At 42.4% G+C, this 72,089-nt stretch overlaps 1 protein-coding gene across 3 annotated transcripts; it reads left to right on the top strand.

Moving 5' to 3' along the window:
• The first annotated feature begins 23,942 nt into the window (after positions 1-23,942).
• SESN3 (sestrin 3) lies at positions 23,943-69,208 on the top strand. Of its 3 annotated transcripts, none has more exons than XM_021544965.3 (10): positions 23,943-24,131; positions 47,139-47,204; positions 49,534-49,731; positions 50,394-50,576; positions 50,959-51,195; positions 52,679-52,826; positions 55,079-55,194; positions 58,264-58,454; positions 59,702-59,846; positions 60,685-69,208. In XM_021544965.3, exons 1-10 carry the CDS (start codon positions 24,039-24,041, stop codon positions 60,769-60,771), a joined length of 1,464 nt encoding a protein of 487 aa, XP_021400640.1. In that variant the 5' UTR covers positions 23,943-24,038; the 3' UTR covers positions 60,772-69,208. The 3 variants fall into 3 exon arrangements, with proteins under 3 accessions (XP_021400640.1, XP_085431394.1, XP_085431405.1); XM_085575268.1 differs by having other exon boundaries at positions 23,952-24,176; XM_085575279.1 differs by lacking the exon at positions 23,943-24,131 and adding an exon at positions 24,248-37,101.
• Positions 69,209-72,089: the final 2,881 nt, after the last annotated feature.

Here is a 72,089-nt window from a genome sequence, read left to right as displayed (position 1 = left end):
GATGTGTGCTGAACCAAGAGAGAAACTCTCCTACTTTCTGGAGGAAAAGATTATCCATTTCTCCTTTGCTCTCTCTGGAAAGGCGTCTACTCCAGACAGCCCTCTCCAGTACACACAGCAGGTTGTGGGGTAAAAAAACGGCTCATTTTGTCAGTGATGTGATCTCCTCTCACTGCTCTTCATGCAATCTTCTGATCTTATTAAGTATTTTGCAACATCTGTCTTTTAAAATAATGTTTTGTTTTCACCTCATGAGCAGACCACCTTTGTGCTCCCAATTGCCTTGACACATGTTTCACAATTCCTACTTTTGCCAATGTGGCAGGGCAAATCACGGCAGGGGAAGTTTTTTAGCAAGGGACTGAGCCCGACCACCCACAAGAGCTGGCCTGAAGCAGGAAAGTGGCCCCTGAACAGCTGGAAGTCTCTTCAGGCAGCAGCTCAGATGCTGGGGCAGGAGCTGTGCTGGAGGATGATCCACATCTTTCCCAAACATTTGTGCTAGCCACCTCAAGGCCTCGTTTCATCTCAGCATCAGAGTACGCCCAATGGAGCCTCTCTGGAGCAGAGCAGAGCAAAGATGTCAGATTTGTTTTGTTTGCTACAGGTGATTTAAAGCCAGAGGGTTTTTTTACTTCCCTATGTGTAAACAAAGTGCACCAAAGCCCTTGTCTCGCTGGCCTCACTTCTGCCTAGCAAAGCATTAGCAGAGCCATGTGAAGATATTTCCTTTACTGGAGGTACAGTCATACCTGTGTTTGTTTGTACTGCTTTCCAGAGGCTTACCCACACAGTGTTGCAAACACTGCCTTTCATCACAAAAACGTCCTTTCAATGAGAAAGGAGCCCTGGACTGGCTGGGATTATCCTAGACTGGAGGCAGGAGGTTTTTGGCTGATGTTTCTGGTGGCGGCATTTTGTGATCCAGCGGTCTGGTCCCGTGTCTGTCATGGAACTGAGTCGATGCACATCATAACTCACTTGGTTCCTTTGTCTCAGCTTCCCTTTGGCAAAAAAACAGCACTCATATATCCCAGCATAATTGCACTGTTTAACAAGACTTGGCCTTTGTCTTGCTCCTCTTTTTTAATTGCTCCTACTGAGGACAGACTCGCCTTAGAGTAGGATGAGCTGGGTTTAATGCAGTATTTGCACAGACCTGTGGTATGAAGTGCTGATAACAAAGTGTTTGGGTGGGAAAGTAAAGATGACCTACTTTGAAAAAGGCTCAATTTGGAGGGATTGCTAATTTAAATTTAGATACCGATTCAACATATAGCTGAACTAAATACCACTCTTTTGTGTGCAATTTCACTCTCACCATTCATGTGCTTAAAATTAAGCATATGCTTAAATGCTTTGCCAGAGGAGGTCTTCAGAGCTCCATTAGCACTGTATGTTTTTGCTCTAAATTCACTGTAATTGTTTCTCATTGAATAGATGCTCACTGAGTAAGATATAAAAAGAGCATGGGAACAAAGGGGCCCTCAATCTGAGACTTTGATCCACATATTATACAAATACATAATGACTGCTTTGATTTATGGATTTATAATTCTATTGAGGCATTCCAGAGATTACCCAAAACATTCCAGCTCCAGTGTATGCTGGAGGGTGATACCAGAGCCCCTGCATGGAATTAGATGGATAAAATTTAGTTGCTTATTTGCTGCTGAGATTATATCACAGATTGCAGGATAAGAGCAAGCTGCATGGCCATGCACTAACTTATATTTGGTGCTAATTCCAAAGGTTTTTTTCCCCTGTCACCTAAGAAAAGCATCTGAAAGAAGAGACTATTCTACCCACAGTATATAGAGTTTTGGCAGTATAACAAGACAGCAGACTACATAGTGGGTGTTTTGAAAGAAGGAGCAGATGGTGGATTGCTAGCACAAGGGTTTAGCAGTGCATTTAGAAAACAGATTATTTTGGAAGATGAGAAATTATGAGTATGATTAGCCCCCTCCCTCCCCTTTACTCCCACTCCCCTCCCCAAACATATCCCCACAAGATGTTCATTTGGCCATGCACTGCAGGAGTGACTCAGCTCCGACACTGAGTAAGACTTTTGCAAGAATTCAAATAGGTGACAGCTGTTAAGAAAAATTTCCCTGCTTTTCATTTACATCAATACCAGTTTGGATTTTAAAATTCATTTCCCCTTACACAGCAGACCTACGTTGCTGGTAACAGAGAGGACTGCTAGTAAAGGGACTTGGCCTGCAAGAGGGGCTCTTCCCAGGCAGTGGGGAAGTACCACAAGATCAGAACCTTGTCTTGCTGTTTGCTCCTTGTCTACCACCACTCTAGTGGGTAGGGAGTTCCTCAGTCAGTGGGAACTCAGATCTAGGATGAGGACTTATCTTCTTACCTCCCTGGCTATAAAGTTTCCTTTCTTCCAGTCATTACATATTGGTAATATTGAGAGACTCAGTGGGAGAGAGTGTGATGGTTCTGCTGTGTGAGCAAGAGGAAAGAATAAGACTTCATTAAGTGCTGAATCCCTAATGCAATCCATATAGTTTGGCTTCTGTGAGAGAAAGAACAGCTAGAAGTGGGGGCAACTGGTACTGATAGGCTCTAGGGAGCCTTCTAGTTACATAAGGAGTTCTCTCTTTCTTTAAAGATAGTCTTACCATAGGGAGAGGAGAGATGAAGGGCATGTACTGCAAATGGGTGAAACCCCTGGTGGTGTGAGACAAACCAGTTTTGACTTCCCCCCCACTTCTGGGACTCTGGCAGCAGGACTTAGGGGTTAGCCAGAGACCAGCCTAAGGAGTGACTGCATTCACATTTGCTTCTGTTTGGCCACAGTGACAAAAGGGAATTTAAGAAGGGCATAAGAGGGGCAGAAGTATAATGCCTAGAAAGCCCTTCAGTGTGAGACAAGGAGCAGGAGCTGGGCACAAAATATGAGTTCTTTCCTGGAATGGTGATAAAAGGCTACTGCTGTTATCAACTTCTTTGCTTGTCGGCTGCCTTCCATCAGAGGCTGCTGTCACTGGTGCAATAATAGGGACCCAAGATGAACATCAGCAGCAGAGTCTTGTGTCCTCAGTCTCACTGGCACCTTGAAACAAGGTAGGGGAAACCACAGAGACATTACATCCTGCACAAAGGGTTTAATTTTGGTTCTTTACAGTTCATCCCATCAGGATCTTAAATCCTTGCAATACAAGGGTAGAATTCACCTAGAGACTTAGAGATCACTTTGGACTGTTTCAAAATTAAATAAGAATTTTAAAGTAAAACAGGTACATTGCATTGCCTGTTTCATCCAACAACCATCAAAAGATTCCCAAAGAAATCAGCTCAGATATAGACTATTACTGTAGACTTTTAAATAGGGTGAGGTAACACAGTACTCATCTTCTGTAAAGTGGGGACAACAGGCACTCCTTAGGTAGTGTAGATGTTGGGAGAAAAAGAAAATATCTTGCATCTGTATCATCTGTGGTAGATGAAACCTGGTGGAGAACATCAGGTCTTTGACTTAGATATGGTCAGCATTGCTTTTGATCAAGACAGACTGGTTTTGTTTTGAAGGAGTCAATAAGTGGTTTTTGCTCAAGAAGTCATTGCTGAGTATTTGTAATCCTGGTCACACTCAGCTACAGCATTTTCTTTTTGGGATCAGATTGTGGAGAAGCAGGTCGCAGAGGAGCCAAGTCCCTTTGCTCTCCTTCACCCTCCTCACTCTCTCTGAGTAAAATGCAGAGTTGGCTTAGAAACCTCTATTGGAGACTTGTGGACACCAACAACATACAGCCATTGGGCTGATTGTTGATTGCTGGCTGAAATCTTTCCAACTTTTTTTTGTTTTCTTCCTCAGGGTTTTTTTTCCTTTGGGTTTTTTTACCCTGAAAATGCTGACCTGACACAAAGAAAACATACTTTGAGAATGGGATGATTTTGACAACACTGTGACAGAAACTGGGCAATTTTCCAGTACAGTCTCACTTGCCAGGTGGGTTTCAAAACCCTTCCTGTTTCTTGTCAGCTCACACACAGAACCCCTGGCAGGCTGCCCTGCTGAATCCCAGGCACAAGAATCATGGGTACATCAAGTTCCTGGAGCTTCCTTTTGCTGCATAGAAAGATCCTGGCAAATCAGGGCTGCCATGCTAAGAAAGCCATCCTCCTCGAGCCTTCTCTCTGAGAGTCTTGGGAATACTTGTAAATGCTTGACATACAAAATACTGTCTAATTTTTTTCTCAATTTGGAATTTCACCATTGAAAATGTTTATTTATTTTGGAGTAAACGGTTTTTTTTTGGTGTTATCTGTGGAGCTGAACATGGAATAAAATGTAGATCCATCTGTTCAAATTACTGGTCACCTCTGACTCTATCAACAGCAAGGTTTTGCTGTGCTGCCTGCAAATGCTGCTGGGAGTAGACACAACCTCTTCCCAGCAGCTTAATTCTTTCTGCCTGGGAGATCTCCATAAATGGTCCCACTCCCCACACATCCTCCCAAAGGGCTCTTGACTATGGGGCATCACAAGATGTTAATCCTGACAATTTCCCTTGTTCTCTGTGACCAAAAGGAAAGGCTGTTCATCAAGATGCAGCATTCCTTTCATCAGGTCTACAGTGGCCAAAGTCAAGGTGCTGTATCCTCTTGCCTGGAGAACACAGCTTCTACATGGGAACCACTGGTGCACTGTCAAGGACAACCCAAAGAGAACCCAGTGGAGGCAAGGTGAGGGTGATTATGGCAACATGGAGACTTGGTGAAAGCCATGCCAGCTCTTTTGACTGCTCTATTACACATTGTCATAATTCAGAGAAAGCATGCAGTTCAGAATTTATTTTAGACTCCCTGATTTCCCTTGGTGGTTTGAATTCAGCAGAGACACAGCCAGATTTGCAGTCAGGGTCTGCCCAGCAGGCTGTGAAAAGGGGCAGTCCATCTTTTCCATTCTTTTCTCTCCTGTGATCAGGTGACTGCAATGCCCTACATTGTTTGATGTATGCTACACTCAGAGCTCTGCAAGAGCTTGACTCTGCTGCACAGAAGCAAGTGTGTGAAATGCACTGATTCCCAAGAGGAATTTGAGGGTGAAAAAAAGAAAAAAAAGAAAAAAAAAAAAAGAAAAACAAAGGGAAAAAAAAGAAAACCAAACAAAAATCACCTCAGAAACAAACAAACAAACAAAAAACCCCATACATTATAAAGTCTTAAACCAGTCTGACATTTTTGTATTGAGGGAACAGGATCTTGGGGATTTCATATGCTGCAATGGCAAGCCAGGGAGCAGCCAGGAGCCCCTCACTGGTACAGGGCTGGGCTGGCAGCTGGTTGAAATCACTTGGTCCATTCTTTAAAGAAAAACTTGGAAGGCTCCACCACGGAGGAAGAAAAACACAAAAGCACTGGTATGAAGAGCTGGCTGAAGAGGCAGAGACAGGCTGTAAGCTGGGGTTTTGCAGGTGAAGCCTATTAAATGGGCAGATCAATCAATACCCCTTTTAATGGGAGAGAAAGATCAATCTTTTTCCCTGCAAGAGCAATGAAGCTGTTGAAGTTTATGGAGCACAGCTCTGATGAAGAGTGGCTGAGGGAACTGGGATTATTTAACCTGGAGAAACATGGCTGAGGAGAGACACTATTGATCTACGAAAGGTTGTAGTGAGGTAGGGGTCAGTCTCTTTTCTCGAGCAGCAAGCAATAGGACAAGGGGAAATAACCTCAAGATGCACAGGGGAGGTTTAGTTTGGGTATCAGGAAAAATTTCTTGACCAAAAAGAAAGCACCAGATCAGGCTGCTCAGGGAAGTGGTGGAGCCACCACCCCTGGAGGTATTTAAATGTTGTGTAGATGTGGCACTGGGGACATGTGCAGTAGGGGACTTGGCAGTGCAAAGAATTCTGTTTCTGTGATTCTGTGGCTTACTCCTACCCCAGCTCCCTTCTATTCACTTCCTATAACCAGGTAAGTCCAGAAAAGCTGGACTGTGGGAGGCTGGATTTGGCCCAGAAAGCTTTCCCTGGAGAAGTATCCTGCAGGGCTGTGCTGGCTGTGGCAGGGGTCCCCACTCCATCCCAATCCAGCCAGCTGGTACCAACCAGCCCCATCCCAGAGCTGGAGCTGTGCAACATCCACATTACTTAGGGCAGTGAGGAGGAAACAGTTAGCCATGCTGGTTTAACTTGCTAAAAAGCTGTGCTGTTAGACAACAGGTTGAGGTACAATATCTGGTTTTCATCAAAATCAAGTGAAAGTGAGACATCCTTGTGATTTATACCTGAATTTGAGGAGACCATTCTCCTGTTTCCCACAAGAGTCAAGAACTTCTTTCAGTAAGCAGATTGGTCTCTCCTAATTGGAGATTAGCTCCAGCCCTGCCATGTTGCTTCAGAAATGTTCTTAATGGTGTTTTGTAATGATCCTCGTCCATGGGCAAGCAAAAAGCCCATAAGCCTTGAGAGACTGGCTTTCAACAGTGGCTCATTCTCTACCTACTTAACTTGGAAAGCTCCTGGGCACAGGCCAGTGTGCCCGCCTGCTTGCACAGCCCCCACAGAAACGTGCAGTGCTCTAGACATGATTTTTATTCAGAGTCATGAAAATAGCCCATCCAGTCAAACAGGCACAGCTTTGTATTGTTAGGAGCTGGTTCCACTGAGAAATTTTTGAATTCAGATTGCCCAACTCTAGCTCGGCAGGGCTGGGTGCCAAGGTATTTGGGCACAAAACGGTCAAGTGAGGTTTCATTCTTTTTTTGTAGACAGACAATATTTTTATGCCCCGTCATGGCTGGGCAATCAAAACAGCAATTAGGTTGCATCAGCAGATGTGCTTGCTTTTAGTGACTGTCGGTCTCAGCAGTGCGCAAGCTATATTCTGCTTGGTACAAAGATCTTTTCATTTCCAAATAAAACTTGGACCTTTACAGTGCTTTGTCAACCATCTGAAAAGCTGAGCAGGGGTGGCATTTGCTTTTAGCACTCTCAGCCTAGAAAAGCGCAGATGTTTATCTATAGAACTCCTGTAAGGTGAGCAGGAAATGGAGACCTTGAATCTGCTCGGCAAAGGCAGAGCACAGCGTGTGCCCCTGCTCCCAGCCATGGATAGGAACAACAGAGCAAATTCTGTTTTCACATTGGCAGAAAACCAGCCCAGATTCCTAGGTCTGGCCAGCATGGCTCTGTTTCCTTACTCTCTTTGGTGTGGTCTGGCACAGATTTAAGCAGCTGTTCTGAGAGTCACCTAATGTCCCTCTGTGCCTGGGGGCAGAGATGGTGCTGCAGGACGAGTAACCTGCCATGAGCCCTCCAAATGCACAGAGAGAAACAGTGATTCACATGGTCCTGAGCAGCTGAAACAGAAAGGATAAATCATCTGCTGAGGACTTCTGCTTCTGCAGGTGACCAGAGGAGATGGGCCACCAAAATGCATCACTTGTCTTACAGATTACCAAAACTAGATGCCATGAATCCTATCTTCTACTTATACAGAGCATCTGCATCCATAATTTCCCAATCATCTTGCATTCCCAAATCCACCAAGCAGCAATGAAACTCGCTGGTACCTGCCACTTTGGAAAGCTAACTCTGAGCCATGCTTCAAGTTTCACAGGAATTTCTACAGGTTGGAGCAGCCAGGGGATTAAGTACAATAATACACAATAATTTCACTCAAATTAACTGAGATGTAGCAATAAAGAAGTCTAGGAGACAGATTTGTCTCCTGCTGGCTCAGGTCACCATGGGTGCAGCCACTGCCCATCCTGGCACGAAGAGAGTGCAGGAACATCCACCAAGCAACACAAGTACCTTGTTTTATAGCTCACCACCTGGGAAACATGGGGCAAGGAGGCAGTGCAGGAAAAACCTTGGCTTTGGAAAGCACATAGGAAAATGGGGCTCCATTTCCATTTCAGCTTCTTTGACTTTATTAGAACATGAACAGATTTAACAGCATGGTCATCTCGGGGTTGTCTGTAGGCTGGCAACCTGAGGAAAACAGCTTCACCCTTCATGTTATGTAATTTCTAATAATGCTTGAAATTAAGATGGAACCCTTTTATTTTATTTTATTTTATTCATATTGCTTTAATTCTATTATATTCACTTTATTATTTTTTCTACCTCTCTCTCTCCTCCCAGGTCTGTGTATGTATTTGATGTAGGATGATCAGCTCACACAAAGTACATCCTTCATTGAATAATACTGGGACTGGCTGAAAAATTAATTTCAAACCTGAGGTCTGAATCAAGGCAAGGGGAGGTCATCTGAAAATTTCTTACTGACTTTATAAGAATGCTGGATACTTCTTACATGTAAGAAACAAAATTCTGAGCACTCCAGCTTTGGCCTTGGCCCATGAGTTAGTCATTGTCCCTTGCAGTGGCCAAATCACCGGCTCTGTGGTGAACATGGGACAAACTGGAGAAAGGGTTCATGAATGCAGAGAGGGCAGGGACTTCTCCACTTGAAGATGAGGGCCCGAAGCTAGGGATAATGGAGTGTCTATGAGCCCAGCACTGAGAGCCAAAAGGCTCCAAGGAAGCCAAGGGGACTTTCTCACCCATGTGGCCATTGAAGGCAGATTTCATCAGATGCACTTTAAAAGATATCAAGATCCTTCCTAATATAATTTGTCTTTATCAATAACTACTGCACTTCACAAAGGGCTGTTCTGGAATCTCGAAAAGGATAGGAACTAGAACTCAGAGCTGGAAATGGGAGGACAGACTTGACAGAGCAGTCAGGCTGGCTGTCTGGGGTCCCCCGTTAAGCTCCTGCAGTACCCTGAATCCTCACCACCTCCTGCAAGGCTGGGGCAGTCTGGCCAGGTGCAGGGGGTTGGCTGAAGATCTTCCATGGAGGAGTTCAGCTGTTCAATCCCCTTTGGGCAGAGCAGTGTTTGGGACTCACTGCTGTTCATCCCATGTTAGTGTGCTGTATATCTATTCAAACCCATAACACTCACCTCCCCTTCACCAGCCTGTGGGACCTCCTGCTGAAGTAAGGCCACCAAGGTTCAGGCCAGTAAATGACAACCAATAAATACAGTCTGCACTGCACTGTGGCTCCTGATTTTTCCTGCCTATGCAAAGACAAGACTCACCACAGCAAGACCTGGGTTGCCTTCCTGGCCCAGACCCATGGCTGGAGCATGACTACCAGTGGTGACATCAAGTGTCTACTGAGCTTGGGTGAGCTGAATAATGCCCAAGAGTTGTCTATGACCCTGTGCAAACACACACTGAACTCCTGAGAGGAAAATGTTTGTTCATTCCTTGAACCCTTATCTGGGGCACTGTATATGTTAAAACAGGCCAAGGAATTTGGCTCAAGAACAGTGATGGACAAGAGAAGGAGATCAGCTTTGTGTGCCAAACAGGGGATCTTGATGCAGTATCATTTTGCAGTATCATATCAGGTGGCAAAAGGAGGGTATGAACTAAAAAGGAAGATGCAGTTTTGTTTGAAAGAAAGCCTGAAGCATTATTTTTTAATATAAATTCAGTCTTGAAGTTGCCTAAGCATCTTTTTTTTTTTTTTTATCCTACCTCTTGTGTGGTGGACAAATGTAGAGAGTAAGCAGGGGAACTGCAGCAACCTCTAAGAACTTTGTGAGTCATTTGTGTCTCTTATCACCATCTGTGTATCAACAGCTACAGCAGAAGTGACCAGACACCAACCAGAGTAGCTGGTGGCAAAGTGCTACTGTTGCATGCATTCAATAAAAGCAGACATTTGAACACCTTATTCCATTTTGAATTTTCCAAATAAGTTTTACATCCAAGAACCTACTTTATTTGCAATAACTAAGCAGAAACATGAACAAGAAGGGCTTCTCATAGCACTGGCTGTTATAAAAGTACTGTTGTTCAAAATCTCCATCTCACTTGTTGGACATCATCCCTTTAGATGATGATTTTGCAGTATCACTGGTATTTCCTGTTTGATACCCCTAACTAAAAAAGCATTTCTACTGGCAATTGATTTTTCTGCTGGTGGGAGAGAGCTCACAGTACAACCTAAGTAAGAGTACAGTCAAATCAAGTTGTTTCTAGAGTGTACCACTTTAGAAGGACAGATTCAAAAGTTCAGTTCTCAGCTGTGCCCATGTCCTGTGCTGTGTTCTGTGCCAGTCACTTAATCTTCTCATGCTTCCTTTTCCATTCCAACCATTTCACATTTATCTCTACAGCTTGTGAGCTGGGCAGATGAGTTTCATTGTGTTTGTACAATGCATACTAAACCAGAGCTGTCAGCCTGATTTGTGCCTCTTGGCACTGCCAATGTTACTAGTTCTTGGGGATTTACTGAAGGCCTGCATGTTTGGACGCTGTCATGAAATATACTTTCTTGGGATGTTGCACTAAATTAGTTTTTCATTTAAAAGAAAAGTAGATTTTCAGGCAAGCCTGAAAATGCACACACTAGCAATTCATAGTTGAGAATATATGTAGAGGTGAGGTGGTGTTATTTTTAACATTCGGTGTTAGCAGAATGGCAGTAACACAGAAAGGGTACAAATGACATAGCCACAACAGTAAAAGCCATAGAGAGTAAGAATGTTGCTGTTGCAAAGGCACTAGCCAAGCAAACATTTAATCACCATGTTTTAACAATATGGAAAAACAGTTAATTTACCAGGAGTTACATCATGTATCTCCATATTCTGTTTACAAAGGAGGGTGCTGCCATTCAAAGGCTGTGGGGTTGTCAGTGGGTTTTTTTACCCTCTTTATCAGGCCAGCCCCACACTTCCCTGCACTCTGCCCCACACGATGCTGGCGGCCCAGCACTCCTCCCCTCCTCCAAACTGCACTGCTGAGCCAAAATCTGTTTGCTCCCTATGTGCTGCTCAGGGCAGCCCTCCAGTGAGTAAGAAAAGGGGCTGGCAAGGAGAAAAACATAGACTTTCTATTTTATTGTTGTTGATTCCATGGCTAGCTTCTTACAGAGTGTGGTGGCCTGCTAGCCTGCCACTAAAATGGGAATAATGAGTCATTATTCTGCCTATAACAATGTGCATCTTTATTTAATTTTCTTCCTAGAACCCTGGTTACCAGCAGGTGATGCAGATTGCCCAGGGTGGGTGACAAGGAGCGACTGCCAAGCAGCTGGGGTCAGTGCTGGGGCCCTTGGAGGGTGTACGTACACCATGCCAGCAAGGTGACAGCACCCAAAAGCCACCTCACACACAGACCTTTGGAGAAGTTCTGGGGAGGGAAATCACCACCCCACCAAGGGCTGAGCACAGTGCAATGCACTGGGGAGAGGTGGGAAGCCCAGGGGCAGAGTTCCATTCCACAGCCAGATGCCTCCCATTTGTTCATTTGAATGAATAAAATACAAAGGTGGGTTTCTGGAATCACCCCTCCCAAGGTGAGAGGTGAAATTACTTGCCGTAGGGTCCTGGAACCTGTGGCAAAGTCCAGCCAACAGGCAGATTTGTGAAGGAAGAGAGGAGATGAGACCTTCCTCAGACTTTATCCACTTATATATTACACCTTGAGACTGCAGAGGGGAAAAAAAATAACTTACAAATAATTTTATAAACTTAATCTTGAGGTAAACAACTCAATAAATTTGGTCTTGAGGCAAGCAAGTGAAATGGCTCACTTTGGTAGCTTTGTGCTCAGATTCCTCCTAACTTGGTAGTTTCTGAGATTCCCATTTTATCTGATGCTGAGGGGGTGCCCAGCACAGCTCCACCGTGCCAGCCACAGCTGCACTGTGCTCCACAGAGGGCACCTGCTCAGTCCCAGCGCTGCTGCAACCTGGCATCAGCCCTTGCTGGGCTGGTGTGCTGCGTACCAACCACTGCATGCAACAACAAGTAAAGCACTGCTTGAACCTTAGCACAAAGAAGCAAAAAACCAAAACAATAAATGCATTTTCCACAAGGGCAGAGACAGCAGCCTTTGAATAGGAATTGCTGGATAGGCTTATGACTCAGCTGGCTGCTCCCAGAGCACTTCAGCTCATGCTCAGCTTGCGATGGCAACCGAGGCTCTGTTGGCTCTGTTGGATTCCAAGCGAAATGCTCGTGGAGATGCGTTGTAAAGGTGCGGGACATGGCAGAGGTCTGCAGCACTGATAGGACAGGGGGAAAGTGTTGCCCACACATCCTCCTCCCAAGCGATGCGGTCACCCAGCACGGGCAGCCCCTCCGAGGGTGAAGTGGCGGGTGAAGGGCGGCCCGTGCTGCTCCCAGGGCTCGGCATGGCGCGGAGTGACATGCACAGGGCTTGCGGGATGCGTTTCACCACCCGGGTCAAGCCCTGCTTGTTGGAGTGGGAGGAGGGAACCAGCCCAGGCGCCAAAACGTCTGTGACTCTGCTTAGATCATAGTTATAATGTTTTTCTGCATACAGATCTACGTAAATAGAAAGAAACCATTCATCTCAGCTGGGAGGACTTTGGAGTCGCCCTGTCCACTGATATCCAGACACCTTCTTTTTTGCCCACTCTTTGATTTCTGCCCTCCTCCCCCCACCAGCACTGTTCCCAGGACACCATCTTCATGAAACAGCCTTTTGTTCATAGGTGCCTGAAGCCAAAGAGCCTCTTTGAGCTGCCTCATTTCACACCGACACCCTTAACTGCTGGTTTCATCTTCCTGGTAGCGATTGTCTCAGATGAAGTTTCAGTATCACTGTTTCTCATCTGTGGCTTGAGAGTCCCATTTTCACCAGCCAAAAGCCAAAAGCCTTGCACATGCCTGACTTCTACAATTACCAGCAGGACTCTTGCTCCACAGCGCTGCAGCCTTTGGCCATGGGGAACCTTTGGAGCAGGGGCCATTTGGATAAGCCACAGGGAGACCTAGAAACAGCAAAGTTTACTTAAAATGTCTGGTTCTTTCTGCAGCTTCTTTCAAATCCACTGCTGCAACCTCACTTGCTGTGAAGTACAGTTTTGATTACAGAGTCATTTGAATGCTGCCTGTGATGGCAGAGTGCCTGTCCTGACCTCTGGAGGGTCTTCCTGTTTTCTACTTTTTTGCTTCTTAATCAAAGAGGAAAGTTTCTAACCACCCCAAGCTGCAAGTCTGCTGTGGGTCTTCATGTACAGAAGTGAAAAAGAGAACATTAAACACAATTACTTGAGGATTTCTTCCTTCCAAAGCATATTTGTGCATTAACTTTATGCAAATCTCCTGGTGCTGCTCAGGATATTCTCCTAGATGCACACTACCTTTGGTTTTCATTATTTCATGTGCATACATCTGACTTCAGCCAGCAGTTTTTAGTAGCTCTTCAGCAAACCCCAAACCTTTGCCAATACCTTCAGTGGTGTGAGGAGCCCACAGCATGCGCCTCTTCTTAGGAGATGAAGAGCAAGGCATGGTAATACAACAGATTGTGTGGGAAAAGGGCAAGCCCATCACTGCTGCACAGAGTAGGTCCATTTCTAATTTCAGCTGCAGTGCATGGGGCTTGGGGATGGAAACCCCCTGTCACATCATTGCTGTGCTGCAGGTCTGTTTAGGTCCAAATGTAAACTTTGCAGATTAGTAAAACATGCAAAAAATTGGTGGCCATTGCAGTTCTCATAGGAAATCTGGAATTGGAATAGATCACCTTAACTCCAAATCCCCTAGAAATTTTGTAGCAGTTAGGCAAGACCTGCAGGAAAACTGAGAGGTCCAAGACCTGCCTGCGTCCCTATGGACTCTTCTCAGAGAGGTATTTGTCCTCTCAAGGAACAGGATATGATGGGATAAAGGCTCATGGTGCTGCTCTGCTCAAGGGCTGGAAGAGAGTTAGGCATTCAACCCTCTTTAGCTGGGGAAGTTAACTGGCTCTGCTCATGAATCACCCCCAGCACACTATTGTCCTGTGTGTCAGTACAAACCCTAGGAAACACAAGCTTGTCAGTCTGGGCACCGTGCTCCAGCACAGGTTATGGCATTCCTTGGCTTCCTCAAGATAAGAAGTATTCTCTTCTGACAGCATCCCAGCTTTCAGGGATGGATGTAACCATAGTACTGAGGAGGAGAGAGAAACTCCTGCTCAGATTTTCCTCTGCACTAACCTGTGGCAGCTAATTAGATGGCAAATGTCCCCACCATGCCTTGTGGTTCTCCTAGTAAACCCCAATTTTGCTATTAATTTTAGCATAAACTGCAAGAAAACTCTGGATAGCAGAAGAAAATGAGCTCATATTAAAACTATCACACTGCCTTTCTTGGTGAGAAGAATAAAACTTCTGTCTATCACTGAGATAACTTCAGACACACTGTGCATGATCTGTTGGGTTCTTCCCCTTCATGCTATTATCAAGAGTTCAGCAACCACATCAACTTTGTCTTCAGTATGAGTATTTTCCTGTTTTACTTTCTCTGCATCTTATCAAGTACAGACACTGTTCTTTGACAACTCCACAAATAACTGTTCTTTCTGGACTTTTATTTTCACTGTTCATGAAGCATCTTATGGAAGTGGATCTCCATATACTTCAGGAAGCTCTGGTAGGGAATATCTGGAGGCAGATGGGATCTGATTCTCCAGTACTTCGTGCTGCCCTTCATAAAAACATAAAGCTTAAAGACCGGCAAAGCAATTTGAGGTGTGGAAAAGGAGAATCCAGTTTCACAGAATTACAAATCCTGTCTGCTTTTCTTGATGAAGCTGTATGCTTGTGGGCATTGTGTCTCTAGAAAATAATTCTCGCACAGAAGACAGAGAAAGTCTGTGCAGGAAGCAATCCCAGAAGGCAGCAGCCAGCTGTCCCAGCTACCCATGCCTTGTTTTAGCAGTGAGCCTCATGCACAGAGACAGCGGAGACTCGGCCTCAGGTACCAGGTGACGTGGGAAGATGACAGGTTTTTTAGCATTTAGGATTTTCACTGCTGCCACAGTGCCCAGGTGCCCACCCCAGACAGGTGCCTCCAAAGCAGCTGAGCAGCATCCCTTCTTATTTCTGAATAATCTCTCATGAACATCATCCCAGTGGGGAAAAGGAAAACGTGCTACAGACAGGACATGACTCAATTATTTTCTTTTTATCAGACAATATTTTTTTCAGCCCTTTTCATATTAAATATCAGCTTCTCTGCTGTGGGACAGCTAGATACAGGTATGCAAACCCAAAGATATGATTTATTCGCTTGTGACCCTCTATCCCACTCACAGCCAAATAAACAGGCAATGCTTTAACAACAGCTGCACATGGCAGCTCAGAACACAACCAAGAAAATTACCTGGCAGAGCTGCAAGTTGCTTACCGCACTGACAAACAGTTGCCAACCACTTTCTTCTGCTCTCCAAGCTTAATCATGTTACAGACACCGCTTGGAAACCACATCCTTCTGTTGCAGTATGACTTGTCGCCACCGCTTACAACACCCTTTCTGATTAAATGCATGAATGCCATGTTTTATCACAGAGAGAAGTTGTTGTGGATGTTCAGAGGATCCCCAGTATGCCCAGAAGATGCTTTGCCCACCAGCTGCAGAAACTTGCTTCAGGCACCAGGACCCCCTTTGCCTTTAGCCAAGTGTTATCCTCATCCAGTAGTGGACTGCTTGGCACTCTTTCTCCAGCACTTTTGGCTCACACATTACTTGCTTGATAGCACATAACTGCTACTTTACTCAAGGGAAATATAACAATCCTGACAGGGATGTAAGGGCAGAAATTCACTTCTCATAAACTGACTAGAAAGAGGCAAATTCTCTGCCTACCAGCAGGAATGTGCCTATGAATAGCCACTGTGTAAACACATATTGCATATTGCAGAATGACATTGAGCGTAGTTACCGCCAGCCATCTCTTCCTGAAATTCAATAGACATTGATATTTATACCCAGCCTTTAAGGCTTAGCATGCTTCAGCACAAATATACATTTATTAATACCACATAACACTGGGCCTTATTGACTCTTATTGAGTCTTATGCTACTCACAGATACACATTTTTTCCTAGACTCTCATGCTTGAAGTAAGTTAAGCCAAGAGTGAAAGATCTTTCAGCAAAGTAATACATTTAAGGCCACATTCAGCATTATTTTCCTTACTTCCCTTCACCAAAGTGATATTTATAGGGGGACTGCATTCTGCTCAGCAGTAGATTAGTCCTAATGATATGCTATGATATGATGATTGATATGATATGATATGATGATATGATATGATTGATATGATATGATATGATATGATATGATATGATATGATATGATATGACTCCAGTGGTTATAGCAGAGCTATCTGAACATCTATTGACAAAACAAGGAGTGGGAACTTGGCCCAGCATTCTCAGAATAGGAGTACTAGGACTGGGACTGGAGTTTTGCCAGGAAAGAATTTGGTCCATGCTCTTTCTGAAACAAGGGAGCCAAATAATGCAAAAAAAAAAAAAAAAAAAAAAAAGTAAGCTGTTCTGAAGTTTATTTACAAGAAAATCCATGATCTCCAGTGATTTAGAGTCCAGCTAGAGTAAGATTAAGTTCAAGAGCAATACAACCTGACTAAAATAAGTTATTTCTCCCTGTAAAAATGACCTTTTAATAGAAATAAGGACAAATAAAATTCTTAAGATACGACCTTACTCTGGAAATAGAATCCTTTTATGTTTTCCATCTCAGACCCTGTGCTGTACAAAAACATCACTTCACGTATATAAAGCAGTCTCTGTTTCTGCTGTCCAATATTCCCATGAATCTTCATCAATACAAATGCTTCAGTGGCCATAGCAAATAGTCCTGTCTGTGTGCGTGAGGTTCAGTCATACCAGACAGATCTGGAAGTTAGCAAAGCAAGATGCAATGACCCATGTTATTATTCATTTATTTGCCCAAACAGGAGTTGAGTTCTGGCATTTCCAGCTCAGGAGACCCAGGACTGAAGCAGTGACTGTCAGGGTTCCACCAGCAGGGCAAGGTGCATTGATTACACCCTTTTTTCCTTCCAGACTGACCATCCCTTTCCCATCTCCCGACATTACACATAGAGCTCATGTCTACTGCAACACTGAGCTGAAATAGGTCAGAAAATCTTAAAAGAAAAATCTACATGCAGGAGACATGGATTTCCATCCGGTAGCAGACAACCAGCAGGCTAGAGGAAGCAGAAGCAGAAAGGAGTTGGCTGATGCTGGACCACGGAAACTGCTGCTCCTTTTCTCTGCTCCGCAGTGCCAGATGGCCGGTCCCATCCCGCTCGCTGCATTTTGGTGTATGGCAGCAGGCACGCCTAGCTGTGCAGGAGGGAGGGAGCTGCAAGCGCCAAGGTTAGCAGGCTGTGAGGCTCGGCAAATTGTGCCGCTGATTCAGTCAGCCAACTCCCCTGCAGGGGGCTTTCTTTAAGGCTGAATCTCAACACTTCTCCTGTCCAAGGACGTCCCAAGCATCCAGAGATGAATGAAAGAAGAAAACACACCATGCAAACAAGCCTTCAGCACTTTGCTGATTTTGCTGGGGAAGATCCCATGTGCTAACTGCCTCCACTCACACGCCTAATTGCTTCTAAGTGTGGTATCTTCTGAGAAAATCCCACTTGCACTGACACGCTGTTTTTTCAGGGTGTAACCATTGGAAAAATAATGAAATAGGGTAAAAACATGTTTTACATAAAAATAAGCCAAGTCCATAGCAGAGTAATATTTTTCAGCACTTCAGTTCTTCTTTGTCTAAAAACAAGGAATAAAACTGCCATAACTTAGCCTGAACTTCCAATATATTTATGTTCATATCTCATGGGTTTCAATGAGAAATGGAACTAAATTATGTGCCATATCCCACAAGCTGCTAAGTTTTGTATTTGGTTTTTCTGTATTTGTATTTTGTATTTGAAAATAATGAAAGCCATAACTTTGCCAGTGAATACAGTAAGCAAATTTCACTTATCACCTTCATCCTTAATGTGACATCATGCTGTACCAAGTATTTTATTTGCAAAGTACAAACAGACAAGTTCTGCTGCTTGAGAAACACTACAGTTTTTCAGTCAGACAAAGACATTTGTGTGCTTTGCATTGGCCAGGCACAAAACAGAGCCAAAGCAGTGGGAGGAAACAGGCAGCAAAACCCCAGGTTCCAGTTCTCTTCCCTAGCCAGCTGCCTCCTGCTTGCCCTCTTCTGGCTCCTTGGCTTTTGAACTCTTGGCCTCATGTCATCCTGGCTGCAAAAGGAAAGCTCGAGGTGTTTTGCCCAGCCTGACCTACACAGGTGTGGTTTGGCTGTGCTCTTCAGCGATACACATTGTAGCTGGGAGCCAAGGCAGGAGCTCACACTTTCCACCCGAAGGCTGGCAGCATTTCTGTCTATTTGAAGAAATCTTGCCACTGGTCCACAGCGCCAGAGGACACCGACATCTCACAGAGACATCACAACTGCAGCTTTGATGCAGGCACACATGTTTAAGACAGGGACAAAACCTTGGGCACATCCTTACTAGTGCTGGAACTGGTGCCTCTCCTTGCAGCTCTGCAGCCAGCGCTGAGACCCAGACTTGTCCCTGCTCCACATTCTGCCTGTCCCCAGGCATCCCTGTCTGCCCCATGAACCCCACCTCCAGTCCTGGAGGGGCGAGCATTTTCTGTCCCCACAGGTAGCCTTGCTGCTGTCATTAAATCTGTTTTGTAGAACTACCATCAATATTAATAGGAATACATTATAAAGGATTACTTGCAATTCTCCTTTCGCAGGGAGTTAGACCAGGCTGCCTTTGTCCTGATTTTCAGATAGGGTTTTTTTTCATTTAATATTTTTCCCCTCTGTATCACTCCCCAAAATTGTACAGGATGAAACATTTCCAACTTTAAGCATAAAGTATTTTCTTTCCAGATGATCCCTATTTATGGGCTTGCAGCACTGGCCAGTGTGGTCTCAGAAGGCTGAACTGAAGTAAACAACATGTTGAAATACATTTAGTGAATTATCATGCAAACCACAGAAGAACATGAAGAGAGAGGGAAGAGGTTTCTTGGTTGGATAGTGATTTAATGTTTTCTGTCAAAGAAATCAGATATTAAAAAGGCCTATTAGGTCACTGAGCTCAAATTTCCTGGGCCAGGCCATAATTGTTTTGTATGATAAACATAATTTCAAGTGCTTTATCTAGTTAGGGTTTAAACCCTGCATATGAAAAGGCATGTACCACCACCCTCAAGGAAGAATTCCACAAACTATCACATCTCCCTGTTTCACACAATTATTAGGATGTGTAATAGTAAGGATGGGAAGTCATTTTATAGTGTCAGAGTGTGCATAACATCACTCAGGCCACAAAACTTACCTGTTGCTCTTCCTTTCTCTAACAAAATAATATAAATGCTGTGCAAATTATAATAGGATAGTGCAACAAAAATTATGATAATGAAGGCAGGGCTATCACTCATTTGACATAATGTCAATGGGCTGTATTTTTGGCCTGAAGAAACGACATCTATTTGCCTGTATTATATATGTTCAGTATGGCTTTACTGAATGACTCATGGAGTCATGAAATGTAAGGCATATGACATGTGTCAATCAGCTCATTTAATCATAGCACTTCACTGTGGCAGTCAGGGAGCTGGGTAAGGCTCCAGAGCTGGGTGCTCATGTATGCTCTCCCTGCTTCTGGGCAAAACTTGAGGATCTTTAATTTTGTATGGGATTTCTAGTCTTGCAGCAGTCCAGTCAGAGCTGTTGCATGGCAGCTGCCCACTCCTGTCCTCTCTCTCCAAGCTACTGGATGTCTATGAATAACAAACGTTGCCACTGCACAACAAGTTCAATTTTACAGCACTTGATCTTGTCAATCTAAGCCTTTTCAGAAAGCATCAAGCTGTTCAATAATGTATGAACAACAGAAGCACTGCACACTTGTAGAGTAGGTGCATAATTTAGGGAAGGGTCATGTAGGTTTTGTGAGCATCCCATAGCACCTGCACCTGCCACCAAGCTGACTGTTTTGGGACACACAATATGATCAGTGCAATCTACAGATCATCTTATTGTTCTTGAAAAAAAGTGTGTATTTATCGCTCTGTGCTCCCTTACAGAATGGTTGTGGACAGATGGTTGTTGGGTGTGATGCTCTCTGGAAGACAGTGGAGACGCATTTTGACCAGATTCCAGGTGGAAATACTGCAGCCTCAGCAGGAGTTCAAAGCTGGTATCACACTGCTATAACACAGCATGAGTATATGCTCTGAGGGATGAAGGTAGCGCAGTGTTTGGATACACCTGTGTCTCTCGGCCAATCTGTTTGAACAATGTTAACTTGAAGGCTGCACAAGGCATTAGGAGAAATTTGACCTTCTAGCAAAGGCCATCACATCTCAGTCACTCCTATGGCAAAGGCAGCAGTCCACTCTTGGCTGTGATGTGTCTGCCAAAAATGCATCTGATTATTTCAGAGGGTAGAGTAATTCTTACTTCCTTTTGAAATTTGCTCCTGTCTTTTTGTTTCATCAAAAATGTTTTTTGTTCATTTTTTAAACTTTAAAAAGTTATTATCATTGATGATTAAAAATCTCTTTAAACCAGTAATCACTTATCCAAATATATCCCAGCAACTCAGTAATCTCTGTGAAAGGATGTGATGGTCTCAGGCTGGTATTCTCTATATCATCAAGATTAAAAAAAATCTCCACCTTACCCTTACACAGCAAGAGTTCACAGCCTGTCTAGGTGACCTCAGCAGAGACAACTGATTGGGTTTACAGAACTGACAATCTTGGTAAAATTCCTGGGCAGGCCAAGATGCCATGCTGCTTGTAACTCAAGTACCTCTTAATTTCATTAATGCTTAATTTCAGCATTCTGCTTTCCTTTATGTCTCAGTAGCTGGGCAAAAACTGAAGAAAATCCACAGCAGTGGATGGCAAACGAGGTACAGTTGAACCATGAAAACTGCCAGACAATTGTGAAGGGAGCATTGGATATTTTTGCATACTTTGAGCTGTAAGCTTACAAGGAGAGCTTTCAAGAATGTGAATATGTTCACCAAGAAACTAGCTTATACAAAGACAGGCTTTTATTCTGGAGAACTTATGCACATGTTTAACTCAAAATGGAGTAATCCAAGAGCTCAAAATCAGGCCCACATGCACAAGCCTTTGCAGGCAGCAGGATCCATGATGCTGTAAACAGCACAGAAATGGCATTTTACAGGAGCATTGTCACACAGAGCCCAGCAGTTCATTTCCAAATATGACATGTAGAAAGAGTTCAGGTGTTTTGAAAATCATCATATTGTCTCTAGTCTATACATTAATTTTCTAAGACTGATACTGGGTAAGCATTGGCCCTGCTAAGTATATAGCTGATCTCTATTAGCCTTAAAACTCTTTATTAAAAAAATTGCAGAAGGGGAAAATGAACTCCAGAAAAGATATCCAATAGAATTTTTGTTGAAGGCAAAAAAAGAGTTTTAGGCAACTTCTATTTGCTGTATTGTTCCCAAAAACAATGAAACACTTTCAAAGTTTATATTTCTCATGACATTTTTCAGATACTAAAGTACTGAAAGGCAAGACTGGAAGCCACAAAGGTACTTAAGTGCTTCTTGTTTAATTAAGGGTTAGTCAACCAAATACTTAAGCATCTAGGCATGCATGTCCTGCTTTCTTTCACAAGATATTTGTGGCAGAACAGAGACTAGATACCAAATTTCTTTAATTTTAAACTGCCTTACAAGTCAACATAACTTTCACACCTGGCTAATGGAAATTTTTCCTGAGTTTTCTGAGTATTTGCAAATGTTCTGAACTTAGATTTTGGCTGAGTTACTCAGAATATTTTTCTCTTACCCTCTCTTACCTTTTTCAAACATATCTGCTACCATAATTGCCAGTGGGTTTGAGTTTTGAACCAGACACTTTTAACAGCAAACAACTCGAAGTGATCTTATTTGAGCTGAAGAGTAAACTCCCCTTTCCTTGTGGCTTAATAACACTGATCCTCTACTGCTTCTTTTAAAAATTCTTATTTCAGATAAATTATAATGAAGTTCAGCAAGAAATAAAAGGCTGTTTACATCATTCACGTAATTTAGTTACATTTTAGCATTACATTCAGACTACATGATGAAAACTAACCTGTTTGGCTACCCTTCTCCCCTGGTTTAAATAGCACCATGCCGTGGTGTGTGGGATTCAGACATGGCACAGCAAGTACCTGCACTCGGGCAAACAAATTGTTTTCTCATGTTGGAAAGCCATTTCTAGTACACTGTTTGGGGAAAGAAAAGCCAAAAACAAGGAAAAAAATCAACCCAACCCCCTTCCATGTATTCCTCTCGAAGCATTCTGTATGGCTGCCTGTGAGTGTAATATTTGGATGCATTCCCAACAGTGGAGTCCACAGAGTGTCCCGTCTGTTGAAGGCTGCTCTGCCTGAGGAAAAGATCCCTTTTCAAATGGCTAGCAGGGAAAGAAAGGATGGAGGATAATGTTTCTGTGGATGTGGCTTTACTTATGGTGGCAAAGTCTGATCTGAGAAACTTTTCGGTAGTTCTCAAAGACAGATCTAGGTTCAATCAGTCTCCTTTAGGGCATGTAAATTACTAATTACATGTGTCCTTTTTAGCCAGCTAGTTGACTAAATTATACAATGCTCATATTGCAAAAATAGAAAGTATTCCCAGGCACAGCAATCAGAGTTCTCAAGCAGCTGATTAAAAATTCTTTCTCCAAGAGAAACCTTGAAAACAATGTAACATCCCAAATCTGCTTAGAAATTTTGTAGAGTAATAGCATTCTGCTCCCATTAAATATAAAAATTAAAATCCTTCTATATCATCATCTTTCAAAACATGACTTATATAATGCTCGACATTTAATGAACTTTTATTGAAGTCGGTGGGACTACTGAGGCTGAAGCTCCTCTCTGTGCACTTAAAAGCTAAAGAGCACACAGGCAAGGGAAACTGCAGCGCAGCCGTGATGCAAAAAAGAGATTCATACCCCAGCTCTCCTGCAGATAATAGATTTGCCTCTTTCCAAATTATACACTCCATCTCCGTGCATTAGCATGGAGCCTAGAAAACCTGACTCATCATCCCTAACAATCCCGGCGACCTGAGGCAAAGACACACACACACAAACACACACACACACACACACACACGCACGCACATATACACACACACAGATACACGCACACACACACACCGACACACGCACACACACAGGCACACACAGACACACGCACATACACAGACACACACACACACATACAGAGGCATACACATGCAGACACAGACACACAGAGCACACACACACACACATACAGAGGCACACACAGACACACACACGCACACACACGCACACAGAGCACACACACAGACACACAGAGGCACACACAGACACAGACACGCACACACACACGCACACACACACACACTCGCAGGCGCGCTCCCAGCTTCCCGCAGAGCAAACGCCTCATCCTGCTCCGCCTGGCAGCGGCGCAGTCGCGTCCCTGCCTGCGCAGCCCGCCGCCCTGGCAGCGAGAGCAGCTCGCCCCCGCCCCGGGGTATCCGGAGGGGAGGAGGACGGCGATGCCGGGGCCGGGGTCGGGTCTGTCCCCGGGGGTGACAGGCGGCCGGGCGGGCAGCGGCGGCCGGCACCGGCGCCCTCCCCGCGGTGCCCACACGCGGGAGCCGCGGGGGGGCGGGGGCGGCCGCCGGGACCCCGGCCCTGGGGGCGCGGCCTCTGCGCCTGCTTTGCATAGCACCCACCCTATTGGCCAGCGGGAAGCACGCGCCGAGGCGCTGGCCCCGCCCCTCTCTGTCCAAGGCTGCCCAGAGACGCCACCGGCCACGCCCCTCCGCCGCGCCGGCCACGCCCCTAGACACGCCCCCTCTCGCAGGCTGCCCGGAGATGGAGCCGGAGCGGGCGCTGCCCATTGGCCGGCGGCGGGCGGCGCGCCGCGATTGGCCGGCGGCGGCGGCGGTGGGCGGGGCGGGCGGCGCGGATTGGCGGGGCCCGCGGGGGTGTGCGCGGGGGGCGGCGGCGCGGAGCGGCGCTGGGGCCGCGGCCGGGGATGGGGGCGGCCGGCGGCGCGGGCAGCTGAGCGGCGCGCAGCGTCCTGGGCCTCCCCGTCCCGCCCGGCCGTCGCCGCCGTCCCCGCCACCATGAACCGCCTCGGCTCCGGACCCGTGGGCAGCGCCGCCGCCGCCGCCGGGCAGTACCGGGTGTGCGGCAATTGCCGGAAGGTGCCCAGACAGGTATCGGGGGGCGCCCGCGCAGAGGCGGCGGGAACTGCGGGAGAGGTTTGTGGGGGAATTGGAGGAGCGAGGGGCAGTGGGACAGAGACTTGGCGGGGCGGGACATCCCGGCAGTGGCGTGAGGGGAAGTGGGCACTAGGGCAGCGGTGGGGCGGAGGGATGGCGAGAGGCAGTGGGGTGGGGGCTTTCCAGGAGGCGAGTGCTGGGGACTGGGGCGGGGGTAGCAGAGGGAAACGGCGAGTGGAACCCAGGGGTAGCCGAGGGGTGCCAAGTCCCTCGACCCCATCTCCCCCCGTGCCCCTTGGGACGCTGTCACTTGCCCAGGCTTGTCCCTGGCTGCCCCCCTGCATCCCGAGGGTTTGGGGAGCGCTCGGCATTGGGGGGACTTGACCTGGGGCCCAGCCGCGCTCGTAAAGTTCATTATCCAGCCTATTCCACCGGCGAAATTCATCCCCGCGATCTCCGTCGAATCTTCGTGCGGGGGGGGGTGGGGATCCGAGCGTTAAAAATGTAAGAAAAGCAGCAAAGACTTGCTGGTCCCCCGCCCCCAGTCCGCCGAGCCGCATCCCGCAGTGCCCGGCGCTTCCCCGAGCATCCCCCGTGCCCCCGGAGGGGTGCGGCGGCTGCACCCCCCGCTCCGGCATCTGCCTCGCGGGGAGCATTAGTAGAGGTGCTTTTTGTTTGTCCAGTGCAAATGAATTAAAATTGCTGAGCTGTTCAAATGCGCCGAGTCTCCGAGCGCCCGAAATGAACGCGATGCCGGTTTTGGTTTTATTTTAATTCAATCTCTCCCAACACATTTTGCTCCAGGTTGGTTCTTGCAAATGCTAAGAAAGCCTCTAAGTCAATGAGCTCAAATATTTGCGCTCTTTGTCCAAAAATTGTTTTTCTTCCTCTGTGGGTCAGGCCAAGTGCCAATCAAAGTTGTTTTTCAAGCCTCTCTTCCCTGCAGTAGGACTGCTTTTTTCTTTCTTCCTTTCTTTTTTTTTTTTTCAGGGTTTGGTTTTTGGAAAGGAGGTGTGTATTTAGGGGAGGGGGAGGAGAAACGTTAAAAATCGGTCAGACAGAGAAGTAGATCTTAAAAATCCTGTTTCTTGAATATTTTAATGGAAACAAAATCTTATTAAATGTGCATGCTTGGTATGTGCAGTTATTTTTTCCATAAACTCTTGGATCATATTACAGTTGATACTTGGTGCTCAGCTCTTAGCTCAGCTTGCGAGAAATGTAATGGATCAGAGAAGCACACATCAGCAGAGTCTGATTTTTAACCATTTCATTGCAGGACCAAATCCCTTCTTGGCTTTAGCTTGCTGCTGTTCCCACTTTAAGAAAAACAAGTACTTAAAACAGAGAAGTTCAGCAGGGTTAAAGCCTGAAACAGCTTTAGACTTGACATATGTCTGAAGACGTACAAATTAACCAGTGCCAAATATGTCTGTAGAACAAGCAGGGAGGGAGCTTGCTTTGTTCTGCCAAATAATCAAAATGTTTTGTTGACAAATAAAGTGGTGCTTGGCAGCACTTGTAGATCTAAAATTAAATTTAAGTTACTGATTTTTTTTGAAGCTGCATTCCCATCCTGCTGGGTAGGACTTTTTTTGTATACCTCTTTATTATCAGTGGGAGGTAGGAGGTGGGACAGGGTTAGATGGTACTTTTCTGGTAACAGGAAACTTGCTGGATTTGATTTATTGTTGTGTTTTTATTTTATTTTAAAGTAGTTTAGGGATGATGGTGAAACATAGGAACCCAGTTGGGTCTGTTGAGGAAGGCAATTTAGTGCCGCTCCACTTTGCCTGTGGTCATTTCAACCATACAAAAGTGGGGAAGAATAAAGAAACTGAGTGACGGCCCACGAAACCCACTTGAAGTATAGGTGTTCTGTGCTTTCAGTGGTGGTACTGGGACATAGTTCCATCTCTGTTGTAGGCTGTACAATAAAAACAGAAGTGCAAAGCTTCTGACTACATCTGTCATTATTTAAAAGTTGGTGTAATAAAAATCAGTGTAAATTTTAACCTTCTGCACCTCATTGGCAAGCATGCAAATAGAAGACATGAGGACAAAACCAAAACAAAATGCTTGATAGAAGCAAGATGTAAATTTGACTTGAATCTTGAGGAGTAATAATCTTCAGATAAGTGCTGCCTCATGTGTTCTTTTGATGGTATTGGGTTTTTTTCTTAATGTTCATGTGATAATGTACTGGAAAAAATGATTGGCCTTGGAACATGTTGAATCTCTTCTGCCCTCCTCTGTTTTAAGCTCTAAGTCTTTATTTGAAGTAATTTGAGTGCTCACAGTTTAGGTAGAGCTGTTGTCAAAATCATAAGGGGCAAAGCAAGCTTTCAACTCAGTGGCATATAATGAAATTTTAAATAGTCTAGCAGGTTGTGGATTCTCATGGATGAAGGTAAGTTTCTCTTTCAGCTGGGAAACAGGAAAAGCAAGATGCAACACTTTATGCTTCATCCAATTTCAGATTAATCAAAGTTATATTTTATTATGGAAAGTTCTATGAGGGCAGCACTGAGAATCTTGCTAAGGATTCATGGGTTGAATTTGCCTATGAAGAATGTTTCTCATATTTAAAGGATACAATTTCCAGTTGGGTCTATTGTTATGGCACTCTTTAGATAATCAGATCTACTTGCAGAAGAATTGTTGCTAATCAGAAGGGCTTAGACAGTCATGCAACAACTGCATAATTATTTGGTTTAGGAGAAAAAAAGGACAACCAATAACAGGTGATGCTGTCTTGGGTTTGGTGAGTGAGCTTGTTGAACAGACAACCAAGGCTAATGGTTTTAATCACTTTAAAAGAAAATGGAAGCATGACCAAAACAAGTCGAGTAGCTCTGGTTCATGGGATGGATGGTCAGCCTTCGTAACAAAACTGTGGCATACCAGTAGGGAAAAGTACTTAATGGGACATAGGAGTGCTGTTGCCAAGCCTTTCCTAGAGGTGGCTGAGAGTTGCTGCCACTTCAGTAACCAGGACAGTTCCAGCTCTCACCTTTGAAAATGCAGCATGTAGGGGAGTCCCTGTCAGGAGAGCTCCAGAGTGTTTTCCTGGACCCTGATGGAAGCCCATGGTTCTCCTGCCTAAACAAAATCAATATCCCAAGCAAGAAAGAAGAGAATATTATATAGGCAGAAGTCAGTATTTCTCCGGATAAATAACTGCTTCAAGAAGGCTTTTAGGAATAAGCAAAAGTCTTCAGGGGATGGAAAAATCCTGATATGTCAGGAAATGTAGGAAGAGGGAGGATTTGCCAGCTGTTCAAGCTTGGTTGCAAATTGCAAAGCGTGTGAAGTAAAAGGTTCTTTTACATGTACATACAAGTTGGTAGGACAGAAAATTATAAACAGGGTTCAGGATTTGGTTTGTGTTAGATTTCAGTGAGGGAGATAGGAGGGCAGTGGCCAGGTGGGTGATGGGGAAGTGTGGTTTAAAAGCAAGCTTCAGTGTTGGCAAAGTGGAAGTGGACCCTACTTAGCTGACCCTCCTGACTTGTGCCAGTGTCTGTGCCGGAGTGCAGCATAAAGGCATATTAAATCCAGGACTTTTTCTCATATTTATAAGCTTACCTGATTTGGGTGATCCTGTGAAAGGGGAAATACCCATAAAAATGATGGACATAATTTTCTCCTCATCCTCCCATGCCTGTTTCCTTCTTTAGTACAACTCTTAGTACTGTACAAAGTTACTAAAGCAAATAAGAAAAACACATGTATGACATGATAATACCAGAAGCAGGCCATACTAGGCTAATGTAGTGGTCTTCCATTGATAAGACATGCTAGAGTGACCTCTTCCAAAAGCTTTGAATGGACTAAAACTGCACTTTAGTCATTAAACATCTGAAGTAACATCAAAGGTTAAACTTGACACTGCAAGTCAATGCAAATTAAATGTTTGTATTTACTAACATCAAATGTTCTATATATCAAAAAGTTTAACTGTGTTTGAAAACTATTTGTGCAAATTCATAACAAAGAAATTAAACAACACATGTAAATATGAAATAGCAACATCTCTCAATATAGTTTCTGTATGCTTTCCTTGCTGTTACATGTATCCTCCCTGGAGGGAGCTTTTGATCTGACGTAGTTTGTGTATTTTTCTGTTACTGTTAATTACAGTGATTGGGAACTGATGAGATTGGAAATTATGGTGAGCTGCACTGAAAGGAGAAGTCACTGTGCTGAGAGGACAATACAAGTGATAAATGTTGTTAATCCAGAGAGAGAGGGCCATTTCATGGAGAGCTGGGAGATCTTGAGCACAGACATAGCCGAAGAGGTGTGAAATCCAGTGGTATGAAATGTGAGAGTTACAGGCTTGGCTGTTTGCTGCTGATCACTTTTAATAAGAGCAGTTCCTTGGAAGGAGCAGGGAGAAGGATGTGGATGCAGGAGGACCTGCACCTTACTGTCACCCTGCAGGGCTGTAGTGTTCAAGAGGAGGGAAGCTGGGAAGGATAGACCCTAATTAAACAGGCACAGTGGGGAGCTAGCTGGGTGCTGGGAGAAAGGGTGTACTGATTTTGCAGAAGGAAACTAAAAAAGTTTGTTTTTTTTAATTCAGCAGAAACAAAGGCTGAGAGGGGATATGATCAGTGTCTATAAATACATCTCATGGTAAAAGCAAGTGAGGAGAAATTAGCTCTGGAGTAGATGGATGTAATATGGTCATAAATAATTTAGGCTGGAAAATTGAAGTGTCCACAGGTACAAGGATCTGGAAGAGTTTGTTCTAGGTCTGATGCTGCCAAAAAAAGCACCTGCTTTTAAGATAGAATAATGTGTGAATGTCATTAAATGATGCCATGCTTACAATAGCACTAGCCTAGGCTCAGGGAGTTGAGGTCATATCCAAAAAAAAAAAAAAAAAAAGACACTCTTTCATTCACATTATTCTTATTTTTCTGTGTAGTTGAGTAAGAAAGTAGCCCAAAAGTGAACCAAAAATAGTTAAATGTCAGGTCTCATAAGCCTGTGTAAACTAAAATATGTGTCACCATGAGTCATGAAGATGCATGGAAATGCTGTTACTTGCACTGTAAAAATCAAGAGGCCTTTCAAGGATATCTCAGCTATTTTGAGGAAAGTCAACCTGGTTCAATCTATTTTGAGCACAAGCAAATCAAAGTTGCTATGCCTTTGCTTGGAAAACACCCTGGGTTTTCCACAATGCAGCACTTTTTTTTTTTACTTTTTTTTTTTGTTGTTGTTGTTGTGTTGCATAGTCTAGTTGGCATTGGAAATCTCATCAACAAACCTTGGCTGTCACAGAGAATCTTAATTTGTAAAATCAAATTATGTTTTCTGTAGTTTGATGCCTCTTACTAATAATCTCTCTTCACATTGTAGGGGGTGTGAGGAGCTGCTTAGATAGCTTTAAATCTCCAATGTGTTTCTTCCTAAAGGAGTTCTCAAAATTATTTACAAAGTCTGTCATGAAAAATCAACTCTGTTTGCATTGGTACTAATTTTAGCAACATTCTGTTGCGTAAAAACATTGTGTCTGCCTTCAGTGTTTGTGTCTTCCAGTCCCCTGAAGCACTGGTGAAACAGGGTGAAACCAGCTCAGGTCACTATTCCAGCTAATCCTGCATGTGTAGCTGGGGGGACAAGATGGGATTTTTATGATCCAAAAATGTAAAGATAAACCAAGAACAACAAACCAAACTTTTCAGGGCATTTAAAGCTGACAGCAGTAGGCCCTTCACTTTCATAATTTTTTCTTACTTTATCTTGAAAGATTTGATAAAAAAAACTCCCAACAAACAACTAAGAACAAAGTTTTTTTCCTGTGAAATAAATGCAGTGAAAATCCAGAGCTGAGTGGTTTTTCTCCTTCCCATCCTCATGAGTTTCAATAATTTGTCTTTTCAGATTATTATCCATTTAACTGATTGTTCTCCCACCCTCTGTGTAGAATCTCTGTGTCCTGAAATCAAAGGGTGGTATTGCTCTTCACACATGTATGCTGGTCCTAAGGCTGCCTGTTCTCCTACTTCTGCCTAAAAACTCCTGTAAAGAAATTTCCTTGTGTTTTCCTAGTTTTACTGGCTGAAAATTAGATGGCAGAACTATTACATTTTCATTAGACCTGTAATGAGAGTGGCATGAGTGAAATGAACCTCTGATGAACGACGCTGTTTTGCAATGAAAAGTTGTAAGAGATGGCCTCGTAGCAAGCTCATTTAGAATAGTCATTCTATTAAAAAAAAAAAAAAAGCAAAAACACAGACTTTCCTGAATTACAGGGAGAGAATGGAGGTGAGAAAGGAAAGCAAGTGGGCAGGAGGATTTTCTTCAAAAGAAACTTTGAGGTTTAGTGTTGCGAGTGGGTTCGCCAAGTGTGGAGGTTGTCTTCTGCTAAGACTTACTTCTGGGAGTGGAGCACTGCATTAGCCAAATCACAGGCTGTGGTTTGGAGATGTGGACTCTGTGAACATTTGCTTTAAATTTATGCATATTACTTAATTAGGGCTTTAAATCTCACATCTCTTTAAATGGCAGTGTTTTGAAATCTGAAAAAAACAATATAGTTCATTAAGCATCCTTGGTTTTTCCTCTCTCCCACATTGGTGAGGGAGCTGCTAATACTCATTTAGTTCTTTATTTGAACCATTTTTTCTGGCTAGGGAGGTTTGAGAGAGGGAAGATAGTGGTGTAATTCTCCCCTGGCTGTGCATAGCTGGGGTCTGGAGATTTTATTATCAGATTTCCATTTACAGGGTGGGAGAATAATGGGGGATCTTAAGCACAGTTTGTGTGTCCAGGCTGAGTATTGGCTTTTGTCTAAGTGGGTCAGGATGGACCAGGGGGAAATGGGGCATTTTCAGTAGAAAAGAAATCTGAATTCTCAGGAGGGAGACCTCAGTTAATGAGAAATTGCACCTCATCATCTTTGGAAAAACCTGTATGGAAATAATTTATGCTGTTTAATTTCTCTGTTCTTCACAGGTGTTCCTGTTTGTGTGCAGAGGTGCTCCCCATTGTTATCTCTGCAGCCCAGCCTGGTAGTCTTTGTGCTTTGAGTAGAAGCTATAGGGAGCGTAATGCAGATGAGTCAAATTGTGAAATGCCCTTACAGGGAGGTAGGGATACTCTCCACAAACAATTTTTTTTCTGATTCTTTGCCTATTAGTCAGTCCATGAAATACATTACAGATAGTTCAAGAAATTCTATGCAGTTCTTGGTGTGCCACCCTCGGCAGACCAGTGCTACTGATAATAGGGGAGGCATGATCAAGGGGTATTAATTTTAAATGTCTCTCTTAATTACTAGTTTCAGATTTTTATTATAGGATGCTTCTTGCATATCAGACATTAGATAACTATCACTTGGGCCAAAATACTGGTAGAGATGGTAGATAATATTATGTGTTTATGAAGCTAAAAAACTATTTTGTTCCTGTTACAGACCATATCAACCACTTATTTATTCAGATATCTTTATTCTCCCATCTTTATTAAATTGAGAGGAAGGTGTTTTGAAGCATGGGCTATTTTCTTATGGGCATAATCTTTGTGGTAGTCATGGATTTAAGTTACAGAGAAGCTGAACTGGATGTAAGTGATGGTGCTCAGGGAAGGAGACAGAATTCAGTGTTCTTAATCTAGCAAGGTATATTCTTTCCTGAATGTCCCTGGTTACCTGAATTAGGGTAAGATAAATAAACAGATCAACCTCCTGATTAAACACCTTTTGTTGTTAATGACTCTCATGTTGCGCCTAAGGTAAGCACCTTGTTTTGTTAGACTAGCAATGGATTTCTAATGGATTCTGAGCTTAGCCTCCAACCTTTTGAACTTGGTAATAGTGTGAAGCTACCTGTAGTCCCCTTCCTCAGGGGATCAATGGGATAAAAAATAATAAGAATAATAATAATAATGTATTGGAATATGAAGTATTCCTGGCTCCATGTGCTGAGAGTAGGCTGGAACAGAAGTAATAAGTCTTTATCACAAGGGAATATGGTGTGGTCAGTGTGTGGACCACCCTTTGACTTGAGGTTGAAGTCTTCCAACATACACTAATGCTAGGTTAGCATGTAGGAAAGCCAGGAGGAATCACATTCATGAGACTTCTTTGGAGTCATAGATCTCTGTTACCTCTGCAAGTGCAAAAGACATTTGGAAGAAAAGTAAGAAGTAACTTGAAAATCAGGTTTTCATCTATGACCAGTAAAGTCATAAATACGGTCAATATGTCTCAATTGCTGCAGTTTGGAATCAAAATGCGTAATTGTGTATCTGTTTTAAAGGATATTAAATTTCGAATTAGTTTTGTCATTGAACTGGAGAGAAATGTAAATTCCTTCAAAGTAATTTGACACTTTATAGGATGGATTAAAATTGTTCCTTAGAAAGTAGGAATGGTTGCAAGATTAACTCCTCACTTAACATTTTCAAATGAAAAATTCTTGCTTCTGTGCAATTGCACATAACCTCAGTAAAAACAAAGTTGTGTTCATGACAGTGAAGGAATACAAGCTGTCTTGGTGTAAATCATTCTAGAGCAGTACACAGCTGCTTATTCAAAATCATCATTTATTTGTCTCTGGGCAGTTTATTATTGCATTGGATTTGCTCTGGCTGATACTAACAAAACAATTGAAAGCTAGCATATGTTCTCTCCTCTGTATGAATTCTGCACTTAAAAACTGTTTAATAAGACAGTGTCTTAATAGTGTTGAACCTAATTTAATAGCACATGCTTGTAAATATGTTTAATATCTCCTGCTGTAGCATGTGGTAAAGGGAATATAGTTACATTATTGTCTAAATGTATCTGGAGGGGTTTTGGCCATATGGTTCTAAATCTGTTTTAAAGTAATTATGCCTATTAACTAAAAAAATAAAAAATATTCCCCTCTGAGTTGATTGACATTCCTCTCAGTAACGCACCCTCATTGCTGATTAGAGGTGTGGAAATAGTAATTTGTTCTAGCATTTAGAAATTTGATTAGACCTCTAATGAAATGGAGCACCTGCATGCTGTCTAAATATTCTACCTGACACCAACTGGATCTCATCCAGTGTGGAAGAACACTTGAAATATTGCTTTACTACAATATGTTTTGTGTCTTAAAGTCAAGGTGCTGCCTGCATGCAAATATCCACTGGCTATTCAGCGGGCAGAGCAAACCTTGTGCCTCCCTGGAAATCAGCATCAGGATGTGATTATTCCAGTAAGCAATGATTGCCTGACTGCAATTAGAAAATTAAGGCAACTGTTTATAGAGAAGCACCCATACTACTAACTCTGTAAGCTGGACTTCAGGTCGTTGTGCACAGCTTGATGTGTATATGAGGTAGAAACATACTGAAGTTCCCAACTTGTCCAGGTTCCCAATAACGTGATAACAACATACTCTAAATAAGAATTTAAAGTTGAAGCACCACATTTCTCTCCCCATTATGAGCTGGCTCGTTCAGTTCCTTCCAAAAGCTGATTGCAGCACCCGTTACATGCAGTGGCAGTTGACTGAGCACCTATGTTTTTTAAGTCCTCTTTAATTCAGTTGTAGTCAATTTCACTCTAGACCACTATGGCTAGAAAACTCTAAATTCAGGCTCTTTTAGTATCCTGTGGTGGAAACTTCCAGTTCCCAGTGGTAGGAGACATATCAAAATACTTTAGGAACATTTGAGGTGCTTGCTGTTTATTAGTCAACAGTTCATTTTGACTGGTTACCTTCTCCTTGTGAAATCCAGAAGACAGTCTCTAATGCATCTCACTAGAATCAGACGTGGCCTTTTGTGTTCTTGTGTTTTGGTGTTTGTGGGGTTTTTTTTTTCAGTTCTGTTTCTCCACCATATTTAATATTTTTATATTTTGCAGTTGCCACATTTAAACAAAGGCAGTGGAAAGGCTGAACCAGAAAAACTCCTGACTAGTTTATGCCATATTAATGATTCATAGAATATTTTTGTCTTTTTCCTCCAGAAAACACAAACAAATTGTTCAATTATGTTCTTATTTTAAGTTTTGTGTTACTGGGGAAAGACTGGTGGTAACATTGGGGGTCATTCAAGTAGAATCTGCCCTGATACAAGTGACTTTTATTCCAGCTATTTAAAAGTTGTCTCACTTCTGTGCTGGTACTTCACAAGTAGTTAGGAGGAAAGGTGTGTTGGTTGAAAAGGTCAACTTCACGTAATTAAAGGTTGAAGAAGCCTGCGGCCAGCATTGTAGTTCTTCAGCAGAGATGGAGCTTGGTGCCTCTTCCACCAGGGAAGAGTCCAAGTGGAAGGAAAGCAGGCTGCAGCCATGGAGGGTATGCTGGGAATATCTTTCACACATGGCTTAGAAAAGCAGGAGGAGAGTGGAGGTGGAAGGACGGTCTCCCTCCATGCCCCTGCTCTTTAGGCCACTAATGCAAAAGGTATTAGATAAAGGTGTAGTTACTTGACCTATTTATCCAAGAGAAACTTGCCATACAAGCAAAAGCAGTTTGACTATCCAGTGCTGTTGCTGTTTTGTATGGGACACTCCTTTGAGTTAAGCTGTGCCTCATGAATACATAGAGGCAGCATCCAGCCATCCAAAATTATTAATTTTTCTTGTTTGAGAAGGTAGGTTTATGGCGTCAGTTCTTGTTTCCCAGAAAAGTTGGACAAAAAATGGCATCATCTCACCTCTGTCTGAGGTAAGGCTGGTGCAAATAAAGGCTGTGAATGTGTCTCTTAGGAGCTGGGCTTACTCTGCTGTAAAGGTCTCAGTTTGGGTTTGGTGACTTCATTAAGAAAAGGGGCAAGTCGACTGGAGGGCAGTGAAGAACCTTATTATGCAGTGCATGTTAATCACTCTTCCATAGCTACAGAAGTCATTATTCAAGCAGAGTATAAAATAAGTGAGTTTATTATTTCTTTATTACTTGCTGGTGGTTTTTTTTGTTTGTTTGTTTGGGTTCTTTTTTGTTTTGTTTTGTTTTGTTTTTTGTTGAGTCATTAAGTCACCATACTGTAGCAAAGGCCCTTTTAGTAAAAGTATAGGCAGTACTCTGAGAAAATGGTAGCACCTGCCAGCAGAGACTGGAGGTAAATCTGAAGTTCTGTAAATCTGCTGGCCTGGGTGGCTGGAGAGAGCAGGAGTATCTGATCTGTCTCTGGACAAGTCCCGTATTTACATGCAATAAATATTCTCTAACAATTAGTAGTCTTCATTTTTGAAAATCAGCATATCTTTTAAGCTCTGTTATGAAAATACATTTGTATCTTAGGTCTTTGCTGCCACCACCTCAGCTACATTAAATCAGTGTGTTTTGGAGATTGTATCTCACTAATGACTCACTTTGGTGAGATGTAGCTTACTATGCAAAATGTTCTTAAAAAAAAAAAAAAGGGAAGAAACTGACTGCAAGAATTCTTATGGTTGGTGGCTTGCGAATGTGCTACTGAGATGAAGCCTTTCCCCTGTCTGTCTCTTACCCAGACTTTCCCAGATTAATCAAATGTAAAACAGTATGTCAGTTCCCTGCTCGTTGCAAAACAGTCTCCTGCTTCTGCAAACAAGACTCCTTGGAGAAACAATTTGTTCTTACTGGTGACCATTTTAGGATTATCTATCAGGTGAAAAATCAAAAGGGCTCACCCATGGTTTTCCATCTGTGGCCTCAGCTCCTGTAAGATTTTTCTGGACTTCCTTCAGGGAGACTGTGTAAGAAGACTTGGTTCAGTAAACTCAGAGGCATGGTGTGGATGCCACCTCTTCTGAAAAATGTTTACAAGTCTACTAATCAAAAGAGGCCTAAAGTCCTGGCTTAGACAGCAAGGCGCTTGCTCCTGGAAATCGTACCTTTAGGCTAGACGTAAAGCATGTTAGTCAGGGAGATTTTATTTTCATCTGGCACATTCTCTCTGTTTGAGTCATCAACCAAAGAAAGATGGTGAAAAATGTGCTTCTCTTAACGCAGGAGGATATTGCTCCTTTTGAATGTCCAGGAGGGCTATCCCTTCCCAGGCAGAGCAAGGAGAACAGCATCAGTGTGCTTTACATTATTTGAACTGTCACAGAGATGTCAGTGATCATCAGTTGTACATAAGCATTTGTCCAAGAAACTTGTGCCAAGGGGGCTTCTCATTTTCTTTTAAAAACTTCTCAATTGATTACCTGAAAATTTTAGGGAACATCAGCTACAAAGTTAGCTATAAATTAGAAACCTTATGTTTCTAGCTCATGTTCTCATGTATTGATGTTGTCTTGAATGTTAACGCAAGCAGCTTAAAGTTCTTTATGGTGAGGTAGCATAGCCAGTATGCGCTTATATTCTTCCAGTACCATCTATCTAAACAAACATCTTCTGCCCGTTAGGTGAGTACTGAGGGTCATAAGTATATTGTCTTCATGTTTTAAGGCATTAAAACATAAAGACAATAGGCATTTTTTTTCTTCACCTTTTTCAAATCTAAATTGAGGAAAGTTCTGATGAGGTGCATTCAGAAAATAGGAATAGTAGCACTGGCTTCCTGCAACCATGTTAGTAAAGAACTGAAGTGTAATTTACTTCAGATTCTGAAGTAAATTATACCACCTATGTTGAACAGGCAGTGTAGGAATGTGCTCACCCAGGCACTAAGGAGCTCCTAACATGGCTTGCGTCATCTATCCTGGATTAGCACAATGCTTATTTCTGAAATGGTTCAGTTTAGCTAAAATGCTTCCTTGCTTGGGGGATGGCAATTTCTATCTCTATTAGAAAATAAGTTCCCTTTTTAATAGGACGTGAAGAATAAGTATTATTTTTGAACCAATCTATTGCAGATATATGACAGCATTAGGGCAGATACAGTGGGTCGGATTGCAACTCAGACTCCAGTCTCTGACAGTGGCCAAGGGAAGATATTGAAGAAAGGAGACACAAAATGGAACAGTTTATTATGCACTCCCACAGCACTACCTCCCAGGATCCAACTAGTTGTGATTTGAAGTCTTCCTGAGCTGGAGGTGAATTTTCCATATTTAATAACTGTTCTTCTATTTCTCTTCCATGAACTTGAATGCTTCACTTTTAAACACACTCTGGCTTTTTGTCTGTAGCATCTCAGAGCAAGGATTTCTGCAGCTTAGTTGCACATTGTAGAAAAGGCTAAGTATCTCTGCTTGAACTTGTTGCCTGCTGGTTGGTTCATAATTTTTTATTGAAGGTGGCAGAAGCACACTGTGCATGGACTGTGACAGCAAAGCAAGGAGGCAATCAAGTTCAATTATCTGACATGCTTGTGACAGCAACTCTCAGAGTTGCTGTTTCCAAGACTCAAGCTACTGTGTTTCACAATCCTGTATGAAAAAGCTGGCAGAAAACTAGCTGAAGGAGCTCCAGTACTGAGCAGAGCACATTTCCCTCTTTTAATCTGTGTGAGAAGATTTTCTTTTCTAAATCTTGGCGGGTTGCTTCCATGTCACTTAAGATATTTCATACACAGAGATTGAAAATAACTGCTGTGATCATTTGGTACATTAAAGGTATGGGAAAAGCAGTTTGAAAGCCCATGCTTCTGTCATTTGCTTGGCTTCCTTATGTCTCTGAATAGAATTTGGTTAGTGAAAGGTGCTTGGGAGTGTATGTCTGTAGCAGCATTTACTACTCAGCAAAGAGATGGTGTCCTAGAAATTTTTATCAAGCTGAAAACACTGCAAGGACACAGATTTATCAGAAAGGAGTGTTGGCAGGGACACGTGTTTAGTTTATTTCTGGAGTGTGGGGCTTCTGCTCATGTACCTATTCCCTGAAATCCAATGAAGAAGCACCTGTAATACGCTCCAGGTAGCAAAATGTGTCTGCAGTGGATTTGCTGCTCTTCTGATAAAATTCAGATTTCCCACTTATATGTCCTCGTTCCATGGCTGATCAGAGGAGCAGGCAGAGTGCACCTCCTACTGAATTTTAAAAGAACAACTGCAAGAAGAGTAAGCTGTACAGTGACATTGCAGGGTGAAAAGTAGTGGAAATGCCTGGGAAGCTGGATTGTGTGATCTAAAATCTCATAGTTACAGGTCAAACAGGTTTTCACATGGAAAAGGTCCTGAACCTTTGCCTTCTTGAGTTAAATTCTGTGGTGGATTTCCACCACACTCGGCTTGTGAAGATTTTTCAGTATTTGGTAGCCTGTAAACATGAAGTGTCTGACATTAGTCACAAACATTGCTTGAATAACACCACAGGCAGGAAAATACTTTGTGTGGCCAGGAGACCAGTGCAGGAGACCTTGTTGCTTCTATTAGTCTGTCATGCAGGTAAGCTGAATCTGGGAAGGAAACAACTTTAGTAAGCTGTTGCAGAGGTCAGAGCCCAGCTTCCTCCCCTGCAGCTGTGGGGGACTGAGATGCTAATCAGAGGAGGATATTGATATTATTTTTTCCATTAAAGTGCAAAGATAGGACTCCATACTTGCTGTTAGCAGATCTCTTTATGTTCACTCAGAGCTGTCAACCTTCATCCTTTCAACTGGAAACTCAGCAGTGGCTGACTCAACATTTATCTGGTTTCTCAAGCCTGTTGTGCAGCAGAGCTTCATGTACCTGCCTGACTTAGGAACTGTTAACCAAGGACTTCTTCAAAACCAGTGAAGCCAAGTCTTTAAAGCTGTCTTGTAGAAGAGCAGCAGTTGTGCTAGTGGCTGCAGTGTAGGCATAATCTCGAGAGTCTCACTTTGGTAAAAATCCAAATCCTAATGTTTTAGGGCACACTGTGCCTAAAATGTCTCTCTCTGTTCTTTGTCACAATGAATGCAACACCAGTAACAAAGAGGAGAGACGAGAGAATGCAGCCTTGATGATGGTCCCTAGTTAAAAATTCACCCAGTCTGTTTTTATAGTAACATGCTGTTAAATGCATCTTTTTTTCTATAAATCCTTGGTGGTGATGGTCTCTGCTGAAACATTGTAGTATTTGAGGATTTTCTAGCATGAATTGCAGTGGAGTCCTTTCAAGACTTTCTTTAAAATTTTTTTCTAAGTGTTGTGTAGTGTACTGCCCCTACATTAATTTAGTGTTTCAGTCATTTAGCATCTTTGAAATACTTGGAAATACCAAAACCAAACAACAGAAAACCACCAAACCATGGGCCACTTCCTTAACAGTAGGAGGATGCCATTATTTACAGTATGGATGAATACCATTACATTTTGCTTGCTTACAAGGCTTGTCTTTTTAGACAATACTTGTATTAAAAATTCGGTAGAGCATTCTTGGGAGACAGTTCTGCCAGAGATACATGATGGATTTGCATACCCCAGGGGTCTTTCTTTCTCTTTTTTAATCTCCAGCTGGCAGTATGTCAAATAGATCAAATGTGTGTGTGTTTATGAATTGAAGTATTTAACCATTCAATTACTGTATTGTAAAGAGGCTGTGCTCTCAGTCATTAATTTAGGTATTAATTCAGGCCTGTCAAAGCAGCTGCTGTTCTTACTGCACTTTCTAGCAAATGTTTGTTGTACCTGTTGGCAGTGTTCTGCTGCATGGATCCAATGGGGAGCTCGATCCGGTCTCTCCGTAAGAGGATGGAGGCCACATGTGTGAGCACAGTCGCTGCCCTTGCCCATGCTGAGCCTGCAGCCTCCTGAGCACATGGGACCCTTCTGGCAGAGTGAAACCAGGCTTGGTTAGATGGGCTGTGCTCAGGCAGGACAAGGCAGCCCTCTGCATGGAGGCAGGGGATTAAAGGATATGCTGTGCTGCTTCAGAGAGCCTTTCTTAACATGCAGGGCTCCTGTCCTGGCTGATGAGGAGACAGATTAAGTCAGTGCAGTTTTGCCAACTTAATGGCTAAAGGCTATGTTTTTGGAACTAGATAATGCTGGTATGTCTCAGTATGTCAGATGTGGACTAAACCTGAAAGTGGAAGAGAGCCAAGGTACAGATGAAACAAGTCCCAGCTAAAACCACTGAAGTTTTCTAACTTTTGCTCTTAATATCTGGTGCTGTTGAAACATAGAAAATGCTTTTCTGCTGTGCTTGTAGTGTATTGAGTCATCTAGACATTCACTCACAAGATCTTCTGTCCTGAGGGCAGTTTTTGATGAGCACACAAGCTCCAGTGTTACTGCTGCGTGTGCAGGGAGGGAAGGAGGTGAAGGGTGTGAATGGATGGATGAGAGAAGTGTTGTTTCTCCTTTTTTTCTATTCTCCCCATAATTTTGGTTTTGGTTTTTTGAGTGTTTTTTTGAAGGCTGAAGTAGACCAGAAGACCATTTGCTGTCTGCTGGTGATATGTGCTTTGCTGGTCTTCAGACCAATACCTGGTTAGCCATGAAGTGCTGTTAGTCTATGGCGAAAATTCAGGCTTTTCCATGACACAGTTGTTCTCACCCTGAGTTAGACATCACCTTCCATTTTTGTTTTAACCTGCAAGCAGCTGGCTAGCTCTGATTTGGGTGCCTGTGTTTGGTCAGTTGAGTTTCATCCTTGGTATCTGAGAACAACTGGGGCATGAGTAAGAAGTCAGACTGAGGTTTGGCTTATATTAAATGGAAGTGATCCTCAAGCAACAAGGAAGTAGAAAAAGTAGCTATTTGTCTTTCATCCTTTTCAGGTGTTAATAATCAATGTTTAGGTTTGATTTGGCACCATTAATTGAGCAAATTTTCTTGTGAAGGTCTTTCCATTTTCTATTCAGGAGCCTCAAACTTACACAGCTAGATGTACACTGAACTTCAGTCAATATTAAACTACGGGTGTGTCTTTAACTTGATACATTTAGATCTATTCTGACAAAAAAAAAAAGAAAGAAAAAAAAAAAGAAGTGAAATACAGTTTGGGTTTCTTAAATAAAGAAGTGTTTTTCAGCATACTTGTTACTCTGGTGTTTGGCTTTGGTCCTTGTCTGCTCCCAATTGCAGTTGGAGGTTGGTTTTGACTCATAGGAATGATCTCCAGGACAAGAAGAGAGACACAGCAGTAGTAGTAAGGGTGCAGATGTAGGTTTGCTTTATGGAAAAGGTGGTAGGCTTTTCTGCCAGTAACTTCATGTTCACGGCTGAGTTTTTCTCCCGTGGGCCAAGTGTACCGGATAACCATTGCGGGACTTCTGCCTGACCATCCATCTTGGGTTGGGTAGAAATTGCTGACCTTTGGTTTCTAATTAGTGTGGATTGTGTTCTTAATAGCTGGTAGAGAGACGGGAACTTGGGATAGGCTTCCTTTTATTGTGTGAAATCCAAAAGGGCTGTAACCTGTTACCAGAGCAAAAGCTCTCCATCAATTGTACTACATTGGCTCTTTTCCCAGCTCTTTGCACCACTTCATCAGCTGTCAGGCACAAAGATGCCAAATTCTTAATGTTAAAAGTTACTGGTTTAAGTATTTTGAAATGCTGTTCCATTTAAAAAAAGATTTCCTGCTGTTTGACTTCCTCTGCTAATTTTCATCTTTATGGCTTAGCTTGCATTTTTGGAGTTGGACAGTCTGTTAAGAGGAAGAAACTGTTGCAAAATCACTTGAAAAACCCCTAACAAATGACCGTAGGCTAGGACTTTTGCTTTGTGAACTCTCAACATTTTGACATTGTTTGTTCTGAACATTTCTTCTATTGCTTCTGGAGTTATATCCTGGGTTTAGTTATAGGAATAAGTCAGCTGTAAGGGGGAGTTCTGCACTGCCCGCAAATAAAGTGTTATGCATTATTCAAATCATTGTTCTTCACATTTTTGTCTTTTGGCTTTTCTTTTTCTACAGAAATTGTTTTGAATAACAAGACAACAAGGTTTATCCTTCAAATGTGTATCTAAATTTTTGAAGTTGCAATGGAAACTTCATGTGAGATTAATTGTAGATATGTTCTGAAGATATAAAGCTCCCAATTTTATTACATTAGATACCATAAACAGATTTTTTTCTTTAAAGAATGATGCATCAATAAATTGTTGTCAATGAATGTCAAAATTTCACATCTCTGCTGAATATACTTCTTCGTTCTTGTCAATCAGAGTCTCCCAGGAGAGAGGTAAACTGTGACTATTGAGGTTTTCATTTTAGTCAGCAAGACTATGTGTAGTTTTAACTATTACATTAATCCTCTGCAAATTTACAACAAATAATAAAGTTACCACCTAAAATGAATTGGATGCATCCTAAACTTCTGCCACATTTCTAGACTGCTCTTCCTCTGCCAAGGTTGGGTGGCTAAATCAAAAGGCAACTAGGCTGCGCAGAAAGAAACAAATCCCTCCTGTGTCCTAGGGAAGAGTTTGAATAAAAGTAGAATGCTAAGACACAACCAGTATTCAGATAACTTTTTTTAATGCTTTCTTCAGTTTTCAGTGAGGATGAAATAAGCAAATGGTCCAGTATAACTATATGACTAAAATTGTGTTACAATTTTACAAATCAGAGCATTTGATTGTAGTTAGAGCCAGTCAAGGTAGACCCTGTTCCAGGACCCAAGAACCAAAAGTGAAAATATGTTAAGTAATAACAGTGGGAGTAGGAGAAACCAGTTTATAAGTAGGGTTTTAAGCAGCAGCAAATAATGCTGCTTGTAGTGTGAACTAAAATTCAAGGCATTTGTGTCTGTCAGTTGAAAACCAAATGTGGGCTCCATTACATTAAGTCTGTGAGACTGAACTGATGTATTTTGAGTTTGAAGAACTGTATGAATAAGCTGAGAGTGAGGAAAAAACTATTCCTTTGGTAAGATTCAGCCCCAGACAGGGAATTCTAAACCCAGTTCTCCATTCCCACCCAGTGACAGACTTGACTCAGATTATTGCTGCAGATGATAATGAGTATTTTAAAGAGAGAGACCACTGAATTTAAATAACAAAGATTCTTCCAAATGCTAGATGGTAGCAAAATGACTTGTAGATTGTAATATAAGGAAAGGTTTCATAAATAATAAGTTACTGATTACCTTCCCCCCCAAAAAAAAAAAACATTTCTGCTTGTTTAGGAAAAAGAGTTTGTTCCTTAGGATAAGCTAATTTTGGGATGCCCTTAGGATTTATATTTGATCTGATGTTGTTTATTTTCCTGATGTCTTGGCAGTGGTGGCAGGTGTTGTGAGACTGGAGTGTTCATGAGTGTTTCCCAGGCACTTGCACTGCTCTGAGAGCTTGCAGGGACACAAGTGGCAGTGCTGTCATGGCTCACAAAATTCCATCTTGAATGTTTCTTCCCTGTGATTCCTCCCCCCATTCCACTGAAGCATGACCACCTTGATGTGAAGGATTAATTAGGTTTTATGTGCCATGTGCATAAGAAGCCTCCCTCCACCCATAGCAGTGCAAGCACTTGCTTATTGCCCATGTAGATATTCAGAAGTGCTTCCTAAAGCAGCTGTTTGATCAGCCCCACCAGCTAGCACTTTCATTCTCAAGCAAAACAACCTCCTTTTACAGCTTGCTAAAAATAGCCATTTCTTTAAAGCCTGAGGACATGGTGATTCATGTGGTGAAGAGGAAGAAAGGTTGTTTCTTTTGCTCTGGGCTTTGGGAGGAAAGCTGCTGTGCTAGCCCAGTGCCAGCTGGGCTCTTGCTTGCACTCCCTTGGCCTTCATGGCCACATCACCAACCCCAGTGGCTCTGGCATTCCTTGCTCTGCCACCTGGCAGTTATTTGAGATGCAGGTGCCACATCCCAGTGCCCATCTTGGCTCTGGAGGGAAGGGTGTGCAGTCACTGCCACCACTGAAAATAAACCTGTGAGGTGGCAAGTTGCAGATTCGTGTCTGTGGGTTTGTGCAGAGCTCGCCCAAGGACGAAGGTATTTCTTACAGTTTATAGCTGGGTAAAGGGAAAATGCTCCTACTTTGTTGCCATTCAGATTCCTGATGAAGGTCCTGACACCATTGCAAGTGCAGTTTAAGGACAGGAAGAAGTCACAGGTAGAGCTTATGTAGGATTTTTCATGGATTCCTGCGTCAGCTCTCCCGTGCTCTGCGGGGGTCTTGTTCTGCTGTCTGACAGCACAGTGTGATGGTGACACTGCTGCTAAACCTGCTCTGAGGTTCTGGCTTGCAGCAGCCCCTCTCTCAGGAACATGCTCAGGCATACCTTTTTCTGCTTTGAAGCCCTTCATCATCTCATTCCTTCTAAGGAAACAGCCCTCAAAAAGGAACTAGTCTTAGTGTAAATGGAAATTGTTCTTACTCTAGCAATGCATTTCTGGAGGATCATGAAGCAGAAAATGACTGGTAGATGTGCATGCAGCATTTTAGTTGCTGAGCAACCTGTTTCTTGCTCCAGCCTTTTAGCAAAAGAATCCAAATTCAAGATATTTGGGACCCTGGCTGACTTAGTTATAGCTAGTGTAATCTGCAAAGACTATTTGGACAGGGAAACAAAATGGCTTTCTTGGAAAACAAAAAGCTGTGCAAGAATTTTCACAATAAAGGGCCATAAATCTACATTGTTGTTTTCTAATTCCCATATACTGTTTTTTATGTTTGAATTCTTGGGAAGACCTTAAATCATTGTTCTAGATAAAGCATGCCCAGAAGCAGTGGTTCTTATCAACAGCTCAACAAAGCTAACATTATCTTTCTCAATGCGTGTAAACTTCACGTGTTTTTATTTATAGCATCCCAAGAACTTGTGCAAACAGATGATGTTTGCTCCTTTTCTCCTTACAAGTTTGTTTTAACCAGTTTTAATAAAATAAAAGCTTTGGCAAGAAGGCAAAATAATCTCTCTTGTTGATGGAAGGGAAGAATATCCACTTCTAAACCCAGCTCCCTGTAAATGTCTAGTGATAAAACTTGTCAGCTTGAATGATCATGTTCAGGCTTTTGGGGTTTTGTTCTTGTTTTGATTGTTTGTCCTTTTTTTTTTTTTCCCACACTTGTTTTTTTTAGAATTGCCACCACCCAAAAGGAGTTGGATTTTGTTCTTTTTGTAGTAGATTTAACATTTTTCATGTCTGACTATCTCCTGGATTTTCTGTCATCATTCACAGGAATTAACTATTGATAGTTGCCTATATTCACCCACCCAAGTACCTTTTCCTCCTTTCCTCAGCAGTAGCTTATCTGCAGGCACAAAGGAGTAATAGCAGTCACACTGAATGGGAAAACAGGGGAATGGAGCCCAGATCCTGCCAGAAGCAACAAAGGGATTTTTTTGACATGGTCTGGCCTTCAGGACCAGCTTTGCAGAGCCAGAAGAAGGTACAGATCAGAGAGCAGGATGGAGAAGGTTCAGCGCTGGTATGCTCCAGCAAAAGCTGACAGTGTACAGGTATCCAAGTTGTATCACTCACACAAGCTGCTTCCTTCAGATTATTTAGTGTGAAGTAAAAGTTTTTAACTTTAGTTTCTACATAACTTCCATAAACCAAGTAAAATCCAAGCTTGGATCCAATCTTGGAAAGCATTTATTTTTTTAGTGTTGGTGGAAATGGCTGGCTACTGTCAAGACTGTGTATTCGAGGGCAGAAGATGTCTTCCTGTGCCTTGTGTAACTGTGTGAGGAAGGGGTTGCATGTGCAGATACCAGGATTCTCCTCACCATTTCTTCATACCTTATATTGAGTACTTTTTGTACATGAGAAGTATTTTACAGGATTTTTGGAGCTGTGACAGTAGGCAGCAGATGTAGGAAGTTGTCTCCTGGCTGCTGGGCTTCATGCGGTTGATCCAGCTTATTTCTGCATCTTTTAGCAGCTAATTGTTCCAAAGTCACAAATTCAATTGTCCCACAAGAGTTTGCTTTGGAACATCTTTCCTGAATAATCATTGCTGATTTTTGCATGTTATTCCTTAATCTAATTTAGAAAGGACAGGATGTTTTTAAGGATCAGGACAATAGCTACTCAGCTCCAGTGGCTTAATTTTCCTGGGTGGAAATCAGTGGCATATTCATTATGGGACTGGTACTGCTGTTCGTGTACACATGGCAGTTAAGCTTAAAGCCCCCCTGGTAGAGGTATTTAAGAGTAATTTGTTATGGAAAACTTCAGACTTTTTTGTTAGGAGCACAAAATACTTAGTATGCAAATCCAATACTGCTGTCTGTGGATAACATATTAAGAGTCACCAACACTGTGGTTGCAATTAGGGACTTGAGACAAGTGTGCAGCCTGCCAGATAGGTGGAAAAATAACCATAAAGAAGAAAAGACAAGAAGCAACTGCTTTAAATTATTGCAAGGGAAATTCAGATTAGACATTAGGAAAACTTTAGCAGTTTGAGGAGTTAGTCACTGAAATAAATGACCCGTGGAGAGGAAGGAACCTCCAGAAGAATTGGACCAACACTGTTCAGGAATCACATGGACAGTGTTGGTCCTGCCCTTGATGAATCAGAGGAGCAGGCAGCCTCCACAGGTCCTCTTCACTCCTCTGGTTGGCAGCAGTTTATCTTTGTCCGGTTTCTTATCCCTAATAAATCAAAGTCCTCTGGCTCTTGTTATGCTATCAGCTTGTTCTGTACTAAATATATTCTCCTGCCTTGGAGCTGGGGTTTGCACACCAAGGCTCGTGCTGTGTGCAGTGTGCTCTTGGCTCGGCAGTGAGCCAGGTGGCCTTTTCATCAGATTTCTTGAAAATGCATGTAACTGGGTCTTTCTGGTTTTCTTTTCATGCCAATTTTTGGCACAAAAAGTTCTTACACTCTTCACAGCATCTGATACTGAAAAAAACCAGCATCTTGCTTATAATTTCCTGAATCTGTTTTTTTTCCCCCCTCCACTTTCAAACTTCCATTCAGTCCAGTAAAATGGCTAATTTTAGCATCATGCCACATGTTTTGTTACTATTGTCTGTGTATCTTCAAACTGGTCTGTGCACCAACTGGGATTAGATTTTTGGGGTTTATTTCTGCCTCACCCCTGCTCAAAATTGGTGCTGTTCCTTGCCAAAATGAATGCCATTCCTTCATGCAAAGTACAGGGGATGCAAAGCTGATCTAATGTGGTGTGGTGCCATACAACCTCAGTGAACACCCACGGGGCTTTGAGAAGAGAATAGAATCCAGACCTTGAAGATCTCATCTTGTGAGGTGAATATGTCATTCCTGACAGTGACTGAACTATGTGACTGTTTTGCAGGAAAAGAGAGTACAAGTCTCCTCACCGTTGACAAGAGGACCAAGTGCCTTTATACCAGAGAATGAAGTAAGTTTGCAGTTAACTGGGCTGGGTGATAATTTTGAAAATAATGACACTGAAGGATGGTTCTATGACCCTGCTTATTCCATGGTACCTGGATGAGCTCCCTTGAAAGCAAAAGCAATGGTTTCTCTGGAGCAGGTTCCAGTGGATAAGACTTACCCCATCCTTTCACACAAGTGGTACTATTTGACATCTTTTCTGTCACTTGCATTCCCGGAGACAGCCATGAGTGACAGCTCTGGTCTTCTCAGGTGGGTGTGAACACATTATTAGTAATGCCAGACCTGAAGGGAGGCCTGTCCAGTATTGCAGCAGTGTGATTATGTAGGTCTCAGAGCAGTGCCTGACCTTCAGTTTGAGAGAATGTGCAAATATGACTTCACTCCTTAGACTGTAGCTGTGGCTCTTGAGAGAATTTATGGTTGAAAGGTAGGAGTGGATTTCAGACTCGAGATTTCCACCATGACAAATGCCACCTATGGTTTGTTGAACAAACTACTGCCTCTCTCCCTCATTCCTTTTCATGAAATAGTAGAGTGAATAGAGAGGGTTTAGTGGCAGAATAGTAACACACTGAAGTGATAATAGCAGTACTGGTGTCAAATGCTGCTTTATTGTTGCAAAGGAAAGAATATGGGCAGAGAAATAATGACATAATTGTAAAGGTTCCTATTAACATGCCACAAGGCTTTAGCAGAATTTAAAAAAAAAGTCTGTGGATGGAAATAAATCAGGAGGAAGTACATGCACAGTATGAAGAAGATAGTAATAGAGATGGAGATAAAGCTTAGAAATAATCATATGGCATATTGCTATGCCTAACATAGCAACAGCACAGTCCTACAGGATTATATTTTTATTCTGTCAGCAGAACGTCTTTCTATAACTTGCACTGTTAAAAGGAAAATTCCTGACAAGCTGAAGAAGATTAGAAACCTTACCAGAGACATAAAAAATATTATTTCCCCAAGAAACCACTAAATGAGACCAGAATCTCTCAGATACATGGGAGATACACTTCCTGAAGAATAAGGGGGACTCCTAGGAGTGGAGCGACGTATATACAGGGAGATAAAGTGGTCTCTAATGTGTGAATAAAGTTCTGATGGTAAAAACATTATTAAGGACAACTAAGAAGGCATCAGTTTGGGTATAAAACAGAAAAGCTGCCATAGTGAAGATACACATGTAAAAAGGATGGAGCTGCCTAACTGTGTAGCTGCTTCTCCCCTTTCTTTCTGGCCCACAGATTAAATCAGGAAAGTACAGTGGTGAGAAATGAAAATGTAGTATGTTTTGTTTCTTTTCATGTGACTTCTGTATAAGATCTGATAGAAAAATATTTGAGATATGGTCCACTCATCAGTCCATCATAAAGAAGAAAACATATTTTAAATAGAATATTTCAGCAAAAGCATTGTGCTTTTTGGTTTTAGGCACTTTTTACATTCATGTGCAGTAAAACAGCTAAAATATGTTCTCTTTTCATGGTGTTTGCAATAGTAAGCTGTCTGGTTTGTTACTGCACAGCGTCAAAATAAATACTGGGTATTCTAGTGTTGTGCTTGTAACTTCAGTGGTGAACATGTTGAGAATGGCTGTTCCTGGTGATAAACACTGAGTAATAGCGCTCATACTGTGTCAGGGCCTGCAATGCAAGAGCTACTTACAATTCTGCTGTTTCATTTCATCTTGTGCCCAAGGTTTGGATTGGTTGGAATAATTAAAGAACAGCTTTTGTTTAAAGAAAGCATTAAATTCGTATCCTAAATAATACCTGAATGTTATGGACAAATTAGCATTTGATCTCCTCTTCAATTATACAGGCACAGAAGGGGTAGATTGCCAGGCTGTTTCTATAATTTGGTTACATAATCCAGTTCCTCTCCATTAATTTTAAAATTGATTTTAGGGCTGAGCACTCAGGTGGTGTGTGTCTATACAGGTTGTCTTCCATAAAGAATTTACTTTCCATTTAGCTCTTACTTACTTTCAGCTCTCTATACAGGCTTGATTTCAGCATCTGCAACTTCCTCTGTTTGAAGAAGATGAATAGAAAAATGGTTTTGGGTTTTTTAGAATCATATAAAAGATAACAGATGTTCAGTGTAAAGTGCTCTTCAGTTCTCAGTATACAACGAGGGTCTCTGTGTGTGTATTTGCTTTCATGCAGGCATGTATGTTTGCAAATACACATCAATACACAAAGAACTCCATCACTGTCTTTAAGCCTGGACACAGATAAACCTTGCATACTCACTGTGTTTCTCCCCAGGCCTAAAGCTAGAGAAAATCTCTCCCTCTGTTAATATTTCTCCATCTTACTTTCAAGGTTATGCAAGCAAACGGTTTGGATGAACGTACTAATCTTCTTGTGGAAGAATATTCTACGTCTGGTCGCCTGGACAACATCACACAGGTCATGAGTATCCATACTCAATACTTGGAGTCTTTCCTCCGCAGCCAGTTCTATATGCTGCGCATGGATGGGCCCCTTCCTTTGCCCTACAGGCACTACATTGCTATCATGGTATGTACCAACAGGCTGCAGCTCTGACTTCTGTATTTAAAAAAAGACAAAATAATGGGGGAATTTAAAAAGGAGAAATTAGGGTGGTATTTTGACAGAGGCTGACTTTTTGTTGTAGATTTTTATCACGCTAAAACCTGCCTAGCCGGAGGGTTCTCAGTGAGAATTTGCAACCTACATCATGCCCTGTTTCCCACAGTGATGCTCCTCTCACATGCCCACATCACTGTGCAGCAGTAGGATGAGATGCAGTGGACTCAAGTCACAAGAAATTCCAGATGGACACTAGGAAAACAATTCTGTTTCTGAGGATTTTGAGACATTGCAGGAGGAACCAAGAAAGGTTCTGTGATCTCCAAGGGTGAAGATCTTGTCTGGACAAGGCTCTGAGCACCAAGTTCTAAGTCAGCTCTGTTAGCAGAGGGCTCTCTTCTAGTGATCACTTCCAACCAAAATTGCATTTTGCAATTGAGAGTAATCAAATATATTTTTATTGGAGAAACCTCCATACTGTATAGAAATGCATTGCAATACATTTGCACAGGGCCTATTGGAATGACACTGTACTTTTCTTTTGTGTTATTAACCTGTCTCCCACCCGCAGCAAAACCAGATTACACACTGCTGTGCTGCACTGATCACTCTGTGTTTAATTATTCCAGGCTGCTGCCAGACATCAGTGTTCCTACCTAATAAATATGCACGTTGATGAGTTTCTGAAGACTGGCGGGATTGCAGAGTGGTTGAATGGTTTAGAATACATTCCCCAAAGACTGAAAAACCTGAATGAAATAAACAAACTTCTTGCACACCGGCCCTGGCTGATCACGAAAGAGCACATCCAGGTACCTCTTCAATCATGCCCTGTAAATACCAGTAAATGTCTGGTAAAAAGAACTGCCTACAACTGTGCAAGTGCCTGGTAAGGCTTCATTACCCTGAGATAAAAAGTTCAGGGAAGTACTAGTGCACCAAACAAGCTGATTCTCCTGTGTGACAAAGCAAATAAAATTTTCTTTTTATGAATAGCATTGGCTAAAATAGCCCAAAAGAAAAGAAGTAATATATTAGGTGTCTCTTTTTTTACCCAGTGAGAGTTTGTGTGCAAGGGGAATGTGGTATTACTGGAAGAAATAATTGATCCCATTTTGAAATGTGTAGTGTTTAGTAAAAAACCTAGGGGCCAAAAGAAATTTTATATTTACACTTTTTTTATTCTCATTTCAGAAACTTGTCAAGACTGGAGAAAATAATTGGTCTCTTCCTGAATTGGTGCATGCTGTTGTCCTGTTGGCCCATTATCATGCCTTGGCAAGTTTTGTATTTGGTAGTGGTATTAATCCAGAGAGAGATCTGGATACATCTAATGGAGTCAGACTTATAGCAGTCAACAACTTCTGTGTCTGCGATCTTGCCAATGACAACAACATAGAAAATGCGTCCCTCACAAGTAGCAACTTTGGGGTTAGTGTTGCAAGAAAATTCTTTTGCTTGCCTCTGTTTTGCATTAGAAAACTTAACTTCCATTCTTTCCTGTTTAAATTTTAATTTGAAATTTTTTTTTGTCTACAGGAATGCTTGAGTCTGTTAATTCTTACATACACTCTGGCAATTTCCACTGTAATCTGTTGAAAACCACACTGTAATGGTGTATGGTAGAGCAGTGTGATTTTGATAGTTAATCTCACCACCTGTTGGGCAAGACTAAAACTTTCAGCCAAAAGCTTCAAGTCCCAGTTTCTTTAGACAGTGTGGCATTGACTGGAGCATTGTTTCATCCATGTTGCTAACATAGGGAGTGAAAAGAAAAATGGGAAAAAAATAGAAGTAGTAGTAGTAGTAATAATAATAATTTTTACTTCAAGGCTCACAGTCATGAAACAGTTTGAAACACTTCCATATAGATGGGAGGAAATGTCTGAAATAAAATTATTTAATTCTTCATGCTGGTGTTCCAGTCTTGAATCAACGTGATTAATTTGATTACAAGTTAATTAACTGGACAATTTTTCCTGAAAGGTGCTCTAGAATGCTTTTGAAGACGTGCCCTTGAATTAATGCTGACAGATGAATTAGCCTCATTGCCTTTGATGGAAGATCAGGATTATGAGCAGAGTTGCTAGATACAATTTTTATAATTAGCAGTAGCATGTCATCACTCAGTTCAATCACTGTGACTTAAATTTCTGGGTTGTAAAACGTGCCAGCTCATGCCATGGACGGGCCTTACTTCCCATTTGCAGTGGGCAGAGCATTGCTGCTGACTGCTCAGCAGTGAAGAGTCTGCTAGAAACAATTGTAACTATGGGCAAAAGAACAGAGTCAAAAAGATGGAAAAGAAAAACCAAATAATTTATTTTATGAAAAATCTGAATGATAGGTACACCCAAAACTTTGATGTATTTCTATTAAAAAGAGGTCTTTTTTCCTCACTAAAGTAAGAAAAAGGGTCAACATAGTGGCTGTTTTGGTTGCACATAATGAAAGAAAAGTACTGATCTGCCATCTCAGGTTGCATTTCTGTAAGGCAGTGTTGCACTGCATCTCTTCAGAAGCATATTTTCCATTGCCAATGGGCTGGATATAGTTACCTTAGTATGAAAAGTTGTGTATGAGAGACGTAGGGCATGCAGATGGATTTTCCTGAGCTGTCTGTGTGGTGGGATATGAATGACTGTGGTTTCCACACTCAAACACCACCTCTTCACTGTTAATCCCACTGCAGTAAATTAATGCAGCAGGCCACATTAACGCTTCCCAGCTCCTGTCTTCCTGCTGTGTGAAAGCTGTTTGTCTATGATGTATGTGGCAAAATGCATTCTGGCTTGAGTTTTTGTGTTTGCTGCTGCTGTCTGGTTTTGAGGACGTTTGTTGTCAAGCATGAAGTCTGAAGATGACACACGTCGTCTATCTTCTAATTTTGCAGAATGTCATGGTGTCTTTGCAGATTGCAGATTCTTTAAGTGAGCTGGAGGCCCTGATGGAAAGGATGAAAAGACTACAAGAGGATAAAGAGGATGAAGAAGCCTCTCAGGAAGAAATGACAACTCGCTTTGAGAAGGAGAAGAAGGAGAGTCTGCTAGTAATTAGTGGAGGTATTTGTGCTTTTCCAGTTCAATTTTGTTTGTGCATTTTACAAACTGAATGCTTGAGGCTAGTTCAGTAACTGAAACTTCTTCTGTCCATTTCTTTATTCTGGCTCTTCATGCAGGAGACATGTAGGAAGAGCAATCTTACCTTTTGCTTCATCACCTTAGGATTTCTTGATTGACAAATATCATCCTTTTTACTACTTGAAATTTAGCTTTAGTACATTAAGGAAAGAAAAGACCTGTAGGCGTCCTTAAAAATAGGGTGTACATTTTTTTTTCTTAATATGTTCTGTATAATCAAAATAATAAATGTATTAATTATAATTAATAAATTAGTAATTAATATTTGGTAATATTTCACAGGTGTAGGTTCTGTAGTGCTTAGAACTTCAATGACACTCATAAGTAGCTTTCAGGTATGACATTTAGTTTAGGAATCAGATTATGAGATTCAACTACTTTACCATTTACTTCCCACCTGGAAAGGACATTTCCAACTTGCTGCTCTGAGTGATCATATTGCTGTGCTGTTGCACTGCCTATCTTGTAGTAGAGATTGATAGCATTTTTTTATTCTTAAATGATTTTCCAAATTTTGAGCTGAAACCTTCTTTTCCAATATTATTCATATGCTCTGGAGGCCTTCATCTCTAACTACTGAATAAAGCCTTCTTCATACAGATAGAAAGGTGTTTTTTTCCCATAGAAAGTGTTAGAAGAAAGCTAGAGATTCTGATAGTCTTAATAATATTCTATTTCCTCATAGTAGAAGCTATTTGAAGATGATTGCTTGTATCTTTTTAAAAAGTAACCACTAAAATGCTTAACATTTTACTGCACTGTTCTTAGTGAATTTAGGTCTCCACAGCTTCAGATCAAATGTGTTTGAAAGAATCAATGGGTTTGTGCAAAGGGCCCAAAAAGGAAGAAGAATGTACTGAGGATCAGCAGAGATTGTTTTGTGGTTCTCAAGGAACATGGAAAAATCTCTGAAAGATACATCCAGCAACATCAAGATGGATTTTTTGAAATGGACATTGTAAATTCTTGCTGTAGTTTCCTTTGGTCAGGCAGTATCAGCAGTGCAGATAAATGGACACTCATTGCAGTTTCATTATCAAATCAGGACTTCCATTAGTCTGTGCAACTTCAGGTGTTTAAAGAAAAGGGGTCATTCAAGACAGGAGGGATTTTTGAGTAGGGTTGCTGATAGTTTTGTTGACTTTCTTCCCTCTTTTATCATTTGCTGATTCCAGTTCAGGAGTCTGTGTGTGTTGGGCCTTTGCCCTTTCATGATGAAATCCAGTCCTTGTCAGGGCAGAGGAGTGTATGTGTACAGGTTTTTTATTCTTCACTGAGAATTTGCTGTAGCAGATGTTGTCCAAGCTTCTTCCTACACAGTTATGTTTTGATTGTTTAATGAGGCAAAGAGGAGATAAAGCACTTCTGCAATTCTTAGATTAACTGACTTTCCAAGGCACCAACAGTGGACATATGGCAACTGTTCTTCCAATGCTTGTGGAAGCAAGCTATGATTTTAAATCAGGGTCAAATGCAGTCAGCTATGCAGTAGTCAAGTTCTGCAGAGGTAGTTACACAATCAAGCCACCTGTTTATTTGGGAGGGAAAGATTGACTCCTGATAGAGAACCTGTGTGTGCTTAGTGATATGTTTTGGAGCTCTTTGAAGATGCTTAGTTACTACAGCTTCTGGCAGAATTTCACCCTGATATACTGTAGAGCTCTTTGCTTTCATATAATCTTCAGCTGATATTTAGCAGTGGAGTGTTGTGTTGCTTTCTGGTGCTCATACTCCAGCTTACAGGACAGAGCCAGTGTGATTCCTGACATGAAGGCTGCTCACTACAGCATTCCTTCTGCCAAGGATCCATTATTTTGTTTCTTGTGCTAACACAGTGACTTTGCTAATGATGTTCATCTTCCTGACTTAAGATAACTAGCCTCCCTCAGAAGTCAACAGAGAGAAAAGGAAACCTCCGGACAGAAGTATAGCCTATCTCTTCTCTTTTTGTAGAAGTACATTAGATGTCTGGTATAGGCTGACTTTTAATGGGTTCAATGAAAGGAATGTATCCAATACAAGCAGATGAGGATTGAAATGTTTATTTCCTTTGTACCACTCTTCTCCTTTGCATAACTTCTAAAATGTCTTTTAATCCTGTAGAGTGGTAGTTGGAAGTAGGCCGTAACTCATGTTCTTGCCTAAAGCAAAGCATTTTGCTGTTTTATTCCCAGCATTTGATGATGAAATAGTTTCTACAGATGTCTCCCGTTATGTTGAAGATCCTGGGTTTGGGTACAAAGACTTTGCAAGGCGAGGAGAAGACCATCTTCCAACATTCAGAGCTCAGGTACCACCTCTTTAAAGCACATTCACTCAAAGGATGTTTATATATCTCACTATCTCAGAGCATAAACTGGTTATAGTTGTTTATATAGTGTATATTGTGTATATGTGTATATAGTGGTTATAGCATGTTTGTTGTATGCTCCTTTTCTTGTCCTGGTTCATTAAATAACTCATAACCTTCCATAAATATCCCTGAGATGGAGTCTTTCATTATTTTTCAATCTCTGGCAAGGCAATACTTGGCTTTCCATGTTAACTTCAGTTATTACCAGTTTGAAATGTTTGAATGTTTGAAAACTGTAAAGCATATCTGAAATAAAAGGGAAAGGTAGAAAAGCAAGAATTTCTCTCCCATCCCTCCAGATGTTGTAGAAAAAAAATCCACTGGAGCAACTCTTTATTCCTGTCATTTTACCAAGTACTCTCTGTCCAGTGGCTTTCAATACCTGGGTACATTTAGGTCTGTGAGAGTGATTTGGGGTGTAGTGTTCTCATATGTGCACCAAATCTCTGGACTTCAAATGCTATGTAAGAAAAGGAATTTCTAAATATGATTACTGAAGTTTTTGCTGTATTTTAATACATTTTTCTCAGTTGGAAGAACAGAATATGCATTTTACATGTACATTGTCTTATATACTGATATCCTTTGCCATGACCAGAATCATGAACTTCGTATTATATATAACAGGAGGGATATTCTAGGTGGTTCTGCTCTATCTTATAGAGCACATTCGTAAGAAGTCTAGAAGTAAATGGAAAGCAATGGAAGAAATCTTCAACCAAATCAGAGAACTTTTCAATTTAAATGTCAGTGAATGCAGGAAAACTCTGTGGTCAGAAGATGTATCTGAGACTGTAAAATAAAGAATCCATGATCGCTCTCAGGAAATGTATTTAGCTTTATAACAGTCTCTCCTGAACTGGATAATTTATTCTGTGGTCTTTATATGAGCCTGAAGAAGGTTATTGCTGCCAAAAAGAATAAGGCATAGTCAGTGCCTATAAATCAAGCAATCTGCCTAACTACTTTAGGAGCAGCAGGCTCCCTTGGAAAAAAGCTCCAAAGAAGTTGAAATTGGAACTGAAACATCTCTGCTCTTAAATAAACAGGACAGCTTCTGGCTTACATTCAAAGAAGTCACCTTGATAATTTAACTTTATTATGTCCTACTCTTAGCACTTGGATGTACATACCCACAGCTTCCCAAATTCTCTGCTATTGATGATACTTAAATCTCAGTAGCATCCCAAACACCTGCAATAAGTCTAATCTTTACTCTGTTAAAACAAAACAGCCTTTTTCTCTATGGTTTTAAATTTATTGATAGAAAAAAGGTATTTTGTACACAGCAGAATGTCTTTAAGCTTGTTTTTTGTGGGGGGAGGTTTCACTGATAATAAGATCAATTGCTGTTAGTCAACAGCGCTTTCCCCCCTCTGGGCCTTCTGGCTCTCAGAGGCTTTTGTGATGTCCTGGACATCTTTCCAGGGCTGTATGAGTATGGCATATTTCTAACAAGCCTTACAGTCTTTTGTACTGGCAGCCAGTGGCCAAACATGATGGTGTGATATGTTTTCTATGTCATTGATGCCTGCATCAGACAATGGAGCAGTGTTCTGCTCTTCCCTGCTGTCCTACTCAGGGGGACAGGACAGGAGACATGCTTCAAGGTGCCCAGATGAGGACCCTGGCCTGGCAGTACCTTTGGAAAACAGCTAGAAACAGGAAGGATGGAGACGATGCCCTCAGTTGTAAAGATGCCGTCAGTGATGGGATGATAGAGCACTTGACAAGGATGTGGGCACGCTCTCGCCTTCTGTATGATGGCAGTGCAGAGCACCCTTGCTCCCTGCTCTGGAGCAGGATGGTTCTTGCTGCTGTGCCACCACTCAGCAAAGATTTTCCATTCCTCATATAAGCAGGCAGGCTTTTATCTTGCAATCCAGGTGCTTGTCTAAGACCAAAGCAGCCTGGATTTTATCATTTTTTTCAGGGATAGTTCAGTACTTTATCCAATGATTGTACATCCTTGCTGGAAGTAAAGACACCATCTCTGTTTGGAGCTAAACCAAAGCCTCCAAGAGGAACAAGTTTTTAAACTTAAAGGCCAGTCCCACATGGAACAAATACTGGTCAGAGTGGCAAAGCAGAAGAAGATTCCCTAAGTGCTTCAGGAGAAGCTTGGGGATTTTCATGTCACCCCCGGACATAGACCACAGTTACCTCTCTAGGAGGGCAGAAGGTGTCCAATCCATCTTGCAGGGAACACTGGAGGTCAGCCTGAATTCTTCTGATGGAGAGGTCCAGATGGTCTCCAGTTTGTGTTAGACACGTGGCTGGGGTCAGTAATAGTCACCCCAGTCTGTCTGTACCCTTGAAGGGGTCAGTAATGTCAGGTTGATGTGTGTTCACCTACATGAAGGGTCACTAATTGTTGCCTCAAGGCCCCCAGCCGGGTAATAATTAGCCTTGATTCTGTGATTGCAGAGGGTGGATAAATTGCTTTATTATATCATCTTACACTATATTATACTATACTTCTCATACTATATTATACTATACTTATTAAGAAACTCAGTAACTCTTACAAGTAGTCTGATACAGTTTTGACTTAATTGGTCAATCAATCTGAACACTATCCAGTGTCAATTAAGAAATCACTCTTTGGTAAACCAATCTCCATAATGCATTCCAAATGTGTACAACAACAGGTGTAACAAGTGAAGATAAGAATTGTTTCTCATTCTTTTCTCTGATCTTCTCACAGCCTTCCCCAGGAAAATGTCTGGGAAAGTCTGTGCCTGCTGTCTGTGACCAGAGAGCTCCTGCTACATTTTCGCCTGTAGGCTAATGATATCTGGGGTTGGGGTGTCATAACTTGATATCCATTGCCAGGAATTTCTGGGGGAATGGAGCAGGTGATGTGGATGAAGGATTCAAAATGCAAACTTCTGGAAGAGACTAAAGTCATAACTATCAGACAATAAAAACTGTTGAGTTGTAGAGAAGATGACATAGGGAATTCACTTCATTTGTGTTTTTATATATTTTCTTCTCTTCCTGCAGGACTATACTTGGGAAAATCATGGCTTTTCCCTTGTAAACAGGCTTTATTCTGATATTGGGCATCTCCTGGATGAGAAGTTTCGGATGGTGTATAACCTTACATACAACACTATGGCAACACATGAAGATGTTGATACAACTACACTAAGAAGAGCTTTATTTAACTATGTCCACTGTATGTATGGAATCAGGTATGGACAAAAATTCCCTGGCTTGGGAGTACATGTTAAAACTATGTAAACAGAAAAATAAACCATGTGTAAAGCATCATTTTAGGTTGGGTGTTTAAAGTGGAGATGGTACCTCTGGAAGTTAGACTGGTTTTGCTGGCACATCAGTGTAATTTCTCCTTCCAGTGCAGAAAATGAATCAGGATGGAAATTTTTACAGAAATGTCTTCTCTGAAGCCAGCCTGTATCCTTCATTCAGGAAAGCAAGTTCACAGACAGCACAAAGTTGGGCAGGAGTGTTGCTTTGCTGGAAGGAGCTAGGAAGGCCCTACAGAGGGCTCTGAATAGGCTGGATTCAGTGGGCCGAGGCCAATTATATGAGGTTCAGTGATGCCAAGTGCCGAGTCCTGCACTTGGGCCACATCAGCCCCAGGCAGCACTACAGGCTTGGGGGGCAGTGGCTGGGAAGCTGCTCAGTGAAAAAGACCTGGGGGGTGCTGGACAACAGCAGCTGGACACGATCCAGGGTGTGCCCAGGTGGCCAAGAAGGCCAGTGGCACTCTGGTGGATCAGCACTGGTGTGACCAGCAGGAGCAGGGCAGTGACCATCCCCCTGCACTCAGCACTGCTGAGGCCACACCGCCAACCCTGTGTTTAGCTTTGGGTCCCTCAGTGCAAGAAAGACACTGAAGGGCTGGAGCGTGTTCAGGAAAGGGCAGTGATGCTGGGGAAGGGTCTGAGGCACAAGTCCTAAGAGGAGCAGCTGGGGGGGCTTAGTCTAGAAGTGCAGGGGGCACCTTATCACTATCTCCAAAAACCTGAGAGGAAACTGTAGCCAGGTGGGGGTCAGCCTCTCCTCTCAGGTAACAAGTGACAGGATGAAAACAAATGGCTTCAAGTAGCACCAGGGGGGGTTTCGTTTGGATATTAGGAAAACTTTCTTCGCAGAAAAATTTGTAAAGCATTGGAACAGCCCACAGAAGTGGGCAACCATCCCTGGAAGTGTTCATAAATGGTGGATAGGGCACATGGTTTAATGGTGAACATGGTGCTGGTTTAGGGTTAACCATTGGATTTGATCATCCTAAAGGTCTTTTCCAGCCTTAACAATTCTGTGATCCTACTAAGCCTTTCATATCCTCTCTTAACATGTGGTTTTTGGCCATGTATGATAAATGTTCCAGTGTACAGGCTTAAGAACATAATGCTGCAAAAGACAGTGCATTTAGAAAGTTACATCAAGCAGAATGATTGCTTGTGTTATGTAGGTATGATGACTACGATTATGGAGAAGTTAATCAGCTACTTGAACGCAGCCTGAAGGTTTACATAAAGACAGTGACCTGCTACCCAGAGAGAACTACCAAGCGCATGTACGATAGTTACTGGCGTCAGTTCAAGCACTCGGAGAAGGTATGTGCTCCAAAGCAAATTGCCTTCACAGAGACCCCTGTGCTGCTTGAAAATTAAAACATGGGGACACCTCAAATGGCAGCATCTCTCACATGAACTGTTTGAAATCAGAAAAAAACAAATGAGAATCATTCCTTGAGTGTTAGATACCAATTTGACAAAAATACTATTTAGTGTGCTGGAAATAATTTTTATTATTATTATTTTGAGTCACTTCTCCATAAAATTGAATAGACAACTGTAAAAGAAAAGATACTTTACTTTTATGAAATTTTGAAGATAAGCCTGAGAATGCAGAAGTGGTCAACTATGCCTATACTTAGGATTTGGAGATCAAGAAATGCTTAAATATATATGTGCATACTTTATGGTGTTTTTCAGCAATAAAATGTCAACATGCCTTCAGAGATGATATTTAATGCTTCCTGGGAAGGGTTCAGTGCATGAGTTCCTGCTAGCCTATCTGGCATGAAAACTGTTCCTTATTCTGTTCTCATATACACCTGGTCAAAGATAGTAGTAAAGATAACCAAATATAATTTAGAAAGAACTAATGCTATTAGGATACAAATGGTGGCTTCTCAGATGGAAGGTGGCTTCTCAGATGGAAGACTGCTTAAAGCAGCAGTTGAGGCTAGTTCCTTGCAGTCCTGGGATGTTGTCCATATTGGCATCACTACACAGCTGTCTCTGGAGGAACTGTAGTCCTGCAGCAGGGTACAGGGAGAAATGACAAAGTTTTCTTGCAGCAATACTTTACTAAAGGTTAGAATTTTCAGCCTGAATAAACCATGTTGCATTCAGAGATGAGCTAAATAGCTGATGTAATGTTTTACAGGTTCATGTCAATCTACTTCTGATGGAAGCTCGGATGCAAGCCGAACTTCTGTATGCCCTTCGTGCCATAACTCGTCACTTAACTTGAAGCACTTGCTGGCCTGGAGTACAGGGGCTTTTACTGAGTATGTAAAGACCTTTGGAAATAGATACACACCAGAAGCTGTTTGTGATGTAGCATCAGGTTATTCAATTCTCTAGTGTCAAAGTTTAGCCGTGCTTCTTGGCGGCTGTAATGTGCAATGACGTGTTTTATTTTCTTGATGCTTAACATTACTAATGATAACAAAAGTAACACTGAGGAGCGCTACTCTGCATTGTTTCCGGCTGGATTGCTGCACAGTGGTCAGGATCCTGAAACTGATTTTATTGTACCCAATCCTAGAGCTTTGTTCTTTAAGCACTGGAGTGAAGTGCTTAGAGACTTCTTTTTCCAAGCAATCATTTTTCAGATGAGTGGAGTCCAGCAGAAGATCAGTTCTCCTGTCCTGAGAGCATCCCACCACGTCGTGACTCGCAACAGAGACACGTGGGCTGTGCTGCATCGAATTGCCCACTGGATTCTCCTGTGTGTCCTGGAGTCTGCTGCCAGTCACTGTCTTACTACAGCAATTGTAGGTGATGCAAGATGTGGATGCAAACATCGAGCACACTTTAATGTGAAATTAATCTTGATAAATCCTACAGCATGCTACTGAAGTGCAAAATTCATTCACGCTTTGTCGTGCCCCTTCACAAGGAGAAGAGGCCTCACGATTTTCCATTTCAGCCACACTTACTGTGTCTCAATCATGCATAGTCTTATTTTACTGACAGTCACCCTCAGTTGTCCTGACAATATCCATGCTCATCACGTGTTGCAATTTGTTTAGTTGGCACCTATAAAATTAATACACAGGCTGACCAAAAATAGGGTTGTGGGGTTTTTTGCACTCTCTTCTTTATCAATGTTTTAACTAAGGAAAGTAAAGGAAGGCTAGTATATCTATTCTTTCATATTGGATATATAGAAATTATTTCCCATAACTTTTTCATAGCATGAAATTGTAATATTCGAAGTTTTAAAAGTTTCTATGCATTAGTGTGAGTGAACAAAAGAAAAGTGCAATATTTAAAAAGAAAGCAAGCTTTTTTCCCTGACATGCCACTGCTAAAGTGTCCTTCTTCTATAGCCATAAAGAAATTTTAAAACCAAATTTCTTTATTGTCTAAGGCCTAGCAGTTTTGTTTTAGCTTTTACGGCTTAAGACAACCTGATACTAAGATGCCAAAGCATCCCCAAAGCAAAGCATTTTTGACAACCAGTAATATTGGGGAAGGGAAGAAATAAGCTGCCAAAAATGTCACACTTTTGTGCTGTTTTCTGTTGCTTTTGACTAATTTTTGAGAGCACAAAATGATGATATTTATAGCTTTATTTTGTATTGCATTTAATGAACCAGTGAAGTGCCTAAAGAGATGCTTAAACTTACCCAGTAGAACACAAGTTAACTGCTTCAACTTTTGTCTGTTGGTTTGGACTTTTCATATTTCTTTTGAGGAGGGTGACCTTTATTTCTGTGATATACATTCAAAACTAACTGGACAGGTTTATTTGTAATGTTCTGTTGGATTGTAGAAGTTAATGCAGGACTTTTATTTTCATTGGTGGTTGCAGAATTGTTAGAAAAAAAATACCGGTCATATTTTGACACTTTTCATTTACAAAACCATGGACCAGTACTTTCTCTACTAAAGTTAGTTTTCTCTTTTCTTCCTTTTTTCCTGATCCTTGCTTTGACTTTGCATGTTGTTTTTTCTGCTTTATCTGTCCGTTCCAGATTGGAAAGCCCAATGATTGTACACTTTTCTGCACTTTCAGTATGCAGACTCTGCATGTGAAAACCTTTTGAAGAAAAAAACAGTAATTTTTTTTTAAGTGTCATGTTGGCTATTTAGAAAACTATCCAACAGACAGCACTGGTCTGTCTGTTAGAGAGCATTGGGTAAAACATCAGATTTATCTTGTATAGCTAACTGCAAAGATTTCTCAGAAATACTGAGATGCTCATGTGTGTGAGCTTAGATTTACTTTCCAAATTGTTACGATCCTTTCCCCCCACCCCCTTGTTGTGATTGTAGTGGCCATACCTAGTGGCTTCTGCTGAGAGAAGTTTTCATGCAATACATTCATTTTTTTTCAAGTGATAGGAACTGTTTAGTACTACTTTAAATTTCTTTGCATTGAAAAGTCAAGAAGTCCTCAAGAAACACAGCTGAGCTCTGGAAATGAGGTGAAACTAGATTTGGCTAACTAATATGATGGCTTTGTTTCCCCTCAGAAATGCAAAGACTTCTGGAGTAGGTTGAGTTTTACATTTGGAAACATGAGTGCCTTTACTTCTTTCCTTATGAAATATACTTCATGAGCAAAGTACATGAGCAGATTTGAAATACAGAAACCATAAATGGATTGCTTCATAAAACTTGTAGTAAACCAGTGTTTTGGTTTGTTTTTTTTAAGTGCCATATTAAGTCCCATATGGCCTGCAAGACATTCCATCACAGGAAATGTCATTGTACAACTAGTTTGCAATTTCTCTCTTTTTTTTCTTTAATATTACATGCAAACTTAAAACATCTGGAAATGTTTTCCACGTGGCATTTTTTTCAAAGTATTGCATTTACAGTGCAACAATTTACAGCCTAGTTTTTATACACAAATTTGGGATTTTTAATAGATGTTTGCTCAGAATAGGTGTTTAAAATCAGACAACGCTACCATACACTTTATGCGTGCTTTAGGTTCACACTGTGCCAGCTTCTAATGTGCAAGTGTTCTTGGAATGTTTTGGGTTTTTTTTTTTTAAAGCATGCATGAATGTGAATCTTCACACTTTGTTCATTAATATTTTTCCAAAGGGTACCATAACCATTGGAAGTGTAGATCCTCTCCTTCTGTGTTCCTTCATTGGAATTGGTAATGACCAGCATTCATGTTAGTCCACAAAATCCCAGCTGTGACCAACATAAAAACAAAGTGTACAGTCTCCTCTCTACTGAAGAGAAAGCTTGATAGGTACAAATTAACCAGCTAGCACAGGGAACACTGTGAGTAGGGAACAGAGCTTTTGAGCATGAACAGCTTCTTATCCTTGCAGAGTCACTTAAAATATGTGTTGCTGTAGAGTATGTCCTTGCTGAGATTGCTCTATTTTTTTTTTTGGTAATGAAGAGAAGTGAAAAAGGTGCCAACTGGAGAAAGCATTTGCATTTCCCAGAACACTCTACCCACAGGTGAATTTCATGAGAGTATCATCATACAAGAACAGAAATAATTGTTAAAACAAAAATAATAATTTTAAATTTGGGTGCAGTTTGTGCAGATAGCTACTGCAGCTAGTGCTGTGGTGTCCTATGAGAATTTTGGTGAGCTGTAGATGGATTTATTTTTGATCAGGGCTAAATTGAAACATATATCCTTTGTACTAAAGCCTTCATTAAAATGCAAATCACAGAATCATAAAATCTGCTGAGTTGGAAGAGGTTCACAAGAGGCCCAACTCCTGACCCTGCACAGGAGAGACCCGAGAGTCACACCCTGTGCTAGAGAGCATTGTCCAAACACTTCTTGAACTCTGTCAGGCTTCCCTGGGGAACCTGTTCTAGTGCCCAGCCTCAGGGGGAAGAAACTTTTCCTAATATCCAGTCTGAACCTCTCTTGACACAAGTTCAGGCCATTCTCTCCAGTCCTGTCACTGGCCACCAGAGAGCAGAGATCAGTGTCTGCCCCTCCTCTTCCCCTCACGAAGAAGCTGTAATTGCAATGAGGTCATGCCTCAGTCTCCTCCAGGATGAACAGACCAAGTGCCCTCAGCCACTCCCCGTATGGCTTCCCCTCAAGGCCCCTCGCCATCCTTGTGGCTCTTCTTTGGATGCTCCCTGATAGTTTCACATCTTTCACATTGTGGCACCCAAAGCAGCACACAGGACTTGAGGTGGGGCTGCCCCAGTGCAGAGCAGAGTGGGACAATCCCCTCCCTTGCCCAGCACCTGGATCCTTGAAAAGGATTTACCTCAGCTGTAAGAGTTAAAGAATTGCCACTATCAGCTCATCCTATGTATTAACAAAAAAGCTAATTTAAGGATGGGAAAATCAGTGCTTTACTGCATTACTTGCAGTAAACAATTACAAGTGTAAGTATAAATTTAGAACAGATCAGAAGAGAACAAAAAGGAAAACATGTTGTTGCTCTATTACTTGAGTGCAGAAAGTCAAAGCACCAGATTCTTCAAGTGTATTTTTGTTTGGAGTGCTACTGATATTTTCATGGAATTTGAAAAAAGCAGCTAGCTGCCTAAATTGCAATGGGGGTTTAAGCACTCAGGCACTCAGCAAAATCCTAGAAGATACCCACTTGAATGTTTGAGTCAGATTTTTTAAGAAACTGACTCACCTAAATAAAATAGAATAAAATTAATTTCCATAGAGACTGGAGGAATGATACATACCAGATCCATGTGATTCACAGTGATTGTTAATGAAATTAGTTGTTTTGGGGACTTAATGTAGATTTAGAGAACTCTCTCCTAAAGCAGTTAAACTGTAAGCCACTGCTCTTGCAGAACAGGTTCTCAATGTTTCTCATGCATGTTGTTTTCCATGAACACAGGCATGCATTTCAGGCTCATGATCTTGAATTTGGACTCCCTTTTAGAAGGGTTCATTTGTTTAACCTCTACTTGCAGAAAACATTCATTGGTGGTAGTAAGTGGATAGCATGTGCCTGAACTAAAAATTTTTGGATCAAAAGAAATACCCCAAATCTTCTTGCTGTCAAGTGATGTTCTTTCACTTACTTCTCCCATAAATAAGGGGTGATGTTGCACAAAACAAAGGAAGAAGGAGTGGATTCATTGTAAATTAACTTTTCCAGAGCAGATCTGACTATAAAGCTGTAAGAATTAGTTGCTGTAAGCAGTCATTCCTAGAGCTTGACAAAATGTCAGTTTTCATTACCTGAACTTCAGGTTTACTGTTCTCATGTCCCCTAGCATTATGTTTGTTTGAAAAGATGCATCTACCAGCTTTCCTATATTTGGGAATTGTAAATGAAACATTTTATCTCCAAATGAAAATTAATACAGTATTTCATACCTACTGCATAGATTACAGGTGTGAGAGATGGAGAGAGCACAGTAGTATGGGGAAACTTCAGGAGCATCTTGATCAGTGTTAATTTATTCCTTAGTGCACATTTCCTGGCAGGTGGTTGTGCTGCTGCTCCCCCTAATCTGCATCAGGTCTCTCTTGCAGATATTTAATCTTTTGCTGCTCATCAAGGGGAAAATTGTCATTTTCCAGCCTGCCACCACCCCTGTCCTGCATCAAGTGCTTCCCGTCTTCCCAATTCCCAACCCTGAGCAGCCTCCCAGGTGCAGGGACAACCTCCCAGCCTTAACCTTGAAAACAAGGTTCCTCTATCACTGCCTGTTGTTAAGGGCAGAGGCTCTTTCTCACATTTAGAAACATTTAATTGCCATAGTAGATTATTTCTGGACAGGAAAATGCTAAATGTGGTTCAAAAGGATGAAACTCAGTATTTGCTTAGTAGTCTGTCAAAGCCTATCTCTGGAGTTCAGTAAAAATGCAGTGGATCCACTAAGGAAATGCTTTCTTTGGTGAAATGCCCCATGCTTAAGCTATCAGCTGTGCATGTTTCTCAGAGGGACATCTAACAGGGAATTTGAGGTCCCCTTCTGCCAGGCAGACTTACATGGCCATCTGGTTGGCAGTCCCATGGGTGCCCTGCAGCCAAGCAGACTGCATCCAACCTCTGGAACAAGTGGATTTGGGTTTTTCATTTCTATATGGGGAAAAATCCAAATGCATGTTGTGGAGCAGCTGCTGGAGACAGAGTTGGGTGTTCTTAGGGTACTGAGTATCATCAGGGCTTGTGGAAAACAGAAGCCTTGTTCCTGACAGTAGTTAGAGGTGCTGGAAATGCCATTGTTACAGTAATTGTGGGAAGCAAGCCATGCTGTCGGCATCAGGAGGTGTACAGACCACAGGCACTCCCAAGGGGACAGGGCCGACACAGAAGGAGTTGAGGTATTGGTCAGCTGAAGAAACTTCACTGATGTGTCTGAAAGGTTCTTCTGTGTGCCTGTGCATAGGGGAGGTGGTAGAGGATGCCTCCTTCCAAGGTGTCCAGAGGGCTTCTTTGGGAACAGAGCTGGGACCCTTTCCTTACTCCAGACATGGTGCAGGGGAAGGGAACCATTCTGCCCAAGAAAAACTTGCTGCTGTTGAATTGCATTTTCTTCCCATCAGCCCTTTGAAGGAAGTTTTGAGGCAAAATTGGTCAATCACTAAGCATTGTGTCTCCAGTTGAGGAGTCTGGGGGGCATCAACAGCAGCAGTTCCAAACACCAAAACTGTGTTTCATTCCTCACTTCATGCTCATGTCGTGCCACCAGACCCAAACCTCTTCCCTCCAGCCCAGCTGCCGCATGCCCACATGGCTGCAGGAGCAGCCCGCTTGTGGTGGGTGATGTTGCCATTTTTAGGGGAAAAGTAATAATATATAGGCAACCCTTGGACTCTGCTAGGCAGTGAAGTCAGAGGTCTTTTCACGACTGTGACCAGACCTGGATATGAACTGTAGCTTAAAGAAAACAGGAATTTTGCAAACTTGAAATCTCTCAATTTTACCCTTTTCTCCTTTTGCTGGAAAGCCACACAATGAATGTATATGCTTTATCTTTCTATCCAACATAACTGAAAATCATACTGCCAACTCCTTGTTTTGTATTAGCCTTTTTTTTTTAAAAAAAAAAGGAAAGTTTGTGAGCAATATATGTAGCATGCTGTGAACGTCTGTTTTGATCTTTATAGTTACTCTTTAATCCATCAGTATTAACACCAGTTCTTTTTTGTGTTCCCCTTGGTACTTCGTGTGCAGTGTAAGCAGAAGCTGTGATCGGCTTTGCAGTCCTGTGCCATGTTACTGTAACTCCTTGATTTTTTAGGAAGCACCTGACTGTGGGCCACCCTGGGGCAGGTAGCATGCCCGTCCACGACTGCCACTTTTCAGTCTCTTGTACTATGTATAGTTCTAAGTAGAATAAGCTTTTTAACAGAATATTATGCGGTTTATGAGTCACGCAGGCTGCAAGTGTCTGGTGTGTGAGAGTCTTTGTATTTATAGTTGTTGGGGTTTGGTTTTTTGTTTTGTTGTTTTGTTTTTTTTTTAATTCATAAAGTAGCAAACTTGATAAACATAGCCACTTTAAACTGCTCTTGCTAAACAGACCCTGCTGTAGATAAAATACCACTGTAGATACAGGGAGAAGCATCAGACCTCTCTCGACTGTGGGGGAGCCGAGCCCCTCTCTGCACAACGCACGGTGCGAGCCACACGGCCACCCTGCGTGTGACAATACGTGACCCAAACGCGGCCAAGGCTGGGGCCTGATGTGTATTTAAGCTCCCTGGTGTGTATTTCAGGCTGCCTCCCACACTCTGCTCACCAATGCACGGGGCAAGCATCAGCTCGCTGGCATGAGAGGGATGGACAGACCAGCTGCTGGACCACAAACATGGTCACGGCACTTCTGCAGCCAAAACGCTTCCAAGCCTCTCTCAAGTGCAAAAATTAGCCCTTGATTTGCTGACTGCAGAGCCTGGCACATCGGGGTAAGAGGCAGCATTGCTCCCTGTTGGCAGCGTGGGTCTGAGCCCCCTTGCTGGGGCAGCAGGCAGGGCAGCACCGTGCCCAGAGAGGAGCGTTACATGGCATCTCCCACCTCTGACCCTCTGGACAGGGGTAAATTGTACCCAGCCCAGCCCAGCAGTGTCAGCCTCTTCCTCCTTGTGCTACGGCTGTGTGGGCATTCTGGGATGGAGGGTTAAGGACAAAGCTCTGATACTGCAGCTCCCTCCCACCACCAGGAAGTGAGGAAGTATGGGAGCTCTGTGGGTCCCACAGTTCCTACAGCATCCTGTGGGCAAGTGGCACATCTCCTGTCCTGCCTCTCTGGTCACCACCTGTCCTGAGCCCGGGGATAGGCCACAGGCTCCATGCTTTCAGGGGAGGTTTGCCTGCAAGGTGAGGCAGCTGCTAGGAGCTCACTGTGGGTTCCCACAGCAGCTTTTATCATTTCTTTCCTCTTGTTGCTGGTTGGGTTTGTTGGTTTTTCTTTTTTTTGAAAGGACAGACTGACCTAGTGGGATGGAATTTTTTTGTGTGTGACTTTTGTTAGTTTTTAAGTTACCCGACTTGAATTTATCTGAACAGATGCAGAAGGAACTTTCTTTTTTTGTGAGTTAAGAGACAAAAATGCATTTTTAAACAAAGGAATCATGTATTAACATTTTAACAGCAATTCATAAATCTGCACTTTTTATGAGGTTTTGAAAAATATATTTATAGGTACGGAACAATGGGGTTTGTTTAAAACTGTATCGCATTTATACTTGCTGAAATTACTTTCATTGTTATCAGTAGGAATTTCATTGGTTAAATAAAATGGATAAAATCTGACTCCTGTTTGAGCCATCATTTGCCACATGCTGGGGAACACATCTCTAGAGCAGAACGTCCTGTGTTTTGGGACAAATCCAGTCCTCGAAGTGCCCTTCTTCTCCATGCCTTTGTAGTGGGTTTTAATTTATGTATCATTCAATTCAGATATTATTTAATCCCTCTTCCTGGGAGACCTGAGCAAACCCCAGAGGAGAAGTGGGTGAGAGCCATAAAAACAGGAAGGGCATGCAAAGGCGTGAGGGAATGTGTGCTGAGGGTGCTGGCTTAGGGCAGTGCCAAGCTTACCTAGCAGTCAAATTGCCCCCAAGTGCCCAAACCCTGCCCTCTGCCCCATCCATCCCCAGAGAAGGGTGACTTAGTCCTGAGGGATCACCAGGGAAGTTTGTTCTGGGGGAGATGATCCTTTCCTCTCAGAAAGACTAAACTTGTTAACACAAGCTGCAGACCTGGGATGTTACGGGTGTAACTTTACCTCCAGCTCCAGGATGCACAGATCACAATAAAATAAATACATGTATGTGTATAAATATCTGCGCTTATATAAAGTGCTTATTTATTTCTTTCAGTGGGAGTTCCAAAACTCTGAAAATATCTGTTGTCTTAGGTCCAGGCCCCTTGGTACAGGTGGTGTGGCTGTCACCTCCAGTTGCCAGAGCAGCTCTGGACTGGGAGGGGCACCATCATGAAAAAGATAAAAATCTTGTAGTACTCATCAAAGCCAAGGGATGCTGTAGAATTCTGGCTTGTGCCCCTAGAAGTCCCAGAGCACGGGTGATCAGCAGGGCAGGACAGTGCCACCCCCAAGTGAGCCCTGCCCTAATTTTGGTCCCTGCTCACACCCAGTGTGTGGTGTGAGTGCTCAGATGGGGGTACCCAGCACAGGAGAGGACAGCCCTGTTACCCCATACCCCATCCTCACCTCTCCAGCTGGTTTGCCACAGGAAATTTAGAGCCATCACTTATCATGCTAATGAGTTCATGTAAATATAATTGATTTTTTTGTAAGCTTTTCAATATATAAGGAAGATGATCACTGCATTTGTATTTCCTGCTAAATTAAAACCCTTCTCATCTTCCATGTGTGTGTTTTTTTCCTCAGGCTTTTCTCAGGCCCTTGGAGCAAAACTGAACCTTTCTTACCTGCAGGAAAGTGCTTTTGCAGAAAGGAAGCCCTCCTTCTCCTCCTTCTCCTGCCTGGGGCTGGTGTTCAGAGTATCAGTATATCCAGGCAATAAAATATAGACAAAAATCTAGATAGAGCAAATGCAACAAAATGTGATTACAGTCTAAACAGAAGTGTTTTAGCAGTGGTGACCTGTAACATTCAGTGTTGACTTGCTCAGAAAGGAGTTCCCCAGCAGTTTGCTGCCACAATTTGCAGCCCTGTGGAGGAGGGCTCAGCTTCAGCCCAGACCACCTCTGCCGTGCTGGTTTATGTCCCAGAGGCTCTGGAAGCACCAGAAGGGCTGGGCTGGGGACGGGATGCTGCCTGAAATACAGGCATTTCATTTGCCTTGCAAAATTACCTAACTAATCTCTCTTGGCTCCCTCTGCAATGCGTGGAGAGAGGCAGAGGCTCCACCAGAGGGTGACATCTGCCCTGAATCATCCGCCTCCACCCTCCACGTCAGGGGAAACACGGTTGGGATGCAGCATTCAGCTCACATCTGCAATACAGCACAGTGATGCTGAAAAGATCAGCTGAAAACAAGGTATTAGATTTAAGCCAACCCGTAGGTTTTTTTTTTCTTTCTTTCTTTTTTTCCTGATGGAAAAACAAAACAACAAAAATAATTTTTTGTGAAAAACAGAACAGGAGCAGTTCGTTCGAGGCATCATTACCAGCTCTAATTAGCAGATCTGAGTACAAATCCCCACAACCACAGAGGTCCAAAACTTCATTGCGGTGCCCACAGGAGCCCCAGCAGTGCCAGCAGGACATGGTGCAGGAATGTGCTCAGTGTTGAGCACCTGCATCTGTTCACAGCTGGAAATGGGGAATGGAGAATGAGATTTTGAATAAGCTCCGGAAACAAATAAAGAACTGGAACCAGGTACCCAGATTGATCCTATACCACCAAGCCTCCCTTGGGCTGGGAATGGGGGCATGATCAGAAGCATGACAGGATCTGGAAATGGACAAAATTATCCTGCATCACTGGAGCCTGAGAGCCTGTTCACTTGTCCTTGATCAAACATAAAAGTTGATTGTAGCCAGGTGTGGGTCAGTCTCTTCTCCCAGGTAGCAAGTGACAGGACAAGAGGAAATGGCCCCAGGTTGCACAGGGGAAGTTTAGTTTGGAGATTAAGAAAAATTTGTTTACTGAAAGAATGGTCAGGCATTGGAGCAGTCTGCTTAGGGAATTAGTAAATCACCACCTTGGAAGAATTCAAGGAACATGTGGATGTGGCACTTGGGGACACAGTTTAGTGGTGCATTTGGTAGTGCCATGTCAATGGTAGGACTCAGTGATCTTAGAGGTCTTTTCCAACCTCAATGATCCTATCTGAGTAGTCACCCTCAACTGCTGTGGTAAGGAGCTTCAGATTTGCACCCCTCTGACACCAGGACAGCCACTGTTACCATTCAAGCCTCTTCTGCAGCCATGGGCTCTGCCCACACAGATCCTTGGGAAGGCAGCCCCTTGCCCTACATTGGACACTCATCTCATTTTTGCAGGGTGTAGTGGTGTTTTCAAGTGCAGGCTGTCACCTCCAGTGCAAAGGTGTACCTCCTGCAGATGCCTGAGGGTGAGGGATGAACTCATCCACCCCACAAATGTGCATGTTTTCCATGAACTCAAAAAAATTGGGCCAAGTTCTTTGGGAGCTGGATTCATTCCACACAGGTCAGGCCAAGCTGTGTGGCTGAGGTGCA

This window comes from Lonchura striata, chromosome 1, assembly GCF_050655825.1.
Source record: "Lonchura striata isolate lonStrDom1 chromosome 1, ASM5065582v1, whole genome shotgun sequence".
Lineage (NCBI taxonomy): Eukaryota > Metazoa > Chordata > Aves > Passeriformes > Estrildidae > Lonchura > Lonchura striata.
Note: the sequence above shows the minus strand (reverse complement) of the source record. Positions and strands in the feature narration are given on the sequence as shown.

Coding starts and splice junctions, on each gene's coding strand:
- SESN3 (XM_085575268.1), top strand. CDS start 24,039: ATGAACCGCCTCGGCTCCGGACCCGTGGGCAGCGCCGCCGCCGCCGCC. Junction 49,732..50,393: donor GGCACTACATTGCTATCATG/GTATGTACCAAC, acceptor TAATTATTCCAG/GCTGCTGCCAGACATCAGTG. Junction 51,196..52,678: donor TCACAAGTAGCAACTTTGGG/GTTAGTGTTGCA, acceptor GTGTCTTTGCAG/ATTGCAGATTCTTTAAGTGA.